The sequence below is a fragment of the Medicago sativa genome, chromosome 6, assembly GCF_051527215.1.
Source record: "Medicago sativa cultivar Bolivia chromosome 6, Bolivia_mono, whole genome shotgun sequence".
Classification (NCBI taxonomy): Eukaryota; Viridiplantae; Streptophyta; class Magnoliopsida; order Fabales; family Fabaceae; genus Medicago; species Medicago sativa.
Genome location: NC_140754.1, coordinates 45183750 through 45255838, shown reverse-complemented (window position 1 = coordinate 45255838; position 72089 = coordinate 45183750). Strand labels below are relative to the sequence as shown.

Here is a 72089-nt window from a genome sequence, read left to right as displayed (position 1 = left end):
AAAAAAAAAAACTAATTAGCATTTTTTTTTAAGTGTGATGTATTTTTCACGAATACTGTAATCATAGTCTTGGTTCACTATATCAATATTATATTAATATATTAGTAATACAATTTAATTCATTTACACTATGAGTTTGGAGATTTTTTAAATTGTCAATCAATCATAATCCTTTGAATATCAAAACTTTTAACGATATTTTTCACTACTTAAAATGTCACACATATGATTGGATGATAGTAACAGATTTGATATACAATTTTTTTTTAAAAGCTAAATTAACCCACTTAAGTTGGTACCGGAGAAAATCAAACCTGAGACCTTGAGGAGGAGCACACTCCCAAGCCCCAAGCCAATACCACCAGACCAACCCAAATGGATTTTTGATATACAAATTGTTATTTAAAGGTTAACAATCAACAAAGTTTAGATTTGTCACTTTATAAAAAACTATAACAAACGGGCTCAAGTCAGTAATGGAACTGAGAAGAGAGTGTAGAAAGTGTTGTGTAAAGTGAATCAAAACTTGAGGGTGAAGCAAGTTCACCCTTGTATAGGCGCGCGTTGGGAATAACTGTCTCTGGGTTTCGCGGCGTGCGATTAGGGATGGTTGGAGGCCACATGTAGCGTGATCCTCGCGCGAGAGTGCCTTCGTGTGTGTTGCGGTGCACTAAATATGGTGTGTTCCCTCAAGCGTAGAGTCTTAAGGTGGTGTAAGTTATGCCACATGTCAAGTGTGGTTGGTCTTCTAACCGGTCCAGAACAATAAGTTTACAAAATAGAGGCACAAAAGAGAGGTTAGAGCAAGTTAGAAGAGAAGAAAGAGAAATAAGATCCTGAATGGATAGATTGGCATGAATATATATATAAATGAATCATTGATTAATTAAATGTAGTTGACAAATTGTTTATTATGCAAAATGGGCTAATAAAGAGATGTGGTTCTTGATGTACTTGTGATAACATGATGATGAGATAATTATGTGAATATCTTGATATATGATTGTTTTGATAATTGATGAATTGTTGATGTATGGACGTATTGATTTGATAATGCAAAGATGAATTTGGTGTGGTGATATGTTATATAGAGTTTAATTATGGTGCATTGATTGTATAAAGTTTGATTAAACAATCAACAAATAGGATTGTGCCACATCATTAATCTATTTTATTGTGTCATTTAATTTATTAAAAAGACCTTAAATTAATTCAATTTTGTTTCATTCATGCCACAACATCTTGGTCACTTCCCTTTCATTCTTTGTGTCTTCTACATTTTTGTTATGATATTGCTTTGTTTGGTCAACTCTATACACATTATGTATATTCTGTTTTGTTCATTAATATGCTTTGCTTTATTGAATGTGTATGATGTTTTTATATATTGTTAGATGCCATCTAGAGTGAGACTCGACAATTTTGGTAATTAGTTGGTCATATGAGTTAGAAATATTACTAGTTAATTAATTACGAAAGTAAAATCATTAGTGTAGATGCTTTCTTCCATATTTGTTAATCAAACAAAAAAAATACCTTTTAAAATGTGACTGAGAATGTGGATGATGAGGTGACAAGGTTGCCTTGAAGAGAATGTTTTCAAAATTTTGATTCCAGACTGAATGGTTAGCGGTATCATTGGCCAAAAGGGTGAGTTTACTAAGAAAATTAAGGAAGAGACTAATGCACATATTAAGTGCATGTCTGGGTTGATAGTGAGATTGAGAGAATCACGTTGAACCGACATTATTTTGGCAAAAACTACACTTTAGAGGTTAACAAAATCATGATTTTCCTAAACTCACCACAAATCCAAATATACACTAAGATTCTTGAAGGTCTATTTCAATTTCCCTATTATCATGTATGATGGACCTCTGTCTATTTAAATGACAGTTGTATATATTTGTTATGTTTCTCCTTTGAATATAATTCAATCTTATTTTAGCTTTCACCATGTTCACATAGAATTTAGAACTACTAGAGCTATATCCTTCTAGAAATTACTTGGTGATGTGATATGGAAAACTCTACTTCATCTTACAAAATTCTTATATAATAAATTTGAAAGTGAAAACTAGTAATTTATCCAAGATATCATAGAACACGTAACATATTTTTTAGAACTATTGTGAGGAATTTTACTTGGCAAAGAAGCTTTCAAGGAAGTGAAACAATTTTATTTTCAGAATAGATTGAGAAGAAATAATAATTTATCAAATTTGTTTTATGTATATCAAAAGAGGATGTGTATTTTCTCGATAACCAACTGAAAATTTGCAGGTTATCAGCGAATATGAATGCCCAAAGTGGCTTCAAAAACTGAAGAGCCACGATTCCAGTTGCGGAAAAAACAAATGAGCATATACATTAATGCAAGTGTTGGCACAATGTTTTTATGTTAACAATCAAGATTAGTTTGTGAAGCCTTGGATATCAAGCAGCTTTCATTGCACCTGGTAACTTTAAAAGGTAATGGTTTCAGCAAATGAAGAGACATATTGCCCCATACCACTTGATGTTTATAATGTTGATTATGACGCGGCATATAGCACATTGGACGGTGGACGTGCTATTGTTGCTAGGCTTCTAGTTGAAGATACTTATGCAAGAAGCAGGGCTCCACCATAAGATCCATACAAGATGCCTCTGGTTGCACTATACACATTCTGGTTGCATAAGGATGTGATGCTTCTATAGGAATCAATTATCAATTCATTTGCTTTTTAATTATGTTTTCTTAAGAGGTCTTGTATTTAGGGTGTTCTTAGGCATATTGCTAATTTGCATTTGGTTGATGTTGTTGTATATATTGTCATTAGCTCCACCCCTTCGGAGTTGCCTACTTTTTGAATTGTTATTCTTATTTATTTAAGCAGTTTGCCACTTTCAAACAGTGAACTTTTTTTGTTAGCTTTTAATTGATTAACTAATGTCAAGAAACATAATGAATTATAAATAAATATACAGTTTTTTAAGCTTTTAGTTAATTAACAAATTAACAAATTTTGACGGAGTTACTTGAGTATATAATGTAAAATGAACGATTGTGATTTACACAGATTTTAATCTTGTAGCAAAAATGATTGAGTATTTTCTTTTTCCAACTCAACTGGTGCCTCCCCCTGACAGTTTTTGAGCAACAACAACATCCAAGGATTTCTCAATAAGAATACATCACAAGAAGCTAGAAAAGATGTTGCAGGCCATCGTGCATCAACAACAACACTTACATACACTTCTAATTTTATCAAAACCAAATCTCAATAGCCAATAAACCTGCCAAGATACACACCATATAACAAGCTTATACACCTTTACTGTAAATGGTCACAAATATTATCATAATTGATGATAATATCAATGTTATTTCTTTCCTTAAAAAAATCAAAGTTATTTCTTCTTGCAGCAACAATACCATTCATAAATCAACAACTTAGTCCAAGGAAGGATAAGCATCATCACCATATTACAATTAATGAAGAATAAATGAAAATTAAGATTTATATGAAACCAAATCCATTGATGGAACCACTTCGTCCATGGACAAGGTGTGTACTCAAATTAAAATGAAATTTTACAAAAGGAAGCAAAAAATAGCTTAAAAAGAAAACAACCAATGCAACTACCAGCCAACTGAAACTAAAGTATCAACTCCTACAAATCAAATCTTAGCAAGCACAAAATAACCCAAACACTCTCAAAATTAACAAAACATCTTACACAATCTGAACAGATTCATCCCCTCCAAGTAAACACATTCTGAAAAGTGGCAAAACTAGATCCGCATCAGAGGCACAAATGATGGGAAATTCACACCAGAAAAATAGGAGGAAATGCACACCAGAACTGCATCCAAAACCTGGAATCACATCAGAAAAATTCACCACCTTTAAGTTCGACAAAATTATCCTTTAGTGGCAAAACAAGTCTGCAACAAACCAACACTAGGAATTAAAACTAGAAGAATACGATATTGTAAAAATAGTATTGTTAGGATAAAAATAATAATTATATAGCATTTCAACTAAAACAATAATATCAATACCTATTAATCAACCAAATTAGAAGCTTTAACATTGGAATTTGAAGGTTGACAATTGACCATTGATGATATCACACCTAAAAGACATTTGTCACTTAATAAACTTAACATGGTAAAATGAAAAATCCAAATTAATTGCACAATTACTTGTAACATGTAGTTTTAAGATACATTCCATGTTTTAAACTTGGACATCTGCGTTAGTTGTGACCTTTTCTATTACAATAACTACAACTGGTTGAACCTTTTTTTGTGCAATTCTAAATTGCCTTTTATTCGTAAAGTGCGTGGACGACCTTTCGGGACCGAATGTGGAGGATCGCGCAAATGTATGGTCTAGTCGTTGGAGACTTTGGGCATAACTTTAAATGTCGAATTATCAAACCCTTCATTTGGTTCTTCAATATCCAAACGATCTAGTTCTGTGATTGCTTTCCGCAAAGATTGAATTGCAATATCATGATGCTTTTATGATCGCGAACCTTTTTAAGATATTTCAAGAAACTCAACCATAATACTATTAAACAATGAAGTACTTGAAGCTCTGTTTCTGCCTACCTCAAGGTCTTCAATTACCATTCCTCCAATTTTATCTTTCTTAGCATTTATGGTTCATCGACTTAAAACATATTGAGAAATAAAAGAATAAACATTTTCCTTTATGAATACATTTAACACATGTTTACAGAGAATACCCACAAATTCAAACATGCGACAACTACATTTTGCTTCTTTAGAAATGTTGCTTCTTTAGAAATGATATGAAAAGTCACATGATAGTTAGGTTTTTCTTTGTAAACTTCGTGAATCTTGTATGTAGAAATTTCAAGAGAAGATTCAACTCTCTCTGCGATAAATATTTGGGATCCAACCAACTCATCCTGAAATATGTTGAACACTTTTCTTGTATAATGTTTTGAAGCCTCTTTTTCCATAGGATATAAAGTACACAAAAGTGGTTTTGAATTCCTTGTCTTCACATTATTCGCTCTTTCCTTGTTATAACGTGCATCAAGATCCTTCTAATATTGTATCACAAACTTGGTCAATGGAGTACTTGAATTCAAAAAGCCCTTACAAAATTTATTCATACTTTCACTCTTGTGGATGGGGACATTCCAGCACAAAAATTGTGACGCACATAGAAGGGAATCCATTTTGCTCGAATGGAGTATATCTTCTTTAGCCATTGGTTATCTTGCAACTCGTACTTATCTATCGTTGCTTCCCAAGCATAATCAAAGTCATCCATAGTGGTAGATTGGTGAATGCGCTGGTAAAATTGATTTTTAAACTCACTATGTTCATGATAGATATGGGTCAAGTACTCTATAACTTTCTTCTCAATATGCCACATACAATAATGATGATTGACCTCTGGAAAAACCTTTGTAACTATATTAGAATTAGATGCGTCTTGATGTGTGATAATAGTATTTGGACTAACTCCATCCATTGCTTCCAACCAAGTACATAGCAATCAAACAAAACTCTCTGCTTCGTCCCATAACAGAGCACAACCAAAAAGAATAGATTGTTGATGATGATTAACTCCGGTGAATGGAACAAATGGTATTTTATAATTATTTGTTAAGCATGTTGGATCAAAAGTCACTATATCACCAAAATATTTGTAAGCCATTCTAGATCTTGAATCAACTCAAAAACAATTTGCTAATTTTCCTTCTGCATCCATTTGAAATGCATAAAAAAACCCAAGATTCTTCAACTGAAAATTCTTAAAGTACGACAAGATCAATTGAGCATCTCCATTTTCTAATTGATTTTGTCTCTTTACACTTAAATAATTAATAAAATCTTGTTGGCTAAACCCAACATTGTCAACATCACCGCTCTCATCACATAATACTGATGCTATTTTACTAGGGCATATACCATAATCATTAAGCACATCAATAAGTTTTTTTTTTTTTGCGCTTTGGTTTTGCTTCTATGCACTTGAAGAAACTGTGAAATTATTGGGGGAAAATATTTCATGATTGTGTCTCTTTCAAATCTAGAAATAGTCCACCTATCTTCATTTTTCTTGATGTACAACATTGCTTTGCATCCTACCCTTGTTTGATCGTGTACTATAAACTACCATTTTCTATTTTCAAATATTTTTGGGATCTAAAACCCTCCTTTGAACAAAGAATCACTTGAACAATTATCATACCATTCGTTCTTGATTTAGTAACACGACCCATACGGAAACTAAAACCTTTGTTCATGGCGTACCTTTTGTAGTAATCCTTTACATCTTCAATTGATACAAACTCCATTCCTTCAAAGGGCCCTAAGGGGATTATGTGAGAGTCATGTATTTGATTATGTGAACATATGTGAAGATGTGTACATGGATATGTGTGTTTTGGTGATGTTTGTAACAATGGTGATGAAATGTGTATTATGTAGGATTGACTTAATGTTATGATGTGCATACTTCCTATATCTTATAATGTGGAATTGAGGAATGATGTGATTGATTGAAAGAGAATATTTATATACTTATGATGATAGCATTTTAGGCAATGGATATGTGTATGGTTATATATGATATTTGAAATCCTGAAATGCTATACTTAAACGCATTTATTTCTTTATATTGAATGTGTATTTTACCCTCCAGTGGTTGTTTGGTCGCCTACATCACCAATGGCGGAACCAAGGGGTGGCAAGGGGGAGCCTTGGCCACCCCATCTTAAAAAAAAAAAAAAACAAATTTTATATCCTGGAATTTGGCAAATTGTAAATGATACCTTAATAAATCCATTTTTCTTGTCTAGTATACTTAACTTTGTTTCCTTTGCCAATTTCAGTCATTCTTGTTCATTACATATTGTTAAATTGGGAAACAAAATGGGACATGAGTTTCTAGCAGATAACATGTCAGTCATTATTGAAAGGGAAATTAGTGCATGTATTAGTTCTGAGTCAATTATTGATGATTTCAAGCCACCCAGAAAGCGTAAAGTGTCACTTTAAGTATTTAAAGATTGACTTTATATATAATTTAAATTTTGAACGATCGATTTTGGGTTTATTACAACTTAAATGTGTTGTACGCAATATTTTTTTTTTGAACGGAAAATTTTATTAAAAATGATTTATATATTTTAGTTTATTTTGATGACGACCACCCCAAAATTTTTTGTCTGGCTCCGCCACTGTACATCACCTTGTGGTGTAGATGTGCATGTTCATGACGCTTGAGTAGACATGAGTACCATAGGATGGCTTGAGGCCTACTCTTCCTTTCTTTGCTTTTGGAGTCTTAGTAGCTGGAATCTGATTAGGCTGTCGGGAGTCTATTTTATATTTACTTTAGTATTTTATGTTTTCGAGGAACGTTTAAGTTCACCTATTTGGATGTATCTGAGATATGGAGATTATGACTTATGATGTTTTGTGATGTATTTTCTCTTTGACTATTTATGACATTTCATGTTTATGACGATTTATGACTGTTTATGGGTTAATGATGAAGTAGCACCTCGAAACTTTGTGATTATATGTTGATTTATAATTAAATATTGCATTTGAGGTTTGAGGGTGTTACACATATAATATACCAACATCGTCAATTCAAACTAATCATCACCTTTATTAATCACTATAATATAAAACATCTTTATTCACCACATCAATATAAATAAACATCTCTTTTTATATTAAACATATCATTATAACTACATATCGTTATATAATCACTTCATTATATAACATATCCAATTATCACATAAATCTCACATCATTAAACAATTCACCATTTACATTTAGCCAAATAATTCATCATTTACACTTTGCCACATAATTCAACAATTACTCATCACATTCTCATCATTAAATTTTCATCATCATATAAACATCACAATTCATCATTCACTAATTCATCAATTCAATTCATCATATAGTTTCCAACATTCAAGTTTATCAAGGTTACATGCTTATACATACTCTTTAGCCATATACATGCCATATACATATTTCTATGTCCGACATCATACAAGTTTAACCACTATTATCAATAAAAAATCTTTCCAAGGTTATTCGATTTATTGAATTAGCTCAATCTAGGAAAAAAAATCAAGTTTATTAATTCTCATAGGTCACTAAAAAGGTTACGCTAAAATTTCATGAAAAATGCAGCATGACCTACGTGTAATATTTTGATCATAACTTAAGTTCTAGAAATCCAACTGGAGTCAATCCAAAGGAAAATGAAATCTAACATCCATATCTATAACTTTCATGAAGACACCTAAGCTCAGTTCGAAACAGAAAGAGGTGAAAAAGGTTGGTTTTCCTAAACCTGGAAAGGGTGCACTTGTTGACCCCTGTGTAGTATTTCGTTCATATCTTAAGTTATAGGTATCCAAATGGAGTCAACCTAAATGCAAACGAAAGCTAACATTCATATCTACAATGCACGGTGAAAATAATCTCCCCCTTAACTACCTAATTGCTCATAAATCCCATCTGGTGAAAAAAATATCCCCCATTACCTCTTAATCTTCAAAGCTATACTCCTACAAACTTGGGTCTCCCTTTCCTCTTTGATTCTTTGATCTTGTTGGATATTTGTATATTTGCTTCACTTTTGCCTAAAACAAATATTCATGTGAGATGTTGAACACGATGTGCCAACATCCTGGCATGGTTTCATTTGACTTGCACCTTGCCTTGTTTACACACGCGCTATTTTATTTAATGAATTCACGCATGTATTCTTGTTGGTTAAGCTGCGTGTTTTTAGCACAGGATCAGATTGGATGTGATTTCCTAAGATTGTGTTATCTACTTAGGAAAGTTTAGAGGTGATCAGGATGTTCCTAATAATGTGCCTACATATTAGGAGTTTTCTTTTCTGGTTCTGTTGATGGTGAAATGGATCACCGAATTGTTCTGAAGCCCAACAAGTTTACTGACCCGTATTGCTTCAATATTTAAACAAGACTGGAAGACCTGGAGAACTATTCAAGCCGTCATTTTGAAGAATAGATCATTTTTAGGGTTTTAAGTCTGTTTATTGTGAGCCTTTCGTGATCACCTTGATGCATGTTTAGGACTGCATTTGAGTTGCAATTTGTGCACTACTCTGAAGCTTTTAAGCAAAGAGTTAGGTAGTTTGTAAACTGCACCAAAGCTATGAAGTACGGTGTTTAGTTGTTTTGTTTTGAAGGTAGCATCATTTGATTGTATTTGTGTTTTGAGAATCACAGGGGTTGTGATCAGTTGTAAGGGAGTGGGATGGGATCTCAGATCTAGGAGTTCCTAGGTTGAAGTCAGTACGGGTACGTCCTAGGTCATATAGTGCAAACGAGGAGTTTGCTGAGAGCTATTGAATAAGGACTACACTAGTGGATTTCCTTCCAGGCTTGGTAGCCCCCAGATGTAGGTGACGTTGCACCGAACTGGGTTAACAATCTCTCTGTGCCTCTTTTACTTTTCTGTTTATTGGTTTACTTGTCTTTTGTTAGCTTAATGTTCCAATCATATTGTTCAACATCTGTTTCTGTGTAATTGGTGTTAGAACATCGCATAGAACATCATAAGTCTAACGTGCCAGAATTTCAGATCTCTCCTCTAATTTCTCTATAGATCCCCTTTTCTCTTCTTTTGCCTATTTCTCCAAAATGTTACAAATGATTTTCTAACCCTAATCCACAAAGACTACCACTTATTTATATCCACTTGTTTTGTGCTTGGTTCTCATAGCTCGTAATGGTCTTAGCATATATTCTCTACACAAATAAAAATATTACACAATTACTTCTCTTAAACCTCTCATTCACTTATACACCTCTATTCTCTTAATTTCTCATAATTTTTATTTCCCATAGCTTCTCAAAAATACCCTTCACTCTTAATTGTCAAAAATACCCTTTACTCCTCAATTGTTAATAAAAGGCTAAAATATGATTTTGGTCTCTGCAAATATAGCGAGTTTGGGTTTTAGTCCCTCATCAAAATTTTTTTTGAAATCCATCCCTGCAAAATTTTTTGTTTTTTAAAAAAGTCCTTGACCCTACTTTCTTGCTGATTTGGCACCATTTTGCTTAGGTGTCACTTGTTGAATGTACATATTCATCCACGTGGCAAATACATGGCATTTCAAGTTTTTTAAAACATTTATAAAATTAATTAATAATAATTAAATTGTTTTTCAAAATTAAGAAACATTTAATTAAATTAAATAAACAGAATCATAAAAGGAAGAAATTTTTTAGGGTTTCAATTTCCCCCTTTTCTTCATCCATCCAAAATCCCAATCCCTCCATCATTCTTCATCATCTTCAGTGGACCTTCTTCATTTGACCTCCATCCTTTTTCATCATCATATTCAATTCGTTTTTTTTCTTCCCCTCTCCAATAACCTTCATCTTCAAGAGATTCAATCAGCATCAAAGCCAATCCAGAAATTTGTTTTTCTTTTCATCTTTGGTGAAGAAGAAGGATGAAGTTTGGGGAAGAAATTTGAGAAAAAGATGAAGTTTCTTTGTTTCTAGAGATTTCTGAGAGGAAACCACTGATGGTCGCCGCTGCACCTCCACCACCACCGACGGGACCTCCATTTCACCACCATGCTCATCCTCTGTTTGTGATAAGTTTCTTTGGTGAAGAAGAAGGTACGAAGGTGAGGGAATGGGAACAGTGAGAATCGGTAATGATACAGCTCTCCAACTTTGCACATCTCATTCAATCAAAACCCTTTTCTTTAATCTCCCAGAGATTCAATCTTTTCCTCTCTCCAATCCTTAAAATCAATTTTTTTTCATCTGGGTTTTTCTTTAATCTGATAAAGATCTGATTTTGCTAGATGAATCAATTTAGGAAAGCAATATAATTGGAGAGAGATTTGGATGTGTATGTGGATCTGGATCGGATTTGATAAATTTGAAAAAGAAGTGAAACTTAGGTGTGATTTAATTGAGTTGAAGAAGAAGCAGTTTGTTACATGGTGGAAGATAAGGGTGCTTGTTCTTGCTGATGAACAAACACGCTGGGAAAGAAGACATCATTAATTGATTTCACTGGTTTTTTTTATTAAATTAAAATAAATGTTTTTTTAATTTCAAAATTTTCTTCATTTTTTGATTCTATTTATTTTATTTAATTAAATGTTTTCTTAATTTTGAAAAACAATTTAATTATTATTAATTAATTTATAAATGTTAAAAAAACTTAAATGCCATGTATTTGCCACGTGGATGAGTTTGTACAGTCAACAAGTGACACCTAAGCAAAATTGTGCCAAATCAACAAGAAAGTGGGGTCAAGAACCTTTTTAAAAAACAAAAATTTTTGCAGGGATGGATTTCAAAAAAAAAAAAATTTGCAGGACCAAAATCCAAATTCGTTATATTTGCAGGGACAAAAAGCATATTTTAGCCTTAATAAAATCAACTAACACATCAATTGAACCACATTTAAATAAAGTAACAAGCAAATAACTTAAAAATCGGAATGTTACATTAGTCAATAAAAATCATTTTTTTTACAACAAAAAAAAGTAAACAAATTCAACTTGTTGGGGCACAACTCTATAAATTGAAATATTTGTTTACAAACTTATTTCCCCTTTTGAAACTTAAGTTTTCTCTCCTCTAAAAAAATTAATGTTGAGAATCTAGTCTCGAGAGCTTTTCATTTGTGTTTTTAATTTTTTATTTTATTTAGATATCAATTTTTAAAAAATTGTAACAAACATACGTCATTATCTCAAGAGTTAATTAACTAAATGTTACCTATAAATATCCAACATTTTATTCATAGACCCTACATAAATAATATCACTTTTGATAGGAACTAAAATTGCAACTGTTGTTAGGACAAAAAACGGAATCTGATATTTATAGGAGCCATTTAATTAATTAACTATACTTTAAGGTTAAATTTTTTTTTTCAAAAAAATAATAATTTATTTTATACAAAAAGTGTAACAAACATCCTTTAAATAGAAAGTTCAAAATATATTTATCTTTTAAGATCATCCGTATTCTAGTTTGTTAAAACTCAATCTTCACATTACATACATACACACACACACACACATACATACATACATTTGTAGAATATTAGAATACAAGTATGAACACCATAACCTTTCAAAAAAAAGGTATGACCAATAAAAAAATTAACTTAAATGATCCAAAACACCAAGGAAAAAAATATGAAATGCATACCAATTTATATAATGAAAAATAAATATAAATCAGATTGGAGATTTAGTAATGATGGCATACCTTTGGTATTTCGTTGATTTGATAATAAAAATTTATGCTTATTTAAAATAACGGTCAATGTCATGTTCACTTTCATCTTCATCAATTGTTATAAAAACCAAGGTTGATCGACATATCAAATTGGCTTGACTAGAATTCAAATGCATAGTTAGATTGGTCATGTCATCAGATCGAGAGTATCATAAGCCAATTAGATATTCAAATTAAAGATCTAGTTTTCTTATGAAGTTGCTAACACAATAATATAGTAGTAACTGTTCGAGTCACTAAGAATACAACTGAGGTTGTCATGAGTTGCTAGTACAATTAAAGACCTCAGTAGTATTCTCAGTGACTCCAACAATTACTACTATATTATTGAACTAGAAACTTCATTAGTGAACTATGTCTTTAATTCAAACATCTAATTGGCTTATGATACTCTCGATCTGATGACATGACCAATCTAACAATACATTTGATTTCTACTCAAGCCAGTTTGATCTCTCGATGAATCTTGGTTTTTATAACAGTTGATGAAGATAAAAGTGAACATGACATAGATGGTGATTTTATGAAAATAAGCATAAATCTTTATTACCAAATCAACAAAGTACCAAAGGTATGCCACAATGCTAAATCTCCAATCGGAGTTATATCTATTTTAATTTTTTTTGACAAAATCTATTTTTAATTATATAAATTGATCTAAGCATATGATATTTTTTTCTTGGTGTTTTGATTCATTTAAGTCAATTTTTTATGTTGTTTATACTTATATTTTACTAATATATATATATATATATATATATATATATATATATATATATATATATATATACACATACAAATTTATATTTTGTGAAGATTGAGTTTTAACAAAATATAATAAGAGTCATCTTAAAAAATAAATATAGTTTGAACTTTCAATCTAGAGGATGTTTGTTACACTTTTTGTAAAAAATAAATTTATTTTTTTTAAAAAAAATAATAAACTTTAAGAGTATAGTTAATTAAGTAAATGAACGCTATAAATATTCACATTTCGATTTTTTTACATTAAAAAATTGCAATTTTAGTCTCAAACAAATGTAATATTATTTATGTAGGGTCTACTATATTACAATGAAAGGGATAAAAAAAATGACACATTGTCATTTTTACATGCAATAGTGTTGACAATGTGTCAATTTTAGTATAATTTTTGAATTCATAACGAACATGATGATTAATTTCAGGGCCGTCCCTATAAAACTGGAGGCTCGGCTCTCGTAGTAAAAATAGGCCCCTAATAAAAAAAAGCACAATTTTTTTAAAAAATTAATCTTCTATTGAAATTGAAAATAACATTTGTATAATGGTTATTAGCCACCGAAATTAAAATTAGCAATTATTTTTACTAAAGACGTGCTTGTTAATGAAAATAGATGACAAAAAATTCAAGATATGTAGTAGTTTTCTACATTCATAAATAACTTTGAAATGCATTTTAAATTGTAATGGCCTAGTAGTTATGTATGTAATTGAGACTTTTATATTTAGTTCAAATTCACACAAATGCTCGGGATTGAACCTCAAGACCAATGACTCAAGTGGATTCTATTTTACTACTAAACTATTCCAATATATCTATTGATTTTTTTATATTTTATTTTATATACCTAACACTTTTGAGTGCTATATTTTTTTTTTGAGGCTCCTATGATTACGAGGCCCGGCACCGTAGCTCACCTTGCACATGCCAAGGGCCGGGCCTGATTAATTTAAAAATAGACACATAGCTAACCTGTCAGTTTTCTCCTTCATCGAAGGATCACTACTAAAAAAACAAAAATTAGTGAGGGAAATTTAGTGAGGGAAAACATGAAATCCCTCTCAAATTCCGTCACTAAATTTTGCGACCAAGGAATTTATGAGGAATTTTATTTTTTCCGTCACTAATTTCCCTCTCTAATTTTGCTTTTTCTAGTAGTGGATCAAAATCTTTATCATATTCACCTTCTGATCTTTCACTTGAATAGGGCTCTTTGGCATTGTCAAATTCGTTATTAGGATGTGTAGAATGAAGAGAAACTCATTCCTAAAAATATATTCAATTGTGAGAAATAATAATATTATAAAAAAACACGAAGACAACAAAATAGTATTCTAAAAAAAATGGACATAGTCTAACCTTATTATAATTTTCAATTGTACTTTTTGGAGAAATATCCTTTTCTTTTTCTTTCTTTCTCTTAGGGTCTGTTTGGATCATCAAAGAAAGTGAAAGGAAAGAAAGAGTGAGGAAAGATTATATGAGGAAAGAAAAAAAATAGAAAGTGAGAGGATTGTTTTGATTGTTTGGTATAAAAGAAAGTGGAATGGAAAGTGAAAGGAAAGAGTGATGTGTATATTTGTAAAAAGACAATTACATCCTTGAAAAGTTTTGGCTACATTGTCATTTTAAATTAAATATTATATCTACACATTTAAATATATTTTAATTTAGATATAACAATTCTCTAAAAAAACAATTTAAGTATTTTTTACTGTAGGAGAATAAATTTGTTTATATGTCAAAATCATAATTTTATATCATATGTACTATGCACCAGCATTCCTTCAAAAAAAAAAATGCACCAGCACAACACGCTAAGGCCTAAAAAATGGCAAATGGCACAATGCAAATAATAAGGTACATCAAGGCTATTTTGGACATTTTTCAATAAAGTTGGTGCATCCCTCTTGTTTCCGTTCTTGCTCCTGCAGAAAGTTTTTGAGGGTGGGTCCCACCTCAAAACTTTCTTTCCCTATCCTTTCTTTGTCCTGCCAAACGGTGGAAAACTACTGTATCCCCTCACTTTCTTTCCCTATACTTTCTTTCCCTTGTCTTTCCATGGATCCAAACATACCCTCTTACTTGTTGAAGTTTCTTGTGTATCTGTCAAACTTATTAGACTAACACAAGGTCTTTTGACAGTTCGACAGCGAGGTAGTAAACCTTTAACGATGCCAGCCATAACACTTGCAATAACAACAACAACTAACATAAAAAACTAAAAGAACGTCTTCAATGAAAATTCCATCGTAACTAAATTGGGTTTGTAAAGAAAAGAAAATATATATCTTACAATGAAGAGTATGTTAAAGAAATATGTACTTATTTATAGGCAAAGTATGATTCCTCAGAAATATTATAATTAAAATTATTTTTTTTTGAAGGAATATTATAATTAAAATTATTAGAACATTATTAATGTTTAAACTATTTTAGTATATTTTTTTTTATATGTTGACTGAATTTATATTTTTCTTATGTAGGAATGTTGACTTAATATATATGTTCACACTATTATTTTATTATGCCTTTGAATATAAGTATTAAAGAACATTATTAAAACTATTTTAGTATATTTTTCTTTTTATATGTTGACTGAATTTATATTTTTCTTTTGTAGGAATGTTGTCTTTTGTAGAAATGTTGACTTAATTTATATGTTCACACTATTATTTTATTATGCCTTTGAATATAAGTATTAAATTTATAATCATATCTATGAAGCCCGGATACATGGTGCGGGTGTGATATGGCTACGCGCATATGTGAAATTTGCAAATTTTAAGATACGATACGGTTAAAATACATACTAAAACTTATATGGAGAATGCTAATCAGTGCCCCAATGACAATGGTAAAGGATCTAAAACAAGTAAGTTTTCATAAAAAAGTTGTCTAATTATTACTTTATCAAAGATAACATCTTATTTTCCAAGACAAAATTTCTATTTGTAGATTTCTTAATGTAATATCCCGCCTGTCAGTATCGGTATATTACCCATTAATCGTGCCAGAGGAAATAAATTCATGGAAATTAAGTTAATGGAAATATTTTATGAGATGTCAGTTTAATACGGATAAAGTATCAACGTCGTATTAAATACGCTTAAGGCAAGGGTAAAATGGTAAATTCACATGGAAAGGATATTTATTTGGTTTTACCCCAAAAATATCTCATTCTCTATTCTCTTTCTCTCTCTAAGTTTGAAGAAAAGGATTTGGCTCTCCCTTCTCTCTTCTCCATCGGCTCTCTCCTTCTCTTCCCATCTCACCAACTCATCAAATCTTCTTCCTTTAAGATTCAAGATCAAGTATTGGTTCCTTCATCATCCTTCAAGAGATTGGTAACTTAGATTGAGCTTGATTCCAACTCTTCTCCTTTGTAGAAGTGATTCAAAATCTAGGGTTTGGATGTGAGCAAGAAGCTAAGGCTTTTGATAGTTGGTTTGGAACCTATGTTGGTTATATTTCATGGAATTGGAGAATTAAGAAAGAAACAACCTTGAGGTAGAGTTCATCTTGAAGTCAAGAGTTAGGGTTTATATGTGGTAAGCTCAAAGATGGTTCAAGTGATGGTTCTTCATGATCAAAGTGTCTTAGTTGCAAGAAAGGACAACAAGTTTGAAAAGGTTTGAGCCAAAGGAAGCAAGTGGATCAAAGCTAGGGTTTTGGCTTGCTTCAGCTTGAGGCTTGGAGCTATCACAAGAAACTTGTTAGGTGAGTTCCATAGATAGTTTATCCTACCCTTGGGATATGTTTATGTCTTGTAAGGATAACATGAAAATTCTAGGCTTTTCAAGTATTATGTTTAGTCCCCCTTTTTAGCTATGCTTGCTATACTTGCCAATACTTGCTATAAAAATGTTTTACAAGTTTCCTATGGACTTTAGAGTCATAACATGCATAGAGACACTAGGTTTTGAGGATTTTGGGTCAAAAACACCATTAATGCAGGTGCTGGACAGTCATTACTCGCCACAGCGAGCAGATAGCTCGCGAGGCGAGCTAGACCTCCAAGGAGGGGTGTTTACTCGCCTCCAACTCGCAGCCATGGCGAGCAAGCTCACTCACGAGGCGAGTAGACAGTGCACTTGCACTGTTTGCTTGTTTCGCGTAATGTTGACAAGTTCCGGCTCAAGTTTCTTCAAGCAGTCTTTTATTAGATAACCCCTCAAACCAAGGTCCTAAATGATAATCTTTTACAAGGCTTTCATGTGAATGAAGCAAGTAGTTGGTATAGCTAGTCAAGCATGGCAAATGAGAGAATGACATGATATGATATGTATTGGGGTAGCAAGTTATTCATTAAGCAAGAAAAACCTAAAGCCTCGACATAGTCGTCGAGAACTAGCATGTTTAGCAAGAATCCCTAGAATGATAAGACGCGAAGTGTGATCTCTTCGCACATGAACTATAATGATATAGCAAGCATGTTAAGTCGAGGTTTGATTAGTTAATCTCTCCACCATGATTAAGAATGTACAAGCATGAACAAGTATGAATTTACCGCTAATCGGATCGATCAAGGTTCCGAGGTAAACATGTAAGCATGATTAGGTTTAACCTACATGAACGACAAGACCATGATTAATATAATGTAGGTGGCATGTCTCTTGCTATCCACGCCAGGGGGATACAAGGGGTTCTCATTATGAGAACGATTCAAGCCGTAAGGGACCCGCATGTCACCGAGTAAACAAGACGTAGGTGTTCTTGTCTCTTGTTATCCACATCAGGGGGATACGGGAGGTTCTCGACTCAAGGGGAACGGTTCAAGCCGTAAGGGACCCGCACGACACCGAGGGAGTCCGATGTACGTACATCGGTCATGATGGGATTGATCTGGGGGTTACTCCACCCGGGGCTCTCCATAAAATGAATCAAGATAATGATTGTTTGTTCAACGCTAACTTAATGAATGAACTTATGTGCGATCATGCATGTTATATTTATGATTATGTTTATGATATGCAAGAATGATTTCATGTATGATCAAGTTAAGAGCAAGAGCATTAGATTGCTATAAGACAAGTCATGTATAAAACATGAATACCGATGACGATCTTAGGTTTTCCCCTAATCGTCCGGTTTAGATTCGTGTCATGACATGTTATGCTTAGGCCTCGATACGTAGAGCGTATTCTTGGCAATGCGGTCCTAGATTCCCCCTCGGCCGCCATGACACGTATAAGAAGTGAAGCCTATAACAAGTAAGATAAACCTATGACGGGTCTAGCATGCACTACCGTCTAGGAAAGCATGACCACACACGTATAATCAACCGTCAGGTTGTATTGTAGACACGTGGTGACCGTAGATTTCCCCTGAGGTTACCTATAGCCTAGGATTTAGGGGAACTCACTGAGACATTATGTCTCATCCCAATCCTTATTTGTTTCAGATATCAGGTTGGATGGCAAGCTAGTAACCGGATGGAGATTTCAGCAAGAGCTCGTTCGTACCCTCAGTATGGAGAATATGGATATCAAGGATGCATTCATCTTATTTTAGACAAGTTGTGTTGTATTGATAATGTACGAACGCGTCTTTGTTGTATATATATTCATTCGAAGTTTTTATGCTGTAAATTTTTAATGTATCCAATACTAAAGATAGCGTTCATGCTAAACTTCCTAGGTACGTTTAGTATAGGTGTTACACTTAGTCATTGTCTTGAGGGCACTGGTTAGCAAGACTCAACTTATATTCATGTAAAATACTTGAGATAATAAGCATTGATTACTCTTTATTACTTATACTTCATACGAAAGTTGACAACATTCCATACCTTTTTTTCGTGTCTACTTTTTTGTATAATCGACAAAAATCAAGTATTAACCTCAACATTGTAGTAGTGACACAAGGTTGAAGTAACATTGTACCATTTTCTGAAGATCTCTTGCTATTCAAATTAACTTCCTGAAAAATCATTGCCACTGTTTTCTCTACTTGCTGAGAATAGCCATCCATAGTTTTAAGTCAGACATGTGATTTCATCTCTGCATTATAAGGTAAAAAAAAATTCAATAAACTTTAGATGATGAAAAATCAATAAACTAATCATTCAATCAATTATGTACACCCCTGACTTTACATAAAATTTTCTAAATTTCAAATTTCGTACAAATTTTGTTGTACTTACAGATAAATTTAGTACTAAAGTGTTTTAATAGGAGAAAGATATACGTATAATTGTTTTTCTTTTAGGTTAAAAGATCTACATGTATTTTAAATGTTCAAAATTAATTTTTTCTTGTACTCTACTTAACCTACATTCATTTGTTATTAAACAGGATATCTACGATAAAAGAATAATCTAAAATTAAGTGATCTGATCCAAAAGAGAAAATAATAAAAGTACCAAAGGCAAATCTACATAACTATTCCAAGAATTTAACAAGAATTTTTTTCCAAAATATAATATCAAAGGAAAATCTACATAATTGCCCTTTTATATAAAAGTAAAACAATAATTACTAGCTATCATAGCGAACCTCGGGTCTCACAGTTGCCATAGAAGCTTTAGACATTTGGTTAACTTGATTTCAGTAGGCAGCAAAGTAATAATAACAAATTCATCTGGTTGAAAGCGGTCCCTCTCAAAGTGTCTATTTTTGCGTGGCGTCTGTTTTTAAATTGAATTCCAACAAGAGATAAGCTTTTCCAAAGGCGCTTGTTACAAGCTTCCGAACAGAGTTGTGTTGTTAACTGCAATCTGAATGAGGACAGAGATAATTTATTTCTAAATTGCGGTTTTTTGGAGGAATGTGACAGCTCATTGTGGGATGGTATGGCTTCTCAACAGTTTTTCATAGCTCTTTTCAAAATCATTTTCATCAGTTTGGAGGGTTTCGTGGCTTTTCAAAAAAGTTAATTGAATCTATGAACATTATTTGAATGTCAGATGCCTTGGTAACTTGGATAGAGCGTAATAACATAATTTTTCAAAGGAAAGAGGAGAAGATGCAAGTGATTTGTGAAAGGATCAAGCTCCAGTCTTTTTGGTGGTTGAAATCGAAATACGTTATTTTCGACTTCAATTATCAATTGTGGCGGCAGAGTCCTTTAACTTGCGTAATATCTGTTGTTTAGCTTCATTCTTCTTTTATTTTATTTTTTTCAGATCGCTTTTGAGGCGGTTGTATAGTGCGTATGAAATATGATTCTGTCTAGGCCTTTTGACACTCATTGTGTTAAAGAGTCTAGCTGTGTTTTTAATACCATTTTGACATTTTAAAAAAAATATATCATTATGTAAAAAAAAAAACTAATTAGCATTTTTTTTAAGTGTGATGTATTTTCCACGAACATTGTAATCATAGTCTAGGTGCATTATATCAATATTATATTAATATATTAGTAATACAATTTAATTCATTTACACTATGAGTATGGAGATTTTTTAAATTGTCAATCAATCATAATCCTTTGAATATCAAAACTTTTAACGATATTCTTCACTACTTAAAATGTCACACATATGATTGGAAGATAGTAACATATCTGATATACAAATTTTTTTTTAAAAAAGCTAAATTAGCACACTCAAATTGGCACCGAAGAAAATCAAATCTGAAACCTCGAGGACGAACACACTCACAAGTCCCAAGCCAATACCACCAGACCAACCCAAGTGTGTTTCTGATATACAAATAGTTATTTAAAGGTTAACAATCAACAAAGTTTAGATTTGTCAATTATTATGTTTTAAGAGTGAAACATGTAAGACGGACGATCAAAATCCAAACTTTCTTGATAAAAAAAACACCAACTTATAACACTTTAAAACATCAACTTTTACATTAACTTTCATGGTTTTCTACTCATTTCATCATAAAACTAAACAACACCAATTCAAAACAATCAAACATGGATTTTAACATAACAACATCATAAATTCACAAATAATCTCATACCCAAAATAACAACAATTAGAGCACGGAATTAACACTAATTCATCACAATAATCATGAAAGTAGAGAAGAATGATACAACCCATTACTACCCAATTGTTCATAAATCTCATATAGTGAAAATAACCCCTTACCTCTTAACTCTTCGAAATTAGCCTCCCTTTAGCTTGGGTGTCCCTCTCCTCTTTGATTTTTTGAATTCTCCTCTTCTTTCTCTCTAGATCCCATTTTCTTCACCTCTTGCCTCTTTTCTCTATTCTTGCCTTTTTTTCTCAAAATGTTACAAATGATTTTGTAACCCTAATTCACAAAGACCTGAACTTATTTATTACCACTTGTTTGGGGATTAGGTTTCACAACTCTTAATGGACTTAGTCTCTATTCATTCTCCACAAATAAAACACTACATATTTACTTCACTTAAACCTCCAATTTACTCATACGCCCTTATTCTAGTAATTCCTCAAAACTCTTATTTTCTAATAACTTTACAAAAATACTTTTCTCTTCTAAATGTGAAAAATACCCTTGACTAATCAACTTCTAATAGATAACTAACCCATCAACTCAACCACTTCTAATAACAAATAAATACTAATATCGCTAATATTCACATAATAATAATATTAATAAACTAATAATAAAAGTCCGGATGTTACAACTCTCCCCCACTTAAAGGATTTTTGTTCTCGAAAATCACCTGAGGCTGAAGGAAACAACTTCTGATAAGATTCCTTCATTCGACTCTCAAACTACCAAGGTATGCTTTTTCCCGTAGGTCCTTCCATATTACTTTCACCATGACAATTTCCTTTCCTCTTAATCGCTTAACTTCTCGCTCTTCAATTCTCAACGGCACAGTCACAATAATCAAGTTATCCTTTACTTGCAAGTCGTCCACCTGAATCACATGCGAAGGATCATAGACATACTTCTAAAGTTGTGACACATGAAACATGTTATGCAGATTCGACATTGACGGTGGTAATGCAATTTGATAAGCCATTTCTCCTACCCTATCTATAATCTGATAAGGACAAATAAAACACGGTATCAATTTCTTGTACTTCAAAGCACGACCAACACCGGTCATCGGGTTAACCCTAAAAAACACATGATCTCCTACTTGAAACTCAGTATCCTTCTTCCGCTTATCATGATAACTCTTCTGTCTACGTGTTGGTTGATTTTAACTTGAAGAAATTGGAGTTTAGATGATTTGAGAGAGTTTTTAAAGATTTGAAATGAAAAATGAGGAAGAATGAAGAGATAAGCTGATGTGTGATATATAAAGGGACACCATGTGACTTAGCTCACGCTGGATGTACCAAATGTGACTTAAGTGACGTAAGTTGTATTCCAACATAACTTAAGTCACGCTGGGTATAATGCCTACGTGACTTAAGTCATATAGAAGCATTTTGGATAGTTCAATTGGGAGTGAACAATTTATGTTGGGAGAAGAGCAATTTTCCAACAATTTTCATGCCCTAGGGCAATTTTAAATATATGGCCATGTAAAGTTGAAAAGGATTTTTTTTTTTTTTTTTTTTTTTACTTTTTTGAAGAGAGTAATTGTAAAAAGTGAAGAATTACATATTGTGCTATGGCATTTCAAATGAACAATATTTTAGTAAAAATTATATTTTCTTTTAACTTGTTTTTTTGGGAATTTCTTCAACTGTAAAATCATTTAGCTACTTGTAAACAAATTAAATTTGTACTACATAAAAATTTGGAATTCCATGGTTATCAATTACTCGAGATCATGGCATAAAAAACACCGAGCACTCATTTGTGGTTGTTGTCACTATGGAGTGGATAAATTTGTTTTGTTAAACCTAACTTGTTTTGTTCTCAAAAGTAAAATCTCGTTTTTTTCGTCTGTTCTCAAGTAAAATCTCGTTTTTTCGTCAAAACATTGGCTTTAATCTATTGTGGTATATGCCAATTGTAAAAAAAAAGAAAAAAAAGTTTCAATGGTTAAAAATAATAACCGTAGCATGACATTTAAAATCCAAAACACATGTATTGGTAGGCAACAGCATGAGCATCACTTAAGAACGAAAAGCGGGTACTGAATAGCACCACCAGCTACCATGTTTGCCTGCCCCTTGCGCCCGGCCTGCCTTTACTCGCCTCGGAAATTAAAGTATCTGCCAGTGCTGGCTGCACTATCTCCGACCAAAACCTGCATGTGCCAAAAATTACATGCTGAATGACAAGAGACTTGTGATCACATGTATGATGAAAACGAACGGCAGCAAAAACACCATACTTGTACATCGGTTGGTTGAACCATTGCTATTCATGGAAATTGGTGTTAGTCTTCTGTTTTGGTGCGAAGGTAAAATTTGAATCCTTGCAGGCCAATCTGAATTTAATCTCCGTGCAAAATCTTCAACTTCCCTACATAAGAAACATGGTTAATTGATGCAAATAAAGATAAACAACAACAAAAAAAAGGTCGACAATTAGCTAACAAGGCTGTCCTTTTCATAGAATACGTAAGACGAACATACTACCAAATTTAATTAAGCTTTTCAAGAATCTTCTAAATTAATGTCAGACAAATTGAATTGGATAATGACCGAAAAATTGCACTGAAATGCTATGCCAGTCGGAAAGATTCCGGGTCCATGGAATCTACATGTTACTAAAGGAACAACATATTCTGTAACAAATTGACTGGTAGAAAGAAGATTAAGAAATCAGAGATAAAGAAAAGTTGTTTCTTTATGGAGATTAATTTCAGGATAAACATACATTCACTTGCATAAAATTTTGATCTTACTTCACATCAGTTGAAGAATTAGCCGAAAAATGCATCTAACCTGTCAAGCTCCTCCTTCATTGCAGGATCAAAGTCGTCGTCATCAAAATCACTTTCATTAAACTCGATCTTTGAAGAAAAATTAACAGCAATATGATCGTGCACACTAGAGGGCTCTAAGGCATCGTCAAAATTGGCATTATGATATGCAGAAGGAAGAGGATTGAACTCCTAAAACATATCATAAGATATTCAATAAGAAACAAACACTTCCAGAACAAAATAATGCTGATACCAAGTAGTGGTATTGTAAGCCACAAGAATGAAGATAACTCCATGCAAACATACTTAACAAGTATAAGTATTCTCAAAAGGAATATGTGGCAGAATCTAACCTTACTATGATTTTCATTTTCACTTCTAAAAGACGGATCTTTTGCGGTGTCTTTCCTTCTCCTATTCTTCTTTTTATTCTTGTTTGATCTAGTTCCTTTTATATCTGCCAAATCATGTGTCCTTAAGGTAAGTTATGCAAATCAATATGATAACAAGAAAATCAACATAGTCACTCTGACATCTATCAGAATCGAGAGAAGCTACATGCATCTAAACAATAATGACAAAACAACAACAAAATAGTAGGAGCTGACAACGAGCCTCCATATTTGTTCCGGATGAAATATGACCCTGATCTTTGTTGCAAGCGATGTCTTGCCCAATCTCCAGTCCCATAAATAGTCTTGTACGTATTGAAACTAGAGAGAATATTTGTGAATCTGTTTTTCATTCATCTGAATTCTGGTACAATTCGGCTACACCACCACTGCATTTATAGTAGCAAGTGGTAACCTGTAATAGCAGGTTCCTCTCTTGGAGGAGACTGGTAACTGCCAGTGACCCTAACAGCTATCATAACTAGCTCTATGAGTTAGCTATGTTGGTTCTATTTCATGCATGGTACAATATACACTACTTGTTAAGTCTGAGCTGAATAAGCAACATGGCATTTATGATATTCAAATGTGCTATAAAGAAACAAAATTTCAAAGTCTGAGCTGAGTAAGCAACGTGATATAGCAGAATTGAGTTGTAAAAATTAAGTCAAGAAAGCCATCTTTTATCCCGAAAATAAAAGCGAAGATAAGAGAAGTAGAGAACTGTATAGAAAATAAATTAATGACTGATCAAATTTAGAGAAGTGGTTAAGATGGAAAACATGGCATACCTCCATCTGGGCCATTAATAAATGAAAGCAGATCATCCACTGAGCGTTCATCCTTTGGTTCCTCCTCAACCTCAACATCCTGAAACACATGAAGTGTTTTAGCGTTACTTGCAACACAGGGTGACAAGAAATTAGTCATAAGAAATATATTGCTTAACATTCAATAGGCATGGCCGATCAATATCAATCGAATTAAAACAGTAAAACATGCCTTCAATTTATTCCTCTCTTTTAATTCTCTCCTCTTTCTAGCATATAATCTATTCAAAAGTCGGATATGTGGATCATCAGTTATGTTTTTGATAGGCTCAAGCTTCTCCTCCTGTCAAACACCAAATGTAAATCAAGAAACAAACTTGCGGACTTTAAGGGTCACTTTTGACTATCTTCACGCACCTCAGTGAGATCATCAGGCAAATGAAATATTTCACGAATCTCTTCAGGAGTTTTTCCTTCAATCTTCCGAGCAAGTGCCCGGGTGGTCAGATCAACCAAAGGCCTCAGTCGAAGGTAGTGTGCAGCAGACGCCAACTCACATAACTTCTTTGTATCAATACGGATAAATTTCTCATCAAAAGTTTTGCGCTCCTATATAACAAATAGTTAAGTAATAGTTCAAATTATCAAATACACTTCAAAATAAATAAGTACCGACTTTAGGAGGAGTGGAAAAATATCTATATCCCTAAAAGCAAGGTATAATGAATAACATCAAACACTGATTATTCCATACCTTATTAGAACGTCCTGGTGCTCGGTGGAACCTACAGTAATCAAGTACTAAACCCAACATTGCAGGAGTGACACGTTGCGGAAGAGATATAGCATAAGTTTTGGAAGACCCCATTCCTGTCTGAATTACTTCATTGAAAATCATAGGGCAAAACATCGCAACCTCCGCTTCTACTTGTTGAATAAAACCATCCTCAGTTTGAAGCCAGATGTAGGATTTCATCTAAGCATTAAAAAGGAAAATTAAAATCAAGAAACTAGCCACTCAAGCAACAACAGACCTGACTATACCATATTCTAAATTCCAAAACAATAAAGCAACCACCTATGAAGCACGAACACAGACACGGACACTGACACGCCGACACCGATAATAATTTGAGAGAATGATATAATTCAGTGTAATCATATGTGTCGGTGTCGTGTCCGTGTCAGACATCGACATGTGTTCAACACCAGGACACACCGTATCTGAGGAGTGTATGAGTTTCATAAGTAACCACACATCACTGTCGTCTAGAATATGGACTCAGTTGTGGTCTGGTGAGTTGAGGTAAATATTCCCATTGGCCCAGCAACAAAATAAGGGAAGCATGCAATATACACCATTTAGCATCTGCTGCATTTTAAAATGGAGGAGGGGGAAGATGGTATGATACAACTTAGAAGAGGAGCAAACTAGCCATGAAATAGACACGTCTGTAGAAGTTTCTTCATTTTAATTAGTCGTAAAAAATACCTACCTCTGGAGAAGAAAAACTAAATGTTTCTTAGTATATGTGATGATATATTACTATATTGTTGGGACCTGACTACATTAATTTGTTCTCAAACAGAATATCTAATATTAAAACTAACCTGGCATCATTAAGGTGATATATATTTCAACGTTTATGTGATGATATCATACTACTGAATTGTTCAAATTGAATACTAAATTGGGACCTAACTAACATTAATTTATTGGTGAACAGAATATCTAATATTAAAACTAACCTGGCATCATTAAGGTGATCTAATCTACATATTAAAAGAATTTACACGAGCAGCTTAACAATAATACCATATCTCAACAATAACCCTAAATAGATAAAAACAATTCTAAATAAAATATCATAGCATACCTCAGATTTCACAATTTCCATAGCAGCGCCGGACATTTGAAAAAACTACACAGCTTCTAAGTTGTAATTACTAGGGCTTTGGCACAAGTTGTTTTCTCAGTTCAGTAACTATGAAATTACAACACGAAGGAAAGTTTGCAATTAGTCAAAAACCTTGGTTTGCATTATAAGCATAAGCACTTGAAACAAGTGCAGTAGCATTCTAATGAGAACTTTCACATGTCCTCAACTAAGATATAAATCAGGAACTGCTACGGTACAATAACCAAAGATTGTCCCAACATTAAAATATTTGCAAATCTTTCACAAGTCCAGTTTCTAAAACATCTAAAAAGAAAATTGAGCAAACATGACTATGAGACTTCCAAACACAGGATAAATAAAGTTACGAGTCCAGTTTCTATTTAAATGCTTTCTAATAATAACAAAATGACAACTCTTAACAATCACTGAACAATCTTATCAACTTACTAACTAACTTCTACTAACTCGTAACTACTCTAATTATCCAATATTTGATATCCTAACTGTAGCGCAGCTTGGTTGTCACAGATTAGTATCATTCCCATCATGTGTTGCCTACTAATTTGAAGCAATACCTTCCTCAATATTAGTATCATAAAGACAACTGTGGCATTTTAAACTCTACCATAAATGCAAGTGATAACAAGAGTGGCAAAAATAATTTTGAAAAAGAAAAAATATGGCCAACAAGGTTATTAACTTTGTTAACTTTGCACTGCATATTCTATCAATGAATACCATTCATTACAAAGTGCAAACAACCTATGGCCAACAAGGTCCATTTTTTCTTACTATTTACAGATCATTCTTAATTGTTCACCGATAATTGCAAAAGTATCCTCTTGCTTTTACTTTATTTTCGTTGTATGAATTTAAGAAAGAAATACTAAAAAAGACAAAATCTAGTTTCAAACATCACAAAATTATTGAGTAAAACATATCAACTGAAATGAAAATGATAGTAAAAAATCAAGAGTCTACTTGGTTTGAGACATTTTCTGATATCAAATAAGCTCTAAAAGTAAACCATTTTCAACCACATGTGCCTTTTCGTATCAATTGAATGACCAAACACAAAAGCAGACACCTCTTGATACAAAACTCTAATTGACCCATAAAAATAAAAAAATACAAGCCAAACCCATTCATTTCTAACAATTTCAGCAGCACTACAATTCAGTAACTAAAACTAAACTAAAAAATCCAAGTCAAAACCATTCATTTCTGACAATTTCACCACCACGATGAATCAACAATAAAACAAAACTAATAAATCCAAGTCAAAACCATTCATTTTTGGCAATTTCATGACCTAGAACCAAACTCAAAAAACAAGTCAAAACAATTAATTTCTGGCAATTGCACCATCAGGGTGTTTTAACAACTAAAAGCAAACTCAAAAATCCACGTCAAAACATCCATTTCCAGCAATTTCACCATCATGACGACTCATCAACTAAATCGAACTCAAAAATCCACGTCAAAACATCCATTTCCAGCAATTTCACCATCATGACGACTCAGCAACGTAATCGAACTCAAAAATCCAAGTAAAAACCATTCTTTTTGAGAAATATAATCCTCACAACTCAAAATGATTCAGCATCTAAAACCAAACTCAAAAATCCAAGTCAAAAAACCATTCACTTCCAGCAACTTCATTGTCTTCAGGATTCCGCATCAAAAACCTCTAAGTTAACGAACTAACTTAAAACGCAGAACATTTTTCAACATCATTTTTCTCCCTCTTTTTTTAAAAAAACAAAAACATTTTTCTCCCTTTTTTCAAAAAAATACCATTTTTCTCCCTCTAATACAAAGTAAACAACTCTATAGCCCCGACACTTCTGATCGAAGGTGAGTCCGACACAACACCAACACACATGATTACTTTGAATTTTGTAATTTTTTCAAATTATTACCAGTGTCAGTGTATCAATGTATCATAAGGAAACAAGATCATTCCAATAACAAAAGTTCAAACTAGACCCAAAATAATCAAAAACAAATATTCAAATTATGTGACATACTCATTCATAAACATCAAATTAAGTTTGAATAACAACAATAAAGTAATTAACAAACCAACATAATCAAAAAATTTCACTCCATATTAACACTACAATTTCAATTTTAACTTGAAAATTTATAACAATCAAAATCTCAGTAGCAACAATGTGTACTCCGTGTTTAACACGTGTAAATGTCTGATCACACATGTAATTACTTAAGATTAATTCATTTTCTCAAATTATTACCGACGTGTCAGTGTGTCAGTGTAAGTGTCGTGTTCCGTGTCGGTGACAAATTGAAATGAAGACAGAGAAGAGAAGAGAAGAGAGTAAAGTACCTTGAGAAGAGGAAAAAGTGAAGAAACGGTTACGGAAGAAGGGAGAGATAGGGTTTTCACTTTTCCGTTTTCTTACAGTGATTTTCTTTCATTTTTCTCTCTGAATTGGAAGCACGTGATGTGATATGGTTACCCGTCATGCTTCATATAAATGGGTTGGGCCGGCCCAATTGTTTCGTGAAAATTGCTATTCTTACCATCAGTTTTGCTACAAAATACCAGAAAAATACGTACGAAAATTGCTCTTCGAACCATTAGTTGGGGATCAATCACAACAACAATTAACTTCTACCGAGGTTACTTTCGTATTTTCTTGATGTTTTGGAGAAAAAATGATGTTAAGAAGAGCATTTTCTTGTTTTGTGGGCAGTCAAAATAGAGTTTGGCTCAAACATTAATCGATTACGCAACCTGATGTGTCAGCTCAACATGTAACTAAAATGATCTATATTTATATGGGTAGTGTTAACTTGTGCCCTCAGGGCACATGTTAAGAATCTAAAAATGGAATTAAATAATAAATTTTGTCTTAAAAAGATAAGATTTTAAATTTCTAGAATATTGAATGCACAATTTCCAACAAAATATTTCTATATTTAGCTTCTTAACTTGTGCCTTGAGGGCACAAGATAACATTTCCCTATTTATATTTTACCTAAAAAAAAAATCTATATTTATAATAAACAAAACCCTTGCAAAATTTCTCAAGAATATATGGCACGTTTTTTTTCTTCTAATAAACATTAAATTCTACTGCACCTCATAAAAATGGTTTACACATGTGACTCATATGACAAGACAATCTACATGTAATTATATCGATAGTTGTTACTAATTCTTTTCAACCAAAAAAAAGTTAATATGAATAGGGTCCTCATTGGTTTTTGCTTTGTTCTTGGCTACGGAAAAAGTGGTAAAATGTATGTAAAAAAATAAATCTCAATGTTATCCAAAAATAAAAACTAAGCCTTCTAACAGAGGTATAAGACAATTTGTAGTGATATTTGTAAAAGAGTAATGATATTTTGACATCCATTTGATGACAACTTTGTTGACATCCTTGTTTTTCTCACTTCTTATTGGTCAAAACAATGGAGAGAGAAAAAGGAAGTGGGAAGATAACAACATCATGTGAGTATGAGAGAGAAAGTTGTTCAAAAGTTGTCAAAAAGTGGTTGTCAAAATATCATTTCTCTTTGTAAAATAATTTTATTCCTCAATTTATGCATAATGGGTATCAAAAGTCAACAACTTTTGCATAAAAAAGGCAATGTAGACTAATTATACTGTAACATGTGTCGTCGTATAATAAACCAATCAAGTTGCATCATTTTGTTTGTCGTCATATAACAAAAGAGTATTGCTAGCAACACTTTCTTTTAAACATTATCTCTACTACTCACTCTTGTTCTAGACCGGCCAGAAGATCAATCACATGTTGACACGTAGCCTAATTACACCTCTATAAGGCTTCGCGCTTGAAGGAACACGCCAACTCAAGTGCATTGTGCCACAAAGTAGCGCGCCCTCGCGCGAGGATCACTTTACACGTGTCCTCTAACCTTCCCTAATCACACCCCGCAAAACTCGAAAGCGGTTATCCTTAACTCGCGCCTATATAAGGGTGACCTTGCTTCACCCTCAAGGTATTCACTTTTTACAACACTTTCTGCACACTTTTTATCGGTTCAATTACTGACTTGAGCATTGGAGTGCTAACGTGCTTGTAGGCACTTTTCTTTCCTCCGCAAGGATTCATCACCACCGTATCATAAACCGTCAACGTCATACCAGAGCACTTTCCGCAACCGTTGACACTCATCCATCTTCACCGGACATATCATTTGACTCTAGAAGGAGGGGATCGTTCGCTAACCGCCACGGTCTAACGATCATCCACCGTAACTGTTTTCTATTATGTGTTCCTCCGCCGTAATCGTTTTTGGTTTCCTCTACCGCAACGGCTAACAATTACAGCTCCTTTCTCCGAAGTAATGGCCAGAACTCGTAGGAGATCCACCACAGGTCGCTCCTCCACCGCACCAGAATCGCGTCCTACGATTCAATTCCTTCAATATCCAACGGTTCCGACTCTGGAGCTGGTGAATCCAGAAGGAAACGACGCAATCCTTGATGCTGTGATCGACGCTCATACTTCTGCTGCGATGAATACGACGTTCCTCACTCCACCTCCTCCACGCACGGAGGATGTTCATGTGCTTCCACAGTCTCCTCCGGTTCCTCTGCTCCAGGGGACGAAATAAATCTTGACGAACCTGACAAACTTCAATCAACAACAGAATGACATGCTCAAACATGTCGAGAAGAATCAAAACAAGGTTATGATAAAAGTTGATATGAAGAATGAGAACATTCATCGCAACAAACGATGTGAAACACTTGTTGCGGCAAATGACATAGCCTCAATCCTAAGAAACCGTCACAATGGCAACAAAGGGTTCCCTGATGACTTGAATCGAGAAGGCAGTAGGCTCCCCCGCCACCGTGCTCACCACGGTGAACCTTCAAAATGTCCAGGTAATGGAAACCTTCCTCGCGGTCGTAACCGCCTTGGGAATTCTCCCGTCCACATGGCAAAATGATACCTCATCATGCCAGGTACAATAAATTGTGAGCTGCTCTTCGTGACACTACACGACGACATCAACAGGCGATCGATCATGGAGCTACAACAAAAAGAAGGGTAAGCGACGCTTGAAGTTGCTGTGCGGGCAAAGGAAGGAAGTACGAGCGAAAAAGCAGGGAAATGTGCTGCCGGAATACCAAGGCCTCATATGCTCACAATCCTTTAGACCAAGTCACCTTCAAGGGCGACCTCTGCAGGAGCCGCACCACCAGAGGTGAACCGGGGGCGGCGACAGAGAAGAACATGTATAGCCAGGGGCGCCACATCCAAGGATAAAAGTAACCATCGGAAGCGATATTCGAAAAATCGTATCACGAGAGCGCCATGAAGCGAAGCAAGAAATATACTCCCTTAAATTCATCAAGGGAAGCCATCCTTCGTGAATGCCTTGGCGCAAAGTTCAGAGAGTCAGACATTGTCCCGCCTAGGCCATTGAAGGAATCCACGAGGATGGATAAGACAAGGTACTGCCAATACCATGAATCGTATGACCACAACACCAAAAACTGTTACCAGCTCCGTGACGCGATTGAAGAGATAATAAAGAAAGGAAGCTGGTTCACCAGAAATGCATGGAAGAGGGGCAGGAAGCGAGAAGAAGCTCCGTCCGGCAAGACGTTAAGCACCGATTGCATCTCAAATCAAAGACGCCCTAGAGCTCATTCATCTTTGGAGAAGCGAAGAACGGACGGAAATGACAAGGGTCAAAAGACGCCCACCGTCCTAGACTCAAACCCAAGCAGAACACCCAAAAGGAAGGTCGCCGAACCAAATGTGGCAGACTGCGTAGCTCCAACTGCAAAAAGAATGAAGACAAGACCAGCCTTGGGATTCACTTATGACGAAAAGATCAACATAGACGCTAATGGGACCTTTCCACTCGTTATTAACACCAATAAGTTAGGCCATCGGGTGGAAGGATGCTTGGTAGATGAAGGCAACCCTGTAGAAAATAAAAAACAAAATAATAAAAAATCATGTATCCTTATTGGTTTTTGCTGTTGTATCCCTCACGTGTCCCAGATGTATTTGAGATGTATTGGACAATTGTTTTTTAAAAAGTAAAATTTAATGACCGAGCACTCTCCCGATACATATTGCGGCGTAAGGTGCAAGATACATATTAGATATCGGTACTTCATCGATTTTAAAGTATATGAGCGTCTTAACCTAGGGCCCATGGTTGTAGGGCTCAAATTTATTTTATATGGAGGTTTTATATAGCAAAACTTGTTTTATAAGGGGCTATATGTTGCAAATCGCATCAGTGGCCAAAACATGAACATACTTTAGCCCCACACTTTCAGCTTTCGGTTTGGACTGTTATACCCTAATTTTGGACCTAAAAATACTTGCTCAATTCTTCTTTTCTTGCATTATAAGTCATTTGATATGTCTCTGATCAATTGCATCCTTCTCTGCATTTTATTTCAATGTTATTTGCAAAATTCACATAAAAGGGTATTTTAGTCATTTCTTGCATTCAACTCATTTTTGAAAATTGTTTGAGTCTTTCAAATTGGTTTGTATAAGTCCTTGTTTCAATCTCATGTCAAAATTCATTTCAAAAATATCAGTTGAGTCATTTTTTAGTCAGTTTAGCCCCTAGGGGCATTTTAGTCATTTCCTACGTTAAAATGTCTTTCAGTCCTTTAAAAATTTGTTTGAGTCCTTTCAAGTAGGTTGAATAAGTCTTCATTTCAATTCTATGTCAGACTCCATTTCAAAAATTGCATTTAAAGTCATTTCGAGTCAATTTTGCCCCTAGGGGCATTTTAGTCTTTTCACGTGTTAAAACCCTGTTTAAATTTTAAAAATTGTCTCTGAGTCTTTTAATTCGCTTGTATAAACTCTTGCTTTAATCCCTTGTTAAAAAATCATTTTTAAATTGCATCTGAGTCATTTTTAGTCGTTTTTAGCCTCCAGGGGCATTTTGGTCATTTCACATAATATTTCTGATTCGTTTTAATCTGATTTGTTGTTTTTAATCGTCTCGTTTTATGTTAATTTTCAATTTACTTTTTCAATTCAATTTTAGTTTTAATTTTCATTTTAGTCCTCGTATTTTTGTTATTTACATTTTAGTCCCTTTTAAGTTTGTTATAGTCCAAGTGCCATGTGTCCAAATGCTATTGGTCCTTAAGAGTTTGTTACAAGTCCAAGTCCATGTGGCATTTCCTCATTGGTCCAAGCATCCCTTTCATCACCTATATAAGTCAAACTTGTGGTCAATTTTCAACACAATTAATCATTCCATCATTTTACACAAAAAAGTCACAAAAAATTTTCTTTCTTTTCCCTCTTTTCTTTGCCCAGCCGTAACCAACTAACACCACCACCATAACAACCTTCTCTCTCCACCATAACAACCTCCTCCACCACCTTTAACCACCCTAACCTCTAACAACCACCACAAAAACCTCCCTAACAACCTCCAATCTTCATCCCTAAACTCCATAACCGCCTCTATTCAACACAATCATCTACAATTTCAAAAAATCCATCTACAATTTCACAAAATCCATTGAAGCTGTCAAGAATCAAGCCAAAACGCATAGAATCAGTTTCAAACCGTCATCATCCTTCGAATTTGCGGCAATATTCAAAGCTTCGAGTCAATTCCGATCGTGAGTCATTGAAGGGAAGAGGAAGCGGAATCAAACCGTAACAACACCGCAAAGCTCACATAATCTGCTTCCAAACCGTTTCAAAGTCCATTTCGGATCACCGTTCATTCAAGCCTTTCAATAGCAAGTTCATGAATTAAACCACGTCACTATCGTGTTCAAATGGATCCCGTCGCTAAAGTAAACGCAAGGCACAAGGTGGAGCAAATTCGAACAGCAGAAGGTCGTTAATCACCGGAAACAGCAACGACGGCGACGGGCTTAGATTGTGCGAATTTGAACGCGGGAACAACAACAACCTAGCAGCGTTTGATTCGAATTCCAACCGCGGCGAAACGAAGAAGAAGAGACTTGAAATTGAGCACATACTCAGTAGGTAACCACTCGATTCTCCGCTTCTGGTGTCTTTAATCTCAGATTCATTCTCTTGTGTTCATCTTCTTTGAAATCCAAGAGTGCTCTTGAAATTAACATGAAATTGAATGTGTGAAGCAATGGGTTTTTTTAAAAAATCGAAGGAAGGTTGGGGCGGTGGTGTTTTGCTGGTAATTAAGGGAAGGAGAGAGTAGAAGAATGTTAGTGTGAGAGAGAAGAACACGTTTGATGCAAAAAAATGAGGAAGAAGGGGTATTAACCCACTTTTGACCCCTGACCCGCTGGGTTGACCCATACCCAGCCTGTGACAACCCAGCCTTTTCCTTAAGCCCAACTGGTAGTTGTTTCTATTTGTTCCTCTTTACAGCTTTACTGTTTTAAACCCCTGCAGTACTTTTCACACCCCTGTCTCTTCAAGAACTCTTGAAAAATTCCCCAAAAAAAATTATAATATGTTCTTGATACTTTTTGTGAATCTTGATGACTTTTACCTGTTAGATTTCGATCAAAATGTATAAAAAATTCTCTTGTGCTTTATTGAATCAATCCTTGTTAACGTTGGTGCCTTTTTTTGTTTTGTTTAAAGGAAGAACTTCTAAGTTTTTGTGGATTTTTCATTGTGATAATTTTGACGCTCGATACTTGACTTTTGAAAAATAATTGCATGTTAAAATTTACTTCAAAAAAGTACGTGTGCTTGTTTTTCGTTATCTTGCTACTTTGTCGTTAAAATCTCGCAAAACTTTGATGCATCTTGAACTTGATGATGCGGCCTATGATTGTGATAGTGTGCATGTAATTTTTGTGATGATTTGCCTCATAAAATTGGGTGTTTACTTGCTGTTTTAAGAGTGATTTTTGTGGACTTTGTGTTTTGTGTGTAATGTGGATTTCTCTTGCATGAATAAAAATATAAGAAGACTTGGAATCATTAGAATTGTTGGCATGTTAATTTCCCATGATTCTCATGTTTGTGATTGGATTAAACTCTTTGAAGCCTTCCAAAATATGAGAATCTAGGTATTAAATCTTGCCTAGCATTATGTTGAATTCAAGCCTTTTACCTTTCTTTCCTCGGTTAAATTCTTGGCTATTTCCTTATTAAATTCTAGTTACTTTACTATGTTCTTTTGCTTGTTTCCATTTCATTTCACATCTTATTCTACTAACCCTTTGTTTCATGTTTCATAAGCATACTTCATTCTTCCATTTTAGTTTCATTTCTTGCATATTAATTTTTACCAAGGCTTAGAATGTAAAACTTAGGAGCTTTTGTAATATTTTACTTCATGTTTTTAATTTCTTGGCAAAGAGGCCATAGAATGTATCTAGGGTATGATGTAAAGGACAATGGACTCTAATGATGTACACCGACACAAGCACCGACACGTGCACACACATCACTATATAGTTAGAATATGCATGTTTAGATGTATGTTTAGGATTGTATGTTTAGATGAATGCCTAGGGTTTATACTTAGAGAAAAATCAATTTTCCAAAAATATGAACAAACTTCACTCAAACCATTTTCCAAATAAACCTTGGGGTCCAAAACCCCATTGAATTTTCCTTTTATTTTCTTAATCAAAATCTTAATGAATCTTAATAATACTTAGACCCCATTTTGCAAATGACTAATTCCACCTCACCTTTTCATAAATCTCATGCCCTCGAGGCCTCTTTCTATTCTTCAAAATCCTATTTTCAAACTTAAAATCAACCAACAAAAACAAAAACATTTTTGAGAGAGAACTACGGTGGATTTGATCCCTTAAACGGGTACGTAGGCAAGGAACAAAATTCCTTCAATTCAAATAAAATAAAAATCCAAAAACATTCTTCTCCCTCCAATTCTTCACTTAGAACTCTTAGGTTTAAATCAACAATTTCAAAAAATAGCATTTAAAAATAAAGCGCGCGCGTAGAAATTAAAGACGGTTCCTATAGGATACTATAGTCGTTATGGGTGCCTAACACCTTCCCGTAGCGAAAACAACTCCCGGACCTCGATTCTCAAGGGTTTTGCTTACTTTTTCCCTTCCCAAGAAAAAATAAGATATCACCGGTTTAAAAGGTTCAAACGTAATCAATGTTTGACACCCGAAAACCAAGATAAAACATGGACAAGTCAACCATTCGTCCTTGATACATTTGACATATGAGCTAAGATGTTAAAACATCATATTTTGGTTGCTCTAGTTGTCAACATAGCTAAGATATAGATCGTCATAACTAATGTATATTCATTTATCAATACTATATATGAAGAAAACTATTCCTTTAAGTTCTTTTAGGCTGAATTTTTCTTTCTCAAAATACCCTCAATTTTCAATACAAATAATACATGTAACAAATAGATAATAATAAATTTAAATATTAAAAAAATGTAACAAACACATAAATATATATATATGTCTGTTTTTTTCCTTTATCATTTAAAAAGTGTAACAAATTAGATGAGTATATTTATACTTACTTTTTCATTATCCCAATTATACCCTTAAATAACTTTTTCTATAATAAAGATCGTTGTTGGTGTTATTCAAAAAAAATTTAGATTATATTTTTTTTTGTTATATTGTTGGTGTCATTGAAATAAATAATCATGATTAATTTGGTTCGTTATAATTTGAAAGCAACAAACATTTATATTTTTAATTTTAATCCAAATCAAATTTCATAAAAAGAACACTATTAATAATTTTCAAATGTTAGCGCAATAAAAAAAGTGGAAAGACGGACATGTGAGTGCCCGTCTTTTCGCTAGTTGTTTATAATTTTTTTTGTCTTTTATTAAAATATATTTTCATATGAACAATTGGTTTGGTTTGATAATATTGACTTGGCATATTGAAGTGTATTCCTCTTAAGATCTTAGCTTCGATTCTTGTCTATCAATTTTTATCACCAAAAACCCAACCATAGATCAGTTGGTGACTTGGTGTGCGGTATATTTAGCCGGCTATGGTACTACTGCATGCATATATATAAACAAAAAACACCGAACAGAGAAACGTAAGCAAATTGGAAAAACCAAAGAAGAAAACACAAAGAAACTTTGACCAATCACATTCAATCATGGACGGCAATGGCATCACTTTATCAACTGCTACAAGTACAAATAATACAGCATTGTTATCACACTCTTCACACACAAAACAAGAGCAACAGAGACTCACACTATTCTTGTCATGACTTCTTCTGGGTTTTCATTATCTTCAACTGCAGAGGAGGTTACTCATGGGATAGATGGGAGTGGTCTTACTGCAATTGTTACAGGTTACATATATTACTTACTATTACTACTTTCTCTTTAATATCATTATCTTGCTTTGTTTGGTTAGAGTAAAATATGAAAAATAAGGACCAAGTTAAATTTATGGACCAATTTGCAATTTTTTAAATTATATAGGGACCAAGTTATATAATATGAAAATTAGAGACTTGCCGCAAACAATAAAAGAGTTTTTTTTTTTTTTTTTGACAAAAAATGTAAAAGAGTTATTAAGACCAATTTGAGATTTACATTGTATAGAGTAAAGAATAAATTTTAATTCTTAGGTTTTTTTTTTTTTTTTTTTTTTTTTATAATTCTCTTTATTTACCTTTGACCGAGTCAAAAAAATATTTTAGCTTTGGCATTATATTTCATTAAATTCCTTTATTATTATAATTCTTTGAATTGACCTCAAGAGATTAAATACATCAATTTTTGTTGTGTCTTAACAAGAGGTCTCTAGTTTAATCTTTTGTAAGAATTAAGTCATTTGGAAAGAATCAACAAAAATAACCTAACTTCCAGCTTAATTTTTTATCACGTGAATTCTAAAAATTCAAGTTCATTCAATATCACAACAGCATCATCATATATAATTTCCCCATTAATTGCATATTTTTTTGATACAGGAACAACACATGGTATTGGCATTGAGACTGCAAGAGTTCTTGCTTTGCGCGGTGTTCATGTGATTATGGGAGTGAGAAATATTAATGCTGGAAAAATTGTTAGAGAAGAAATACTTAAGGAGATTCCTAAAGCTAAAGTCGATGTGATAGAGTTAGATTTAAGTTCAATGGCATCTGTTAGGAAATTTGCATCTGAGTTCAATTCCTCTGCTCTTCCATTGAACATTCTCATGTAAGAAAAATATTACATGAGCTATACTATCAATGTTTTACATGTTTTATTTATGGATCATACCATTTAAGGTCCTTAACAAGTGTTCTGGAACACTCCTTAACATTTTCCTTAAGAAATACAATACATGTGAATGACCGGTAATATAGTTTTGGCTTAATAGCAGTTTTCACCCCCTAACTTTCACGAAGTTGCGATTTTGGCCCTCTAAGAAAAAAAACTACAAAACCGCCCCCTAAGTTTTGCAACTGTAGCAGTTTTGACCCCAAGGCAAAAAAAATATAACACGTGGCACCTCACTTAGGGTGCCACGTCAGCGTAGATCGAGTCAAAATTGACCTTGGGGGCCAAAAATGCAACAGGTGCCAAACTTAGGGGGCGGTTTTGTAGTTTTTTTCTTAGAGGGCTAAAATCGCAACTTTGAAAAAGTTAGGAGACGAAAACTGCTATTAAGCTTATAGTTTTAAGTTGCTCTCTTTTTATAGACATACAGGAGTGGTAACGTTTTTCATTTTTTTTTTTTTTGTAATTTTAAGAAACAATGCAGGAATTTGTGCAGCACCTTTCACGCTGTCCAAAGACAACATTGAACTACAATTTGCCACAAATTATTTAGGTATGTAGGAATTTTCTCATATTTAGTAACATGAATTCTTTTGAGTTTTCCACTGCTTAGATAATTCACTAAATAACGCTTCTACTGTTTTTTTAATGCATAGTCAAAGAAGAGAGTGAAAACAATCTTAATTATTGTTATTATTTATTCCACAGGTCATTTTCTTTTAACAAATCTTTTGTTAGACACTATGAAGAAAACAGCTAATGAAAGCAAGAAAGAAGGAAGAATTATTATTGTCTCATCTGATGGTCACAATTACACATATCCTGAAGGAATCCTTTTTGAAAAAATTAATGATCAGTCAAGGTAAGAACACAAGAATCCTAAATATAGGTTGTTCAGTAGACTCAATTTTATTACTGTTGGAACTTCATCTCAAAACTTTGTTTAGTCATCATATACATGTGCAAAATGTTATTGTCGATTTTAGGTTTATATTAGTCATTTTTGCTGACTATATGTAATATAGGATGTTACATTATGGCTTGCTTTGTATAAATTTATTATTGTCACATGTCATTGATAGTTTGACATCGACTAGGAATGAGTTACGTAAAGTATATGGTGTACAAGAAAAGAGATTTAAATACTGGACATCTTAAGATTTTGGATAGAGATGTAGTGTCAAAATCTCTATGCATGTTTGGATTTGCAGTAAATGTGGCAGAATCATAGCAAGTCAACATGATTTTGTCAAACACACTGCTATTTCAAACAAGCATGAACTTGGTCTTTAACCCTTTGTTGCTCCCATGCTCCTTAGACTCCCCCAACTAGTGGTATTGGAGCCCTAGATCGACCTTGAAGGGGAGTGGGGTAGATCAAGATGTAATGTAACCTTGTAAAAAAGGTCTTCCGAACTATGTGGTGGAGTCAAGTGGCTTATCATGTTGGTTGGTAACGAAAGTACAAGTTCAGTAATGTGGCAGTCTCACCCTTAACGGAAAGATTGTTGGCAATCGAATGTGAGTTGGTAGTCTCACATCAATTAAGAATGAGCTAGATGAATAAAACATAAAACAAATAACTCTCTTAGTATTTATTATTTTGATGCACATGGATGTAGTTGTAGTAGTATAGACTTGTGGAAACCTTAGTTGAATTTAGAAATTAAGCATGAAGATACAATTTGGATCGCTATAAGCTTGCCTTAAAGCACTTTGCTCTTAACAAGATTCGTGCTTTGGGGGCTGTGGACAACTATAAGCTTGCCTTAAAGCAACTTGCCCTTAACAAGGCTCATGCTTTGGGGGCTGTGGATCGTTATAAGCATGCCATTAAGTACCTCGCTCTTAACAAGGCTCACGCTTTGGGGGCTGTGGACGGTTATAATTCTAGAAGGAGCTTAAAAAGGGGGCAACACCCTAAGTAGCAAACCGCCCTCTCAATCCTGCCTTCACGCATAAGAAAATCCCACGCGCCGCTCACAATAGGAAACTAACCGGATAACCATGGAAAAGCTGTTACAGAAAAAGGGACAAAGAGTGCTATAAATACCACCCTATTTATCACTCTCAGAGGACCAGATAATAGACCTAAAACCCTAATCGCTTAGCTTCTTCTCGAGCTGAGTAAACCTTATTGTTCTTACTTCAAGTACAAAATTATTGTGGTGTTTTTGGTAAGAAGTATAGTTTATAATTCATTATTGTTGCTTCCTCTGTGTACAGTTTCGACAGATGGAAGGCATATGGTCAATCTAAGCTTGCTAACATTTTACATGCCAGTGAACTTGCAAGATATCTCAAGGTAAGATGATATTGCTAACATTATTTTAGTTACCATAATATGATTATGCCATTGTTCTTTTAACAATAAAACAACTATTTAAAAGGTTAATGATGGCCCATTAAAGTTAGAATTTTTGTATTGGACTCTACCTTACCGGTTTTGTAGGGCAAGTAACTTTGATATCTATTGGGAAAAACCCATGTTCCACATTGGATAGATAAAACTTTTGATAAGAGTTTATATAGAGGAGACAATCCTCACCTTACAAGCTGGTTTTGTAAGGATGAGTTAGGCTCCAAATTTCAACATGATATCAGAGCTTATTGAATTCAAGGGCTATATTTTTATAACCAAAACGATAGCTTACTGACATGTCATAAGTATTTTCTATAATCTCTTTCAAACAACCTCAGAAGTATTTATATCACTAGATAATCTCAAATTAAACAATTAGGATTTGGATATATGCTTGTTGATCAGCTCTTTGGAATAGATGTTTTAATATAATGCTCAAAGTTTTCAGTCTTTCAGTAGCTAGTAATGTAACTATTGTACAATAACAATAATGAGATCATATTTTTTTTTTTTAATTTCTATTTGATGACTTTCCTTTTCTTTTATTTGCGAGTAAATATGGACCTCTAGTTTTGCCTCATTCACTTTCAGCGAAACACTGATATATCTTTTATTAATTGTTGCATCTTGATCAGGAAGATGGGGTTAATATTACTGCAAATTCTCTTCATCCAGGAGCAATTATCACCAACATTGTTAGTCCTGAGGTTGGTCAAACTATCCCGAAAGGTAACTATCACATTTTACCTTTCTTTTGTATTAACTCTCCGGTACATACGGGGAAAATAGTCCTAGTAAATCGGAATTCGAACGAGAGATAAGTCTAATCAATAATTGTTCGTCGAAATGATCGTTACTAAGTTTTATTGTTATGTTTCTCTCTGAATCATACAGGTCTACTAAATGTTCTTGGGGAATATGTAATTAAAAGTGTCCAGCAGGTATTTTATTTTTAATACAGTTCAATTCAATCTAATAATAATCATTGATTATTTACATAATCTAAAAGAACATTTAATAGTATAATGTTCAATTTGTGGTTATTTTAGTTTACCGTGTTCTCACCTTCAATTTCAACTTCATTGTAGGGCGCAGCAACAACATGCTATGTAGCATTGAATCCACAACTGAATGGTATTTGTGGAAAGTTTTTTAGTGACAGTAATGTGGCTGAACCAAGCTCACAGGCAAATGACACTGATTTGGCAAAGAAACTTTGGGATTTCAGCATGAATTTAATTAAATAGAATATCCAAGAGTATATGTACTTTTATGTTAGAGGCATTACTGCACTGTAACTAGTAGCTAATTACTCTTGCAATTTATCTATTTTAACACAGGAAGAGAAGAGAGGAAAAACACAGGAAACATCAACTGTGAATTTCGGTGTGTAGAATGCACTATATGAGCTCTCTATTTATAGCGAAAATTCACAACTAATAAGTGAGAAACTTTGGGAACAAGTAATTCACATATTAGATATAGTACAAAAATATCTCAACTGAGTACCAAAATATATTATATTAAGTACAAAAATATATTATATTATGTACCAAAATATATTTCAGATCAAGTACTTAAATATATTAGATTGCCTACCAAAATATTTCAGATTGTGTTCCAAAATATTCTAGATTGCTTTCCAAAATATTCTAGCAAAACTTGGGGACTAAGAAAGCACTTTCTAATAATGAATAAATTAATGATTTAATTTATCATTTCCAAATAATAAAATATATATATATATATATATATATATATATATATATATATATATCAATATATATTTTTTCTCTAGTGCTCACTTCGTTCACATAATTATGTACCACCTTAAAGGTACACCCTCACTATATAAACACTACTAATGTGTGTGTTCCATCCGATGTGAGACTTCCACTTTTTTCAATTCACACAACACTAGATTCTACCCAAAATGGGAATTTATGTTTAGTCTTTTTACTCAATTTTCACACATGTTCCAACAATCCCCCACTTGAATTTAAAAAATGGTTTCAGAAATAACGTAAAAAACGTCTCCATAAGATTTGCTGGTAAACAAAGTTGTCGCCTACAACTTGAACCTTTGCATAGCGGATAATATTCCAATTTAACAAAAGTTGCTTACATCATTGAACTCTATCTCAGACATAGAATCCGCACACAAACCTTTTCTAAGGTGTATTCTAAAAGCCCGTGCGTTTATGGCCATGCACGTCTATCTCAGTTTTAACGAACGCTCTAGGTATTCTACCCCGAAGTCCATAGGAACCGGCCTTAGTTCCACATTTGTATAGGTGAGTCTATCAAGAGTAATCATGTAGCTATGCACTCCACTCCACATAGAGTATAGATCTCATTAAGAGTTTCTATTATCTCATCCTTATGTCACTGCAGGATGCATGCTTTCTTACTTTTCTCTTGGGATCTCCAGTCAGTTAGGTCGGGTTACCATCACTTGTGACCTTTGGGCATTAGTCCCATCCTATTGGATGTGTTTAGGACTTTCTTTCTAGTAATTCCTTTCATCAAAGGATTAACTAATTCTTTATCAGTATGTACATGATATACTTTAACTGTTCCTTTTGAGAGTAGCTAGCTCTCTAATTCTTTATGCGTTCGTGCCTTAATAATCATCTCTTGCCATTGTACTAACGATTCTTCAACGTTTGTAATAGTTGCAGTACTATCTCAATGAATTAACACTTCTATAAACAGTTTTACCCACTAAGGGTTCTCATCTAACAAGCATCTTATCACCTTGCTTCTTCACTAGTTTTCTCTAGTGTTTTCATCTCAGATTCATTCCATAGTGGACTGAGTCAATATCATTTGTTTCAACAAATAACTCCTCTAATGATGCTCAATATGCAGTCACTGGTCGCTTTAAGACTCATCTGAAGGATGTTCAATTTTGTATCTTGTACCATTCATGTACAATATGATACTTCTCATTTGTATCTTGTACCATTCAAGTACAATAGAATACTTCTCATAATGTAATCCTAGAGTCATAATCTTCATAAGGCACCTCATGACTCTTTCAATAGCATGGCAATGCTTCTTATCCGTCTACTAATATTCTATTTGTAATATCCCACTTGTTTTGATACGATGTTTTACCTGATAACGATAAAAATGCTCGCGTTTAAGGCTAAGGGTATTTTTGGAATTGCACGCCGAGGGAGTATATAAGGACTTTAAGTAATTTCTTCATAATTTTCCCTTCTTTCCCTCACTAGGGTTTGGCATAATTTTTTGTTCTCCCTTCTCTCTAGAAACCGGTCCACTTTCTTCCTCTCCACACTCAATCTTTACTTAATCCTTCTTCTGTTTAGTCAAGCAAGAGATGAGTAGAACTAAGGGTGTTTGGCTAGGAAATTCTTGAAGCAAACTTCTACAACTTGGATCCTCTCATCTAGAATTATTTCTTATTAAGGTTTTGGTGTGAAGTCTTAGAGGTTTTGAGCTTCACTTCAGTTAATCAATGTGAGTTCTTATTTAGAAATCACCCTTGGGAATATGTGATTATGTTGCATATATATATATATATATATATATATATATATATATATATATATATATATATATACTTAGGGTTTTTTTTCCATAGAGTTTTATTAACTATTCCCATGTCATGCTTGTTAAACTATGAAATACTTGCATTTTGACTGTTTTTCAGGTTTTCTATGATCAATAGAATCATAATATACTCAGGGATACTTGGTTTTGAGGTTTTTGGGTCAAAAACACCATAGAAGTTGTGGTTTACTCGCCTCCAACTCGCTTAGGCAAGGAGACAGCACCAAAATGTGATGTTGGCTCGTTTCGGCAGTTTTGGCGTTTTCGTGTCGATTTTTCTTCGGGCGGTCTTTCTTTTCAAAAGTAAACCCATCAAGCCAAGGCCCTATTGGATAATCCCTTAAATGTTTTCTTGAATGTGAAGCAAGTATATAACTAAATTAGTAAAGCATGGCGTGCGAGAGAAATGATATGCTATTGATCGGGTAGCGAACTATTCTATAAGAAAGGGAATGAAACTAGAGCCTCGATGTAGCTTATCGAGAATTAATTACATGTATGTTAAGACGTGAGATGATAGTTAAATCTTTTCACTAAGAAGTATAAGTAAGACGTAGGTGTCGTGTCTCTTAAGGTTCACATTAGGTTGAATCTCAAAGGGATTCCATTAGGTGAAACGTGATAAGCTTTGCAAGAGGGGCTCGTACGACACTAAGGGAGTCCGATGTTACCTTAGATAGGTTTTCATCGGTTAGTTAGGGATTGTGCTCGGGTTTACTCCACCCCGGGGCTCTCCGTAAAATGAATTCATATAATGTTTATGTTCAACGCTAACCTCTAACTTAATGTTTGCGACTATGTATGTTATGATGTTATACATGAGCAAGCTATGAAGATTACCGACGACAGTGTTAGGTTTTTCCTAATCGTCCGGTTTAGAAACATGTCATGAATGAGAAGATTTAACCTTGACGCACTAGTGTATCTCGGTATAGCGATCTTAGGTTCCCTTGATCGCCATGGAACGTAAGATGTAAGTTAAACCTCTGGAAATATGATGTATCAACGACGGTCCTAGTATGCACTACCGTCTAGACAAGCATGACCACACACGTATAATCAACCGTCAGGTTGTATTGTAGACACGTGGTGACAGTAGGTTTCCCCCGAGGTCACCAATAGCTTAGGGTTAGATAGAGCTCACTGAGGCATTATGTCTAATCCCTTTCCTTCTTTGTTCAGGTTCACAGGTTTCCCGTGGCAAAGGTAAGGAGAAGGCTACGGATTGATCATGCTATCATGGATCTAACTCTTTTGTTTCATAGCTTGATGTTGTGATATGTTATAAACTTGTGTGTAATGAACCTTTGTAGTCCGAGTTTCATTAGACGGTTTATGTATAAGTGTTGTAACATATGACTCAAGTTTGCTTTTGTAATTGAATTCCTGACTTATGTCGTTCCGTGTTGTATAATTAATGTATCCAATATCAGTTTTAACGCTCTTGTTGAAAATTCTAGACACTTTTAATTTGGGCGTTACAATATTTGTTTAACACCATTTCAAGTGTTCTAGAAAAGTTTTACACTTGGATCATAAGGTGTGTTTGCAATAATTACATTTTCTTAAGATATTCTCAACATTGTGAGATTCATCAGAAAAGTTCTCTTTTCTAATCTAGTAATCTTGAAACCAAGAATTACTTCAACTTTGTCTAGGTCTTTCTTATCAATGTTTTTAATAAACAATGATTACACATAATTCATAACATGAATCTTTAAACCAAATATGAGCAGGTTGTCTTCATAGAGACATATGATCGTACAAATATTATTTATTCACTTTATGCTCATTCGATAATATTAGAATGACAAATTTTCCATGTCATTCCTTAGGAGTTTATTTTAAACCTCACAAAGAATTATCTAACTTACAGACCCTGTTTTCTTGTCCATGAATCACAAAACCTTCAGGTTGTTCAATATAGATTTCTTATTCTAGTTCACCATAAAAAGGCAATTTTCACATCCATTTGGAGTACTATCGAGTTATGAATAGCGGCTAAAGGGACTAATACTCTTATGGATATGATTCTGGTGAATAAATGTCGAAGAAGTCTATATTTTTCTCTTTTTATAAAACCTTTTACTACAAGGAGAGCCTTGTATTCATCAACCGTACCATCAGGTTTTAGTTCTTTTCCAAAATCCAGATACAATCGATTAGTTTGCAACCATGAGGCAAGTCGACCAAGTGTCATGTTTCGTTAGACTCTAGAGAATCCATTTCATCGCTTATTGTTTCTTGCCATAATTTATCTTCCAATGAGGATATAGCTTCTTTAAGGCTTAATGGATCTTCTTCCAATGTATAAACCATAAGGTCCATATACTCTTTAGCAATTCTTGCTTTCTTACCTCTTCGATGTTCTCATAACTATTTTTGATTACTGGAATGTGATCATATATAGCGCCCCCACTAGTTCTTAATATACGAAGGGAATTTAGTTTACCCCCACTAGTGCCCCTACTATTCTTTAATTTACAGGGGTACTAACTTCATAGAAATCAACATCGTTTGACTTTATGATCACTTTAGCATTTATATCATAAAATCTATAAGCTTCCCTAATTATAGCATACCCAATGAATACACATTCATAGGCTCTACTAGTGAGTTTAACTCTCTTAGGTTCGAAATCCGAACTTATGTCAGACAATCCCAAGTGCAAAAAATAAGACAAGTTGGATTGTCTTTTCTTCAAAAATTTCTTAATTAGAATTTTTGTTCATAGACTTGGGTACTCTAACCAACATAGATTTCAATTTTCGTTATAGAAATTGAACATATCAAGCATATCAATTTTATTTTTCAAAATTCGCAGACATCAATAAATATGATAAAATATCATTTCTAGGTTATGTGCCATCAAGTTCGCACATATCATAATTTATTAAGTTTAGAGATCAAATTCTCTAAAAAATTATTTATATGAACTTTGGTTCATTTATCCTTACTGCAAAAAATAAAATTGTCTAACCATATAACTTTGGAATTAAGTCCAAGTTACTCAAGTTTAAAATTAAACGCTTGTTCATATAATAAATTTTGATATGTCAAATATTAAAATCACAAAACTTATAAAATATAAGGAGAATTTAATTTTAAACATATCATCAAAGGCGCAGTCTTTTCTCACAAGAATGCATGATACACAAGTCTCTCTTTTAAGTCTGATTCAACTCAGTCTTATTCAGTAGAAATCTGAAATTCATATTCTTTCTTACTTCATATCTCCAATGCCAACAACTTTAATGGTGTTATAATATTATAACAACACTTTCTTATTTTCAGCAATAGCATATGTTTTGAACATAGCATAATCACAACAAATATGGCGCGATGCGCTAATGTTTATCCATCATTCACTTAATTCACCAACTAGAATGAGTTAACTAGTCATATCAATGAATTTCTCTTAGTCATGTTAGGCTACAAAGCAGCACTTGACATGTTCATATAATTGTGGGTCATATGACATGGTTTCTCCCAATTGTATTAAAAATAAATTGTGATCCACTGTCAATTCTTGATGGTGGCTGCTAATTTTCTCTTAGGACCTTTTTGGGGTTCCTATTCTCTTGGCAATTAGAGTTATTTATTCACAGTGCAGTTCTGATTTTTGAAAATAAATTTCAAATAGATTCAAAGTAGTATATGTGAATTTCGTTAGTGTTGTTGTTATAACAAGCAGAACTTCATTGTTTTAGTCGAAAAGATGTATTTATATAGCTTGATTTATCCTTGTTGTATTTAGGGACAACAAAACCTCAATAAGTAATTTCTTCGGTAGACATAGCAGTCGAAACGTCTTAAAATTGTTGTTTTTGGATTCCCAAACTGTTGTATTTCGGTTTTCCGAATTCTATTTTTCTACCGAAGTTGTTACTAGGTTGAGTCACGACCAGGTCGCTCTCTTTAAGACGTTTCGTTGCACTGCCCAAAATTGTGCAAGGCAGACTATCAACCACGCCGCCTCCAGGATAAAACAAGCCCAACTACAACTGTGCGGCTAACTACTGCACTGTAGAAAACCATTCGAGAATTACACCTTCAATATGATACTAAGACCACCATTTTAATACTGAAAGCAATATGGTATTGTAACACTCTATTCTGATGCTGCGACCACTCAAATATGGTGTTACCATCATTCTAATTTTTAACATCTCCAAATATGAATATGGTATTTCAACCACTCAAATATGTTGTTATTTCTAACATCAATATGTTTAAGATCATTCTTATTATACCGAAAAGGGACTATGATCTTAAAATATTATTTATTCTAAAGAGACATAAATAATTGAAAGGACTATGCTCTTAAGACCATTCTTGATTCCGAAGAGACAAGATACCGACAAGGGATTATATGGTCTTAAGAACACACTTAATTCCAAAGGGACAGAAAGGTGTAGAAAAAGGAGAAGGACTTGTCAACACAAGTCGAAGGAGGGAGAAGAGAGGAAAAACATAGAAGCATCAACTGTGAATTTCGGTGTGTAGAATGCACTGTGTGAGCTCTCTATTTATAGAGAAAATTCACAACAAATAAGTGAGAAACTTTGGGAACAAGTAATTCACATATTAGATCTAGTACAAAAATATCTCAACTGAGTACCAAAATATATTATATTAAGTACAAAAATATATTATATTATGTACCAAAATATATTTCAGATCAATTACTTAAATATATTAGATTGCCTACCAAAATATTTCAGATTGTGTTCCAAAATATTCTAGATTGCGTTCCAAAATATTCTAGCAAAACTTGGGGACTAAGAAAGCACTTTCTAATAATGAATAAATTAATGATTTAATTTATCATTTCCAAATAATAAAATGTGTGTGTTCCATCCGATGTGACACTTCCACTTTTTTCAATTCACACAACACTAGTTCTACCCAACATAAGAATTTGTGTTTAGTCTTTTTACTCAATTTCCACACATGTTCCAACACCTTTCTATCAACTGAGATCCCGCCATTGTATTTTCTGCATGCCAACCACCTTTTCTAGCCCTTTTAAGTCTTTAGGGAGCAGTAGCATCCAATGAACGCGCTTCAACAGCCGTATGCTTTCTTGAGATAACTCTTTCAGTATATTCCACTTCAGATGCATAGGTTGAGTTATCACAGACAAGTTTATCCGAAGAAATTAATTCACTATCTCTTAAAATTTGATAAGTCTTATCAAAGGCCTCCAATTTTGCTCGTCTCCAATAGCCCCGCTACTGCCCAAAACATCCACAGAATCAATTGAAATAATCATGTCCTAAATCTGTTAAAAAAAGCAAACAAATTTTGGATTCTATTTTTTCTAATGGAAAATATATATATATATATATATATATAGAGAGAGAGAGAGAGAGAGAGAGAGAGAGAAAGAGAGAGAGAAATAACTGTACAAGATACACTAAAAGTGTCGTCAAAAGACACTGCAAAAATCTCAAGGATCAACCTTCAGCCCAACAGGAGAGCCTGTAGACAACACCCAAGGGCACCACCTAAGAAACACCAAAAACAAAACATAAAAAGAAAGCTACACCAGAAAAAAAAACACTAAACATGCAAAAACCAACACACCGACAAAACACCTGCAGGAAAAAACGAAAAGGAAAGATAAACCGAGGAAGCCGGCCGGAAAGGAGGAGGTAGAGAATCCCTACCCAACTCCCACGCGAACCAAGGAAAACCACCATCACAAATCCCTACCGATGCCAATACAGGACATGCTGCACCTTCCACTCATGATAAGTGCAGGAACTAGTAGGACACTTAGCCAAGAGCCACTTACAAACTAAGAGTTTTCCTCTATCCACCAGAGGCTCCACACGGTGTATGTAACACCTTACATTCTTAAAGCGATAAATCACACAAATAATATAATCATACAAAGGATTTAGATGCTACTTCTTTTATAAGTCCAAACATGCATGATTAATTTTTTAAAACATCGCAGCGAAATAATACCATAATATCTCATCAATAGATAATAAAAATCTCCAAAATAACCATGCTACATAACTCATAATACAACACCAAAATAAATCTCCAGTCTCAACATACCGAGTGAATAAATCTCATAAAGTCATCAAATATAAACAACGGCAGACAAACACCCTAATCAAAGTTGGAATAGGATTTCCTGCTGTAACTGCGTCACGCATTTACAGCTGTGAGCCGTCTGATTAAAATCAATGGTCTGGATTGTTTTATTGTGTAAAACCGAGTTTAAATCTGAACCGTTCAATCTTGAATCAACGGACGGGATTTATTACAGCGTGAAACTGCGTGCTGTTTTTACAGCAGGGAATCCGGGTCCATCAAAGTTCAACACACTAAGACTCCAAAAAAAAAAAGTCGATAAAGCTCCAAATCTAGCCTCAAGCATACTCACAGCAAAGCGGAGACTAATCATGTACGCCGTCTACGCATTCATACAAATAAGGTAGGCAATCAACCAAATGACCACTGGGGGTTAGATAACATTCTACAATTATAGTATAATCTGTTGGGTATTTGTATGTTGGCTTCACTTTTGCTAAAACAAATATTCATCAATGATGTTGGATACGATGTTTTAACATCCTGGCACGGTTCAGCGTGCTCTGTTTGAGTGGCTTGATTTTCACGAGCTTTATCTTTTTAAGGAAACCACGCCTTATTTCTTGTCGGCCAAGATGCGTACTTTTTGTCCAGAATCAGCTGTTTTATTATTTCCTAAAGTTGTGTCAACAATTTAAGAAACTTTGGATGTGTTTGGACTGTTCCTAAAGATGGGCTAACATTTTAGGAAACAAACTGTAACAAATTATTTGTTACTTATTTGTTACATGGATTTGCTGGAGGATCTACATTGTTCTGAAGATTTGTTTCTAAAATATAAACAATATTTTAGGAATCTTTGGTGGTGTTTTTAGTAGTTCCTAAAGATGTTCCCACTTTTTAGGAGTTGATATTTTTGTTACTTGTGAAATGGATTAGCTCAAGGATCTGCCATGTTTGTTACTGAAGCCCAACAAGACTATAGCATGTGCTTCTTCAGTATATATACAAGACTACAAGACCTAATTCATTCACTCATTCAAGACGTCATTCTAAAAAGTCTAGTTTTAAGGTTGAGTCTTTTGTGTGTCTACTCTTGTATAGTGTTGATGCAAGTTTAATAGTGTTTTATTGTAAGCCTTTCTTGTATCATCTTGATACATGCTAAGGATTGTTTATTGAGTTGTAAACTCTTTGTGCTACATTAAAGCTTGTAAGCAAGGTCGTAGTTGTTTGTTTGAAGGTAACTTCACCATTTGTGTGCTTTGAGTCTGATAATCATAGGGGTTGTGATTGACTATAGGAACTGAGATGGGATCTCAGATCTAGGAGTTTCTAGGTTGAAGTCAATACGGGTAGGTCCTAGGTCTAGAGTGGATTTCCTTCCTGGCTTGGTAGCCCCCAGAGTAGGTGACATTGCACCGAACTGGGTTAACAATTCTCTTGTGCCTTTTATTTTTCTGTTCTTTATTTTCCTTGTTATTTTTGGTTACTGCTAGCACGATGTTCTAAACATCTCATTCAACATTTGTTATCTGTGCCTAGTGTTGGAACATTGCCTAGAACATTCTGTTGCTAGCAAGAATTTCATAATCGAATGAAAGTAAAACGACATTTAATTTCAAATGATTAATAAAACTCAACATCATCATAAATCATCAAGCATACAAGCATAATCAAGCAATGCATACAATTCACCTTTTTTCATGCATCACAACAATCACCAAGTTTCACCAATGCACATATACACCAATTCACATATCCAAGTATGACACGACTCACCAATTAACAAGTGCATGCAATGTTCTAGACTCTTCTAAATGCATGTGGTACCAATAGTATTCTGCAGATAATTTTACCGTTAAAGAATCCACCAACATAATAAACACTACCAATTATGTTCTGCAGAAGCTATGTAATAAACATCACCAATTACATTCTTCAAATCACCTCAAAATGACTATGAATGCATGGACTTCAAGTAAGGACTCGACAATGCATAACTCACCAACATATATATACATCAACATAATAATCACCAACATAATTCACAATCAACACCTTAAGGAAAAAGAATCATCAAGATATTCATCATCAATAATAAACACCTTAAGGAAACAATGATGTTTCACAATCACATTTTTCATAAAAGACGGACAACTAACCACATCAAGACATTTACCATATTAAACACCCATTCATCATTGATTCATTCTTACCCTATCATATTATGATGAAGATAAAGTCATTTACAAGGTATCCTGTCTTAAAATCTCTTTCAGACAAAGTTCGTTTATTTTCACAAAAACTAACATTTTTCAATTAATTCACCGAAAGTAAAGCATTCATATTCAAACACCTCAACAAAGCATATACACACATCACATATAATCACAGTAGCATAGACATATCCACATCATAAGCCAATTCCGATTAATTCCATAATACACCTAAGTTCGTCTCATTTTACCGTTTTCCAAAAGAATTTCATTTTCAAAGCAAAACTAAGTTTAAAGTTCACACACGTCTTTCAAAACCATTTTATGATCATTGTTACAGAAAACAAACCTTAACCGAACCATTTTCCTTGAGAAAAATGAGTTTCAGAAAATTATGCGTTCTTGAACATTTTTTAAATAATTTCAATTTGATTCACAAAATCAATCTTAATTCAATTCATTTGATGTTTCCAAAGGTTTAGAAAGCAGATAAACTGTTAAATACATCAAAATAATCATTTAGGAAAGTCCAAACGACCCCCAAGTACCCGAAAATACCAAAATCATGGGTTTCTGCACTGAGCAACTCGCCACGGCGAGCTACCACTTAGCAAGCGAGTTTCACCAGACAGGTGCACCCTGTTCTCGCGTTTCCTCTCGGGAACCCATCCAATTTTTCATCAAAAACCCTAATTTTGATATCCCTTTGTCCCAAATTTGACCCCCAAACTTGTTTATTAGTTAACATACGTTCAAAGGCAATCAAAACAACTAAAAACATGAAATCATCATCGAGTTCATTTTTCACCAAAACTCATTTTTTTTTTCATTTTCATTCAAACTTCACAAAAAACCATACCAATTCAAACCCCATCAACATACAAACATGCATAATCATTTATAAAGTGAATTTAAACATGTTCCAACAATAATCACTCATCAATTCATGGTTTACACTTAGTTGAGCAAAAATCACCAACAACAACTATGAATTTAAGCACATAAACATGTCAATTTCATTAAGTTTAACATACCCATAATTACAAATAAATTAAAATCACAAAATTCATCATCAAAAATTACAAAAAGTCATAATTCACAATAATCACTTATGACCCATAATTGAAAAGTTGAAATTATAGCTTAACTGAAAAAAGGAATTTACCCCCCTTACCTCTAGGTCTTGAATCCACTAGCTTATGCTTCAATATCCCCTTAGTTCTTCAAACCCCAAGCTTTCTTTAGCTTCCTCTTCTTTTTCCCTTTCGCCAAGTTTGTGATCTACTTTCTCTCTCTACCTCTTAAGTTTGTAAAATGAAATAATGAATGTCTTAACCTAGTTTTCTCATAAGAGTTATGTATATATACCACCTACTTTTTTTTTTTGGTCAAGATATATATATATATATATATATATATATATATATATCACCTTCTAATTGGGCTAAGTTTCTAATTGTCATAATGGACTCAACATTCTTACTAACTAATTCTCAAGAATTCTGCTCTTTACCCAAACTGTTTTGCTCATTCCTAAAGTAAATGTCCAAAATGCCCTTACGTAGGTTAACTCACGCTGCGTGAGTTAAGTCACGTAGCGTGAGTTAAGTCACGTTGAAAAACAACAAGAGTTTGGTTCTCTTCTTCCCGGTCTCTCATTCCTACTTCGCTTACCACCCACTTCTTGACTTTATGAAGCCAAGGTTTTCTTCCATTATCCTTTTCATGTTCTGACCTTTTTATTCCGTCTCGTTTTTGTAATTCCAAGAGATTCAATTTTGTAGCCAAGGTTGAATAACATAAGTTTATTGGAATTGAAGCTTGCGATTTGAATGGGGGTTGAATTGTAACATAACACATAAACATGAATTACAAGCAAAAAGTAATCGAAGCTTGCGTGTGTTACCAACTTGCATTCAACACTTACAAAAAGTAATCGAAGCTTGCGTGTGTTAATTGAATTGTAACATAACACATAAGTTTATGAAAAAGTGATTGTTGGCAACCAAAAAACGCAAGTGTATGGCTAAGAGTGAACGAGAACTGTGAACTTTACCTTTGTTTTTCTACCTTTGTTTAAACGTGAGTTAACTCACGTTGAAATTTACACTAGCGTGAGTTAAATTACGCAGCGTATGTTAACTCACGCTGCGTGTGTTAACTCACGTAAAATTAATAGTAGCGTGAGTTAACATGCGTAACGGCATTTTGGACATTTACTTTGGGAATGAGAAAAACTGTTTGGGTAAAAAGCAGAATTCAATTCTCAAAAGTTACTACTTACTTAATCCACTAAAATACGGAATAATAATCATCTCTAAATAATTACCCCATCTCACTAGTAACTTAGTAAAAATAACTATTGTCACTAAAATGTAAAATATAACCTTCTTAATAAAATGACTAATTTACCCTTACTCGCCAAATGACCAAAATACCCCGTAGTCTAAAAATGACTAAAATACCCTTCTAGGCCAAAAATCCACTAATCCCTAATAAAATACATACAAGGACAAATAAGCACACATAAACACATATAATAAATATTTAAAATAATTATAGCGAAAAACGGGTTGTTACACTATACACCACTAGCAAACATAAGGTCATTCCGGGATGTCCAGATGGTCCAAATGCATTATCTTTAGTACTAAGTAATTTAACCCAAGTCCATCTGCTATAATCATCACCAATGACTAATCCATATCTACTTCCATAAATAGATGTAGTTCTAATTGGTCCAAATAAATCAATATGGAGTATTTCTAACGGTCTGGAGGTTGAAACAATGTCATTAGTTTTGAAAGATGTTTTAACAATTTTTTCTTCTGGTATGCACCACAGAGTGCATCTGAATGATAGTCAATGTCTGATAAGCCATTGACCAGTTGTAACTTACTAAGCTTAGAGATTAATCTCCAGTTAGCATGTCTCAACCTTTTGTGTCATACCCATTTCTTATCATTCATTGATAGAAGACAAACTACCTTCTGATCAACCAGTTCAGAAAATTAATTTTATAGACATTATTCTTCCTCTTTCCCTTAAACACTATGGACTTATCATCTTTGTTGATATTGTGCAGTTGCTCTTATTAAACATCACATCATAACCACTATCACAAAATTGACTAATGCTAAGTAGGTTATGTCTAATACCATCTACCAACCACACATTATTTATTGAGATTGAAGGGTTACCTATAGTTCATATACAAATGATTTTGCCAGTCTGGTTCCCTCAAATCCCACAGTTCCTTCAAAGTGTGTAAGAAGCACTTTAAGAGACTCAATAAGTTCTTCTCTAGGAATTATAGAATATACCTCATTTTCATCCTTAGAGTGTGTATCAGGTTTAGATTCTAAAGCAACTGTAGCCACTAACCCTACAACTACATTTCCTTCTTCTACAACATCATCCTTATCAGACCTTGACTCACTGTCCAAATCTTCCCAGGTGGCCATTAGACTCTTCTTGATTTGTTTTCTGAACTTGTTGGATTTAAAGTTCGTTTCTTGGACTTCTCCTTTGGTTTCTCTTTCTGAAGATCACGACAATCATCAATAAAGTGTCCTGACTTCTTGCAGTTGAAGCAACCTTTATGATCTTCCTTCCTTGAGCCTTTGTAACCACTACTTCTGCTCAAAAACTTCTTGTTATTCCTAGCCAGATACTGAAGCTTGTTGGAAAGCATAGCCATCTTTTCAACAATAGCTGGGTCTTCATCCGAACCTCCATAATCATAAGCAACAACATTGTTAGTTGAACCAGATGCTTCACCAGATGCCATGTTTTCTCAGAATTTTTTCTGTTACACTGCTAAGTGCAATAACAACAGAACCAAGACTTTGATACCACACATGTAATATTTAATCTAAATGCAACAATTAATTCGTATTATGATCAAAGTTCAACATCATTAAAACTCAAAACAAACATATTACATTTTTCATCAAAGTTTCGCAATGGCATAAACAACATGTCCAAAATTTATCTCAAGATCTCAACATCAAAATTCAATCTCAAAATACATCAAATAAAACAACATGGTTCTCAACATAAATCCAACATAGAATAAAATAAAGCAACTCTGGAAAAGGTCCTAATAAGAGCCTAGACTAGACTCTAAAATCAAAGAAAATGAGGAAGCCTCAAGCTAATCCTTGAAGGTGAAAAAAACACAAGAAGTGAGTTGAACTGTGTTAGCTTTTCTTCTCCTAAAACCGACTTCTTTGATCAGAGTCTGGTAGAGTTCAGAGTCTAAATGCAGCGGATAAGGAGAGAGAGAGAGAGAGAGAGAGAGAGAGAGAGAGAGAGAGAGAGAGACATAAAGCAATTATACCGGTTCCTTCCACAATCCGGAAGTAGTCTTGTCCCCCTTGCACTTCCAAGGAGAGTTCACTAAAATCAATATCTGATTACAATTGCTTAAGCACATAAGCAAGACACTTCAAACTAACTCAATCACAAAAGCAAGAGGTTTCCTATGCTCAATCAGAACTGCAAGAGACTTCCTATGCTCAAGCACAAAAGCAAGATACTTCTATTGTAAACAAATCACAATGAAAAGAGTTTAAACACTTGATATACAATAAGAGGTGCGTACAATACAAAATAGATACTGACTCTTTTAAGACTCTAGAATTTCTAAGATATGAAAGTTGTTAAGAAATTCTAAGTGAACTTTGATGTGAAACAATTTCAGCAGTGGTTAGACACTTGTAAAATTGTTGTATGAGTCTTGTCAATCTTCAGGTCTTCACTACTTTACATTGAGGTGTGAAAGATACTTTGAGGATTGCCAACACATCAAAAAGAGACGATATGAAGCTTGATCAAATCACCAATGATCTGTTGCTTGATTTAGTTATTGTCCTATGAGGGAACAATTTTAAATCCATTCCATGTATAATAACCAGCGTAGGTGGAACTGTATTCTTGTACTATTGCAGACATGAAGAGTGGAGTAGTTGTACAAATGTACTATTGTCCTTTTCCTGCGCTCTTCAGTGGATAAACATTCAATGTCTTCAAATTCCTCTAAATTAGTCGTTGCTCCAGACTTCCATTCCTTTTGCAATCATAAGCATTCAGAATAACAAATTCTAATAAACTTCAGCTTCCAGTCTTCAGACTCTGATGAACTTCAGCTTATAATGGTTCTTCATATTCTCTGATGATGTCAGCCTTTGGTAGACAGCTTCTGATGGTCTTCAGAGACTCTTTCTTCAGACTCTGTCTTCTTCAGACTCTATCTTGCAACTTAAGCTTCTAGTTGTAAATTCCATTGCTCTCATTTGTTCTTCCAGAACCTATACTTGTTTTAAAGACATACAACCTTTTTGTCTATGGTCTTGCACACTTGAACAAATATTAGCATATCCAATTGCCATTTTTAATACCTTGTTATCATCAAAACTCAAAGTGGTATTGTTAAACACATTTTATGGCGAGGAGACCAAAAGTCATTGGAGGGTAAGTTTACATTCAACATTAAAAACATAAAGGATTTACTGCCAACATTCTCAATTTGTCATAATCATCAAACTACACATCTCCACTTATATACACATATGCACATAAATCACATAACCAAGTACGATACATTTCACACTAACTCATATGCATGCAATGCTCTAAACACCACTCTATATACATACTGTACAATTTTTGGATGTTGGAGTTATTTTACGGACTAATCCTATCTCTAATTGGATATTGAAATATCCTAATCACCACTTGGATATTGAAATATCCTAACACCAAGACTCATGAATGCATGAACGTATGACTCATCAAATGCATATGTTCATACAAGACATAACCATCTAAACTTCACCATTTTATATACATGTATTCATCATCATTATATTCACACACACACACACACACACCATCATGAATTATCATCATCAATAAATCATCTTCACTAAAATTATCATCAAACATATACCACATCAAGAAACAACATTCCTTCATTTAACACAATTTGCATTTAAAGACAATTAAGCATTTTCACCTTGTTAATCAATAAATCATGTGCATATAAATCACTAATTCAATCATTATTCATCATATTATCATGAGTATAGAATCATTTTCAAGATACCATGAGTATAAAATCATTTGCAAGTTACCATGCCATAATTCATCATTTCACCCATGTTCATCTATTTTCACATATTTCACCAAAGCCAAGTTACATGTTCACATACATCTTTACAAGTTTGGTCAAAGTTCTAATTCATGCTTATGTTCAAGTTTGGTCAAAGTTCGTCTCAAAATCAACATAACCAATCCAATTTCAAGCATGCATGGTTACATAATATTAATTCAACAAAACAACAACAAAATATCACAAAAGGAGTACTCAGGGATGTTCTGAAACATCGCCGAAGGACCAAAGCGTGCAAAACAGCACATGCAGTTTTTGCACACCTCTCCATGGTGAGCCACAAGGTTGCTCATCGAGCCCCTGTTTTTTTGGTTATCCAGAAAACGGGTTTCCCTCTCAGGTATCCTCTCAAAAATCCCATTTTTGATCTCAATCATCCCAAAATCATTGTATGAATATTACGCATAGTTAATTCAATTTAAATGAGCATTTAAAACACATTAAACACAATTTCACATTTGAGTTCAGGATTCTTCACCCAATTTTCCAAAAACTTTAGAACACCACACAATCACTTTTAAACTATGAAATTATCACTTAAAAATTCATATAAACAACACCCATACATACCCAATCAATTATCAAGAACATACATCATGAATTCAACAATAACATCATGATTTTCATCTAATTAAGCTAAAATCTCAAGAACAACTTATTCTATATCATTAAACATGAGTTTAAACACATAAACAACTTAATTTTACAAAGTTCATCATACCCATAATTAACATAATTAATTAGCACGAAAATCAACTTAACACAACACCAATTTCATGAAAATCAAAAAAACAAACATGACCCATAACCATCTATCACTCATAATCTTTAAATGGTGAATATAAACTTTCATCTTGCCTTAACCTTCCAAAATCCAACTTTAATCTTCAATCTACTTTCCCTCTTCATTTCTCCAAGCTAGATCTTGTTTTCTCTTGAAATTCTTCTTTTTTCCTTTTTCTCTTCATATTCTCTCTTCTCCCAACTTTGTCTCTTTTCTCTAAAAGGTTATAACGAGCTCTTATATACTCTTGGGCTTAGTTACGCTCACTAATGAGCTTAGTAACTTTCTACGACTCATAAAATATTACTATGCAATTACTCCATTAAAATCCCTACTATTACTTATACACCATTATTCTATTAATTACCCCCAATTTGCTACCAATTTCCTTAAATACTCTCCATACTCAAAAATACTAAAACTCCCTTCATAAAATTATCAATTTACCCTTACTCCTTAAATTACCAAAATACCCTTATTTTCTCTAAAACCCAATTAACCCAATAAACAAAACACACCAAACAATTAAATAATAAATAAAGCAATTAAATAAATAAAATCCTAAAATCGGGTCGTTATAAGACATCCAGCGATTTTATGACCTTTCAACACATCTCTCATGGTTGTGTCTACCATCACCAACTTTGTGGCTCCAAACACCACCAATAAACAAATAACCTCTCAGTCGAAAAGGACACTCGCATTTAACTGAACCAAAAACTTTGGCATTTCGGGAATCATCTTATATTTCAAGTGAAAGAATTGGCAACATAGTAGGCGGTTCAATATCAGGTGGCAGTTCATTGGGGGCATCAACAAGAACATCCATTACTGAAACAGTGCGAAAGCAGGGTCAGAAAATGCAACCAGTTTCTGTACAGGTGTTGTTCGGATTATACGATTTGAACCACATTGTTATATTTCAGATTTATAATCTGAAAGTCTATAGTACAGATTCATTGACGTGATCAAAAGGAAAGCGCCTAGAAATCGAATGAGGGAGGGTTTATATACACATTACCTTTGCATTCTAACGAAAACAATGATGTTCACGCATCTTGATGATCAGATTGCTACTCCAAATCATATTTTCGCCTAAAATTGTGTGTTTACAGACATGCATGGAGTGTTTGGTGAAAAAGATGGTGAACTTTAGCTAGGTTCTGGATTCCCATTATATAATCAAAGTTTTCGGATTTCGTAGTTTTCCCGGTTTTTTTAAAATGCAGGTTTTTCGGAATATATAATCCGAAACGTGTTAAAGTATTTCGAATTATATATTTCGAATGACGATACATCCTCCTTTTGTCAATGATGCAAAGCTTACATGATGGACATCAGGTTTTGGGTTTTTTTTTTGGATTTTAAAGTCCAAAACAAGTTCGGATTATAAAACTTGAACCAAGGGTAAAATTGGAAAAAACGCAAGGCGCGCGAGAATGGCATAGGATGGGAAAAGTAATATTAAAAAAATATTTGCCCAATGTTTGATTTACTCTATTTGTCTTAGATCTTTTCATTGGACCACCTACCATGTATAGCATCATTGAACCTAATGCTCATTAGGTCTCCATCATTATTTAAACAAATTTAAGCACTCTTTCAGAGATAAAAACCCTAATTGCCTCTTTCACTATTTCACTCTCATATTTTTTTTTTTCATTTTCTTTTGATTCTAGTGGTACTGATTTCCTCTGGTAAGATGTCTATCTTTGCAAACTCGACTTCTCTATTCTTTGGTTTTTATTTTAATGTTCCTCGAACTTATAGAAATAACTACTTCTCATCTTTGTTTTTTTTTTTTTTTTATGCTTAGGTGATCTTTTGAGTCTAGGAAGTAAGAAAGGTAAAACCTTGTATAGATCCACAAGAAAAAACTTAAATCCGTTGATTAGAAGGTAATTGCAAGAAATCCAAGATTTTAATTGTTGGTTAAGTGATTGTAGGTGATGTTTTAGAAATTTCTCCCAACAAATTTCATGGTGGTTTGTTTAAAAGTTTTGATGTTTGAGTACACGAGAGATCTTGAAAATGTATGTTGTATGACCTTGTGTGGTGTGTTTTCTTATTATTATTTATAATAGCACAAAGCTGTTTTTCAAAAACTTATTTTTATCAAGAAGCTCTGCATGTTGATCTTCCTTTTTCTCACATGTTTCAGTTTTAAAACATAATAATTGGTAATGTAAACCCAATTGATTGTGTGTTAGACTTGAAAAATCAACTCGTATATGAGATCCATGCATCCAATCATATGTGCGACATTGGTAGTGGAAATGAATTAAATTATATTACTAATATATTATTATTAATATATATATATATATATATATATATATATATATATATATATATATATAGTGCACTTTGACTATGTTTACAATATTTTCCCTCAAAAAATAAAAATTCTATGTATAAAATATTTGGTAAAATTATTTCATACTTAAAAAATTGATAATTAGTTTTTTTGACTTATTGATTAATTGATTTTAATATGATAATGTTTTTAATAATTGATGGTAATTAATTTTTTTGACTATATTTTCCTTAAAAAAAATATATTTTTTGACTAAACTTTTTTTGAGGGAAAAAAGTTTAGTCAAAAAATATATTTTTGACTATATTTTTTGACTAAACTTATTATACGCTTTTTCCTAAGAAAAAAAACTTATCATATAAGCAATGTTATTAAATTACTAATTTAATAACTTCAGTAAATCTTAATTATTTGATTATTATTTATTCAAAGTTATTCCAATATATATATATACATATCATAGGCAACATTCATGGTTAAAATCTCAACTTTAGTGGTTAGATAATTTTGATTAGAACTTTATTTTCCTGTCGCTCGTCACTATATATCAGGTGACAAAAATATTTTGCACTAAATTGAAAAAACCTGTTAATCGTTAATGTTCGCCTTAGGTTTCTTTGATAGATTAGGTCAGTTGGTAATAATATATGAGGGGTCAATTACATTGTTGTTATATTACACCGTTTAGTGTCATTTCACTTTATATGTATTTTAAAATTCGATCATTGAATTTTAAGTTTTATCATGTAGATCAATGTTTTTTTTAAAGATCATATAGATCAACATATGTTATGTAAATTTATCAATGTTTTTTTTAAAGATCATATAGATCAACATATGTTATGTAAATTTTTGCGTAAATCTAAAATTATTTGATATGTTATTAAGACCCATCAAGATTAAGGATGTTCAATAAATGTGCATAAACCCTTCATCTTGGTGGGGTCACAATAATAAACCAAATAATTTTAAATTTGTGCAAAATTTTACATGGTTGATCTATATAATAGAAGTTTACAATCCAACAGTCAAGTTTAAAAATACCTATAAAGTAAAATGATATTGAGTTGTGTAAAACTACATCAGTATAATTTGATCTATCATCGTGTGTGTATACTGTTTACTTTATTGAATGTCAATTTTCCCAAGGTTTTGAAGTTAACATAAATGTATTCTCTATCTTGTCAGATCAACATCGAATAGGTGCATAAGTTTATTATTTGGCTTCTTAAAAAAAGAATTTTATTATTGGGTAAACTATGAACTTTTATTTTGAACATTAATAATCAAAAAAACGATAATTAAAACATTCTCCGTCTTATGTTAGCTTAGTATACAACCAAATTAAATTTTAATTTCTATCTTTCATTGTTGTATTTAGGCACAAGTCCTGCTCTATCATAGTAGAAGACTTCTTTGAAAGCTCTTTCATTTTTCAAATGTCTAAAGATTCTATGGTAATTGTGAGACCTGAGGTACGCAATGATATCTAGTAATTATTGTTTTTATTCATTAGGTTTATTTATTTTTCTGTAGATTTTACTTTGATATTATATCTTGGAAAAAATTGCTAGTTACATTCTTTGAATATTTATGTAGATTTTCCTTTGAATTTTATCTGTTGGATGAGATCCCTTAATGATAGGTTTTTATTTTATTGAAGATATTGTTTTTAATAACAAATTAATCTAGGTCAAGTATCAGTTCATGCAAAAATAACTTTTGTAATCATTTACATTTATTTGTTTTTGCTGAATTAAGAAAATAACAACATAAAAAAGCCTTAAGATATTCCAACCAGGTAGGTGCTCCTTAGAACCTCATCATGCGCTCATGAATATTATTAAAAAAGAGGGAAAATAATAAACACAAAAACTGCGGGATTAGGTCGATTAAGAAAATAACGACATAAAAAAGCCTTAAGATATTCCAACCAGGTAGGTGCTCCTTAGAACCTCATCATGCGCTCATGAATATTATTAAAAAAGAGGGAAAATAATAAACACAAAAACTGCGGGATTAGGTCGATATTGTTGGGTCATGAGGGGAGCCTGGGGGACCGTCTGCATCGAGGCATGAACAACCCTACAAGTGAGAGAGACACCACACTCTTACCCAAAACCTTACCTTAAGGCAATAAGTTTATGGGTCCTCTTACTTATAACGTGTTCAACCTTTACTCTTTTATCTGATGTGGGACATATAACTCAAACTTGCAACAGTTACCTCAAAAACAAAAAGATAAAAAAGGAGAAAAGACCAGCAAAAGAAACAAAAATTATGAAGGTTACAATGATCCCTAAAAAAGCCGTAAGAAGGCCTTGTGAAAGAGTAACCCACCAGACAAAACTATTACTATCATCTCCAAGACAAGGTGCATAATCACACGAAAATAATTGTTCTAAGAAAGGAACTTTAATGAGAACTTACTGAAAGAGGACCCCTAGAACGGGTGTGATGTGTGCCAACTGAACGAACTAGTTTGACTTACGTTTTCTTTCCCCTTTTTGTGATATAAGGAGTAAATACCTTCTTCATTATCATGAGATGTGGAACCATTGCATGCTGCCCAAGCTTTTTATATTTTCTCAATATCATCAATGACTACCTTCTTCCAAATAATGACCAAAGGTACATTTCTTTGTTGCATCATTTATAAACAAAGGTGCACCTACTTCATTGGCAATTTCCGCCACTGTTTGGGGCAGCCAATATTATTGTGGTAAATTCAAAAGTCGAATCCATATACATATACATGTGACTACTTTTGCGTGTATGGATTAAAGTCAGGCTCCCATTTAGAAACCCTAGGCAAATCGAGTTTAAGGTTGTATGATCCAATAGACCAGGCCTTCAATTTGTCATGATGAGTGGTGAACTAGAATTCAAAGAAACCCCAACCAAGATAAATGAGACGCCATTGACCAAGGTCCTTGCAAAAAATTTGGAGCTTCAAAGTGATATCACGGGACATAAACAATCTTCCGTGTAGGTTGTTTTTGCGAACCTCCCATATATTTTTCGAGTGAGTTTCATACAAACGGAGTCTCCCCTAGTGCATGGGTTAGGAAGATGTAACATTGAAACATCACCTTGATTAACTAGATATTGCGCAAAGGAGCGCTTTGTCCCTTGCTGTTGTTGTGCGGCTGATGGTGGATCTGGGCGATGATAAGCCAAACAGAAACCAAACTCAATCCTCATATGAGAAATTGCAACAACAAAATCAATAACATAAGGAATATGTGAAAACAAAAGTGAAAGCAATTGATGTTATCTACCAACCAAATTACAATGGGTTGACCAATCAATAATTTGGCCATAGAAATTCACCTTTTTAAAGTGAATAACTGGGGTTTCGAACCCTGTCGCTACATATATTATACAATTTTTTCACCAACTAAGTTATGCTCATGGAGACAAATGTTTGTAATCATTTACATTACATGTATATATTTTTTCACCAACTAAATTGTGCTCATGGAGACAAATGTTTGTAATCATTTACATTACATGTATATATTTTGACAAAAAAAAAAAGGCAAAATTACTATAGCGATCCCTTAACTTAATTTCAGATAACAATTTTATCATTTATATATTTTTCAGGTTATTTTTGTCCTATTGATGAATTTGCATATGATTTTCAAGATTCATATTTATAATTTTACTTTGATATGAACTCTTCTTTGTTTTTTTTTTTAACAAATTTTATGAACTTTTAATGTTCAAATATATTGTCCTTCACTCATGCTTTAAGATAAATTTTAGATTTGATTCTTGAAAACTCATAAGTAAACAAAACAAAAGGATAAAAAAATTAGTGAAAAAGAATAAAGAATGAAATTGTTATATAAAATTTAATATAAAAGATAAAGAGTGTAATTTACCAGAGTTTTAACATACAAAGTTTTTCAGGTATACATCATTGACTGAATAACTAGTTTATCGATTTCTCATCATCTAAAGTTTATTGAATATATTTTCCTTTATAATGCATAGATGAAATCATATGTTTGGATTAAAACATTGGATGGCTATTCTCAACAAGTAGAGAAAGAAGTAGCAATTATTTGTCCCGTGATTCATTGGGAAGTTGTTTTAAATGGAAAGGGATTTTCAGAAAATTGTGCTGTGTTACTTCCACCTTGTGTCACTTCAACAAGTTTGGATTTGATACTTGATTATTGTAGGTTATACAAGAAAAAGGTATGTGATGTTGCCAACTTTCATATAATATCAAAATTACAAACTAGCTAATTTTCTTTTTATTCTCATTTTTGTTGATAGTTAAATTTTTTTGTAGTAGCAAGACTTAATAAAAGAGTATTTGATTGCTACTATATATCACAGGAGTGCCATGTATTTGATGAAATAATTTCTTCAAAAGATCCAAAGACGCTAGTAAAGCTAGGAACTGCCGCTGTATACCTTAAACTGCTGCTTTTGGTAGACATGATTTGCAAAGAACTTGCTCATCAAACTGAAAGAGCAACTCGTACGTGAAGAGATTTCTGATATATTTAACATACAAAATGATGAGATCCATGAGGTATATGATCATAACCAAAAACACACACATTGACACTTGACGGCTATGATTTTTCTTTACTTACATTTGGTGTTGATACAGGAGAAGTTAGTGAATATTATTATATCTTCGATTGGTGCATCACGTCTCAAACTTATGACGAAATTTCTACGAGTAAGACAGAGAAATCTATGTAAGGTATGTTTTACCTTTTTAATTCCATTGATATTGATGGCGACATGGACTTGCAATGGGTGAAAAATATATTTTACTCGAATGAGTAATGCTACTGACAATCTTTTTGAACACCCTATTTAATACTCACTCTTTTATTGATTGATTTGGTTTAAATCATTGTGGATCTACACTTAAAAAATTAATTGGACCCACGTGGTGGGACATACATTAATTTCATCTAATAAAAGCAGTGTTAAAAAGAGTGTTGAAAAGTGAGTTTTACTAGCATTTCTCTTACCCGAATTAAATGTTTAATAGTACAAAATTGTTACCCAAAACAAACAAAGATGTATACTTGGATGTTGTGAAAAATATATTTTACCCGAATACTAATAATTTTTTGTCACCATGTGTTGCAAATTATACTAAGGTGGTGGAGAGACAGGAAGATAAACGCCCAATTGATGATTTACTTGAATTCATCAATGGAGAAAATGGTGGTAATATTTCATGTCTTTGACCTTGACGACTTTGCTTGTTATAGAATTGTTTTTGTTCATTCATTCAATCATATAGTTTGTAGTAAACTCTCCTTGATAATTTAATGAGGTTTTTTTGAAGAAAGATAATTTAATGAGGTTAATACGCGATCTCTTCTTTCTTTTTTCTATGCATAACTTGCCTTAAAGATTGATATGATTTGACAGATATAAAAGGAGTTTCGACAAAGAAGAAGAAAAAGAAGAATAGGAGAAATAAAAATGAATCAAAAGAAAAAGAACTTTCTCCAAAAATTATAATTGAAAATGATAATAAGGTTAGAATCTTACCATTTATTCTTTTTGAGAATTCTTGTTAATTAAAGGATGTTAGCTTTGACTACCCTAGAAGGATATACATGTTTTGCTAGGTAGCTAGCTTGAGAAACAGGTCATCTCCCAAACCCTAACTACCTTATGCTAAAAACAAGCAAAGTCGTTAACAAACTTTTAACAAACAATACTAACTTGATTACCATGTGATTTAACCAAACAAGACTTGATTGAATCACAAATATATTATACTACCTTGAATTAACAACTAACATCCTACCTTTATTCAAGTTTCCACTTTCACCATACCAATAAAACTTCTTAGCTTGATGAACCTGTCACCCTTCAGAGGTTTGGTGAATAAATTTGTAAGTTGCAGCTCAGTAGAACAATGAACAATATTCAATGCTTCCTTGTTTACTTGTTCTCTAAGAAAATGGAAGGTGGCTTAAATGTGCTTGCTCCTTCCATGCAAGACTGGATTTTTGGCTAACTTTATAGATAATTTGTTGTCTATAAACAAAGCTATAGGTCTGTCAACTTCAATTTCCATCTCCTTAAGTGTAGCTTCAAGCCAAACAACTTGACAAGTTGCTAGACAACCTGCAATGTACTCAGATTCACAGGTTGACAATGCTACCACCGGTTGCTTCTTAGCACACCAAGAGATTAGAGCATTCAGAAACTTGAATTGGCAGCCTGAGGTGCTCTTCCTATATTGGTTATCCCCACACCAATATGCATCAGAATAAGCTATCAATTCTATATAATCCTCAGTCAGACAATTAGGTAACAAAATGCCATATTATAGTGTTCCCTTAATTTATCTCATCACTTTTTTGGCTGCTAGCAAGTGAGAAGCTTTTGGTTCACTCATTATGCCAACTGCATAAGCAATATTAGGCCTACTATTGCACAAATACCTCAGTGATCCCACAATTTGTTTGAACAATGTAGGGTCAACCAATTCTTCATCTTCATTAATCACCAGTTTCAAATTGACTTCAACTACTAATGATGCAGGATTGCAACTTACCATATTGAACCTCTTTAGTATATCAGATGCATACTTCATCTGATGCATAACTAAACCTTCATAAATCACATTGAATTTCATGCATAGGAAGTATGTCAGCTTGCCTAAATCTGTCATCTCAATTTCTTTCATCATTTGGCCTTTGAATGCGTTTATCTCATTCATGTTGCTACTAGTCACAATTAAATCATCAACATATAAGCAGATGAGTATCTGATTACCTGCTATTCTTTTCTTCATATAGACACCATACTCAGACCTGCACTTCACAAATTCTTGTTGCACAAGAAAATTGTCAATCATCTTATTTCATGCTCTTGGAGCTTTTTCAAGCCATAAAGAGCTTTGTGTAATATGAACACCATATCTTCCTTCCATTTGATTTTGAAACCTGGAGGTTATGTTACATACACAATTTCAACTAATGGACCATTTTAGAAAGCATATTTCACATATAAATGGTACATAGGCCAGTTTCTTCCACAAGCTATAACAACTATCAATCTCACAGTTTCTAGTCTAGCTACTGGTGCATATACTTCAAAGTAGTCAAGGCCAACTTTCTGCATAAAGCCCCTTTCTAGTAGCCTTGCTTTGTGCTTTGCTACTTCACCATTTGGCTTCGGTTTCAATTTGAAATTCCATTTAACATCAATGGCCTTCTTGCTAGTTTTAACTTGGTAAGCTCCTAAGTATTGTTTCTGTTGATTGCATTCAGTTCTTCAATCATAGCATTCTTCCATACCTTTTCAGTCATTGTTATTTCATAGTTGATTGGTTATTTCATAGCATTCTCCTTCTTCATTAACTTCATTGTCAGGAGTTATTTCATGACTAGCTATTCTTGTGGAAACAAACGTTTGTCTTCTTGAAACTCCAGTGGTTTGATTCCATACAATAGGTACCCCATCTTGAGTATCAGTTTCTTATTGAACTTGTTCAACTTGTTACTCTTCAATTAATGCAGGAATTGTTTGATTAGAACTCTTCTATTTCTTGTTGTAATCCCAAGCTTCAATTTCACAAACTTTAACATCTCTACTGATCACAATTGAGTGATTCAGAGGATGATAGAGTCTATAGGAACCTATTTCATGATATCTAACCAATATCATAGGATCACTCTTGTCCCCTAGCTCCTTTCTCTTTGCATCAGGGATATGCTTTTAGCACAAGGAACCAAAAATGCTCAATTGTTTTGCAGATTGCTTGCTTCCCAACCATACTTCTTCAGGAATTTGATCAAGCTTCTTAGTTGGACATATGTTTAAGATGTATGTTGCAGTTCTTATAGCTTCTCCCCAGAATGTGTTAGAAATTTTCTTCAATTTCAACATGCTTCTGGTCATATCAAGCAAGCTTTTATTCCTTCTTTCAGCCAAACCATTGTGTTGTGGATTACATGAGCAGTTACTTCATGAACAATGCCATTTTCTTCACAATACTTCTCAAACACCTTTGAAGTATACTCTCCACCTCCATTAGTTCTCAAAATCTTAATAGATTTTCATGTTGTTTTTCTACTAAGACTTTGAGTTTCTGAAATATATCAAAAACATCACTCTTTGCTTTGATTAGAAATAACCAAATTTTCCTTCTATATTCATCTACAAAACTGTTGAAATACTTGTTTCCCCCTAATGAAGGAACCTCCAATGGGCCACACACATCTGAATATACTACATTCAATATCTCTTTTGATCTATGTGCAATGCTAGAGTTCAATGGAAATCTAGGTTGCTTACCAATCATGCAAGTATCACATGTTTTGTTAGGTATCTCCAATTTAGGTACTCCTAGAATCATGTCTTTATCAACCAGTTGATTAAGACTCCTAAAATTGAGATGATCAAATCTATTGTGCCATAACCAGCTATCTTCTTCTTTCACAGTAGCAGATAAGCAATTCCATTTTATAGCTTTCATATCAGTTTGAAAGGTTCTATTCTTTGAAAGGGGAGTTTTCATCACTAACCTTTCTGAGTAACCTTTCTGAACAAGCTGACCAACACTCAGCAAGTTGCATTGCATACCAGGAACATATAGAACATCTTCAATTATTGCTAACTTTCCATTTTTTTCCTTCAATAGCAATCTTCCCCATTCCTTCTGCAACAAGTGTTATATGATCAGTCAATCTCACCTTTGTATTCTTTCTAGGATCAACTTCCCTCAACCAATCCTTATTTCCAGTCATATGGTTAGAACAACCAGTATCTAAGAACCATCTTTCTGAATTGTAGCTCTTATTACTTGTTGTAACCATCAATAACACTGTGTCAGAATCTGAATCTTCTTAGGCAACCTTAGCTTGTTCCTCATCATTATTTGCTTTCTTTTAATTACCAAACCAGTCCTCAGAAGCAAAGTGATCAAACATTTCACATTTAAAGCACTGAATTTTCTTCTTATCAAAACCTTTCTTCTTGTTCTGATAAGAATTTCCTTCCTTTGAAGATTCACATTTTTCTGAACCTTTGTTCTTGCCTTTAGACCAATCCTATTTTCACCAAGTGTACTTGGGCTATCAACGCTTAAGTATGTTTTTGTCTCACCAAGAATCATTGACAAAATGTAAATGTTCAATGCATCAACAATATCATTCGTAGGTGTCAAAATTTCCCCATTCTTTAAAAAAAAACGAAGGATCATTCATATCCTCCAAAAGTGATAAAATATGGTATCACCTGACTTTTTAGGGCAAGAAGAATTCTCAGTGATTCTTATTGGTAGATTGTTAAATGTGTTATCCTAGCACCTGAAATAAGCAATGATGTTATACCACTTTATGCTAAAGTGAAAACAATTTCTCCTCTTCATTTAATTGTTGCAAAAATTGATTCCCAATGAAGGTTTTATCGATACCACATACTCATAAATATGAAAAGTCCACCGCAATTCTCATCCACAAAACATAGTTTGTGCGATAATAATTAAGCTCATCATTAATAAGAGGAATTTACT

At 33.4% G+C, this 72089-nt stretch overlaps 3 protein-coding genes and 1 pseudogene across 4 annotated transcripts; 2 read left to right on the top strand and 2 right to left on the bottom strand.

Moving 5' to 3' along the window:
- Positions 1 to 4262: 4262 nt before the first annotated feature.
- Positions 4263 to 6489, bottom strand: LOC146915471 (protein FAR1-RELATED SEQUENCE 5-like; annotated as a pseudogene).
- A 16363-nt stretch (positions 6490 to 22852) lies between these two features.
- On the bottom strand, positions 22853 to 29333 carry LOC146915470 (SKP1-like protein 21). 2 transcript variants are annotated; one of them, XM_085717850.1, is made up of 10 exons: positions 29232 to 29333; positions 26858 to 26965; positions 25735 to 25956; positions 25398 to 25589; positions 25213 to 25323; positions 25002 to 25080; positions 24172 to 24275; positions 23838 to 24007; positions 23282 to 23412; positions 22853 to 23194 (listed from the first exon to the last, which is right to left on the bottom strand). In XM_085717850.1, exons 2-10 carry the CDS (start codon positions 26891 to 26893, stop codon positions 23178 to 23180), a joined length of 1062 nt encoding a protein of 353 aa, XP_085573976.1. In that variant the 5' UTR covers positions 26894 to 26965; positions 29232 to 29333; the 3' UTR covers positions 22853 to 23177. The 2 variants fall into 2 exon arrangements, with proteins under 2 accessions (XP_085573976.1, XP_085573977.1); XM_085717851.1 differs by lacking the exon at positions 25213 to 25323.
- Positions 29334 to 38026: 8693 nt separating this feature from the next.
- Positions 38027 to 42781, top strand: LOC146915469 (short-chain dehydrogenase TIC 32, chloroplastic-like). The gene is made up of 8 exons (XM_085717845.1): positions 38027 to 38160; positions 38788 to 39019; positions 39556 to 39635; positions 39791 to 39944; positions 41309 to 41387; positions 42080 to 42173; positions 42339 to 42385; positions 42533 to 42781. Exons 1-8 carry the CDS (start codon positions 38073 to 38075, stop codon positions 42689 to 42691), a joined length of 933 nt encoding a protein of 310 aa, XP_085573971.1. The 5' UTR covers positions 38027 to 38072; the 3' UTR covers positions 42692 to 42781.
- Positions 42782 to 66571: 23790 nt separating this feature from the next.
- Positions 66572 to 67797, top strand: LOC146915468 (SKP1-like protein 21). The gene is made up of 3 exons (XM_085721356.1): positions 66572 to 66778; positions 67203 to 67298; positions 67708 to 67797. The coding sequence occupies exons 1-3, from the start codon at positions 66572 to 66574 to the stop codon at positions 67795 to 67797; spliced, it is 393 nt and encodes a 130-aa protein (XP_085577482.1).
- The last annotated feature ends 4292 nt before the right edge of the window (positions 67798 to 72089 follow it).

What these genes read in the sequence shown, in the direction of transcription:
- LOC146915470 (XM_085717850.1), bottom strand. Translation starts at nt 26,893, where the DNA reads ATGTCCGGCGCTGCTATGGAAATTGTGAAATCTGAG. An exon ending in AAGAGAGGAATAAATTGAAG is followed by an intron (nt 25,081 to 25,212) that starts GCATGTTTTACT and finishes CATGTGTTTCAG; the next exon opens with GATGTTGAGGTTGAGGAGGA. An exon ending in ATGAAGGAGGAGCTTGACAG is followed by an intron (nt 23,413 to 23,837) that starts GTTAGATGCATT and finishes TTTCTTATGTAG; the next exon opens with GGAAGTTGAAGATTTTGCAC.
- LOC146915469 (XM_085717845.1), top strand. Translation starts at nt 38,073, where the DNA reads ATGACTTCTTCTGGGTTTTCATTATCTTCAACTGCAGAGGAGGTTACT. An exon ending in AACTTGCAAGATATCTCAAG is followed by an intron (nt 41,388 to 42,079) that starts GTAAGATGATAT and finishes CATCTTGATCAG; the next exon opens with GAAGATGGGGTTAATATTAC. An exon ending in TGGTCAAACTATCCCGAAAG is followed by an intron (nt 42,174 to 42,338) that starts GTAACTATCACA and finishes TGAATCATACAG; the next exon opens with GTCTACTAAATGTTCTTGGG.
- LOC146915468 (XM_085721356.1), top strand. Translation starts at nt 66,572, where the DNA reads ATGAAATCATATGTTTGGATTAAAACATTGGATGGCTATTCTCAACAA. An exon ending in GTAGGTTATACAAGAAAAAG is followed by an intron (nt 66,779 to 67,202) that starts GTATGTGATGTT and finishes GTGTTGATACAG; the next exon opens with GAGAAGTTAGTGAATATTAT. An exon ending in GACAGAGAAATCTATGTAAG is followed by an intron (nt 67,299 to 67,707) that starts GTATGTTTTACC and finishes AATTATACTAAG; the next exon opens with GTGGTGGAGAGACAGGAAGA.